We start from the raw sequence: 72089 nt of genomic DNA, 5'->3' as shown, positions 1-72089 counted from the left end.
GGGTTTAGGGTGAAACCCTTAAGGAGTCTACAAGTATAAATAGACCCTATGGGTGAGGGAATTCGACACACAACCTTAAGCAAGGAACCTCTGGCCGAATTCCTCCCCTCTCCTCTCTCCTAAATCATCTTGCTTGCTATTGGTGTTTGTAAGCCATTAAAGGAGTGACAATTGTGACTCTAGAAGCTCCAAGACAAACAAGATCAACAAGGAATTCAAAGGTATAATTCTAGATCTGTTTCAATATTGTTGTTTAACCTAATTAGCCATTAGAAGTCTTGGATTCAAAAGCATGTTTATTAGAAAGCCTAGATCCAAGCATTAGGGTTTTGCATGCGCACATAGGAAAGTTCTTATGGCTAAAACCCATCAAATGTATCATGCGAAATGACAGGGGTTAGAAGACTCCTTAGAGATTTAGGAGTAACTACAGACAACTTGATGCAACTTTATTATGATAGCCAATCAACCATTCATATAGCTAAGAATCAAGTATTTCATGAGAAGACCATACATATTGAAGTTGATTGTCACCTTATAAGAGATTGGGTTGTGAGAACACCTACGAATCCTTCATTAATCCAACCAATTCACATCAGGACTCAACATCAGCTTGCAGACATTCTCACAAAACGATTACGAAAAACACAAATAGATTTTATTTTTAACAAGTTGGGCATGATTAACATATTTGCTCCAACTTGAGTGTTATATATATATATATATATATATATATATATATATATATATATATATATATATATATATATATATATATATATATATATATAGGGTTAGGTTCATGTGAGACGGCCTAATTTTGTAAGACTGTGAGATGTATTTTTTTATTTTTATTTTTTAATTTTTTTTAGTTAATTCAAGTTCCGAAAATAATATTTAAAAAAAGAATTTTTTGATTTTTCCATTTATTTTGCATTTTAAAATTATTTTTAGAATATGTACAGTGTAATATTCTATTTAGAATATTTCACGTATTTTAAAAAAAAAATAGATTTTTTTTTATTTTTTTTAGTTAATTCAAGTTCCGAAAATAATATTTAAAAAAAGAATTTTTTGATTTTTCCATTTATTTTGCATTTTAAAATTATTTTTTACAATATGTCAGTGTAATATTCTATTTAGAATATTTCACGTATTTTTCAAAAAAAAAAAACAGAATTTTTTTTTATATTTTTTATATATTTTTTAGTTAATTCAAGTTCTGAAAATAATATTTAAAAAAAAGAATTTTTGGATTTTTCCATTTATTTTGCATTTTAAAATTATTTTTAGATTTGATCTCACGGTCTCACAAAATTAAAATGGTTTCAAATGAACCTGAACATATATATATATATATATATATATATATATATATATATATATATATATATATATATATATATATATATATATATATATATATATATATGGTTTTCTGTTAACGATGCTTTTGTTAGTTAGTTTCCTATTATATAGATAATAGTAGTTTGTGTATAAAGAAGACTAAACTGCATAAATGGTCCCTGTGGTATGTCGAAAATTGCCACTTTGATCCAAAAAAGTTTGGACTTGCACCAGAAGTCCAAAGTTTTCATTTTGTTGCTTGTTTGGTCCAACCTGTTCTGATTTTTTCAAAATGACATATTTACCCCTGTTGATATAATTTCTCTTTTTTTTTTCTTATTTGTTTTTTCTGAATTTCAGGTTTAAAAAAACAAGAAAATAAAATTAAAAATAAATATCTCTCTCTCTCTCTCTCTCTCTCCCCCCCCTCTCTCTCTCTCTCTCTCTCTCTCTTTCTCTCTCTCTCTCTCTCTCTCTCTCTCCTATTTATAATATTACAATAACTAAAAAAGAAAATCAACCCCACCTGCACTTCCCCTTCTCATACCTCTCTCTCCCTCCTTTCTGAACTTTCACAAAAAGAAACTAACACCGCCTCCATCACCAACTTTCAGCGATTCGAGGTTCCGACCACCACAAATTTATTTTCAGTCGGAGCAACACCACCTATCTATTTCTTTATCTCTCTCAGCAGAATCGTAACTCAATGAAGATAGTGATCCAAAGAATATATGGCGTGGCCGGAAAAAGAATGGAGATACAGAAGGAGGAGGCGATGTATTAAAGAAGACGAAGGGCGTAGAAGATGTGAAAACTTATATCAACGTCGAAGGTGGCTTCAACCTTCAGTAGGCCCGATTTGAAAACCTAGATAAATGTCGTCATCTTCACACCTCGACGAAGGCTTTGTCTGGAAACTCGAGCCACAAGCGTCGCCTCCGTTTCTGTCTTCTTCTCCGGCGAGTATTGTCTATCTCAGATCCTTTTTCTTCGAAGAAACCCTCTGTCGCCGTCGTTCGTCTTCGCCGAAAACCCTAATCCATATGAGATAAGGTGGCGGCGCTAGGGTTTCGGAAGTTAGTGATGGTTTTTGTCGAAAATGGGGGGTAAGGAGATGGTTTTCAATGGAGAAGACGAACCATGAAAGTGAGAAGATGGTCTCCAGTTGTGGGAATCGGTTATGGTTTTTTGTAGGTAATGTTGGCTTTTAGATCTATCGAAGGTTGGTGGTGGCGGAGACGATAGGGGATGAAGGCAGCGGTGGCTAACAGCGACGACGGTGGTGGAGTCGACGATCAAGGGTACTTGACGACCACGAAGAACAAACAAAGAGGGAAGGAGAAATAATGGGGGGAGAGAGAGAGAGAGAGAGAGAGAGAGAGAGAGAGAGATTTATTTTTATTTTCTTGTTTTTTTAAATCTGAAATTCAAAAAAAAAAAACAAATAAGAAAAAAGAGAAATCAAATTAACAGGGGTAAATATGTCATTTTGAAAAAAATTAGAATAGGTTGGACCAAACAAGCAACAAAATGAAAACTTTGGACTTATAGTACAAGTCCAAACTTTTTTGGACCAAAGTGGCAATTTTCGACATACCACAGGGATCATTTGTGCAGTTAGTCTATAAAGAAGCTTGTACCCTTTCTATGTTAATAAGAAGAAATATTACTGAAAATCTCATTTAATCACAAATACTATTATAATAGTACAGATATGTAGTCAAGTCAATAAATTTTTGGATAAAAAAATCATTAAATTCTCGGAACAAATATAAAGATGTATATTTTGAAAAATACAAATATAAAAACATTGCTCACGTTTAAAGCATAAGAATTGAGATTTGCAAACAACAAAATGTATGTGTTACGTATCCAGCCCAAGGAAAGACTAGTAAAAATTTCACGTATAGCCCGCCCGTATAAGGTGAATAACCAAGCTAAAATTTTAGTACCCAATTCCAAAATAACTTGGACCTCAAAGCCCATACTACCTGTTGCATTCAATTTTTTGGCAAGTAATAAGGTTAGAGTCTGTTAACTGAAGAATGTTAATTAAGATTAAGATTTTTTGAAAAACAAATTGGTCATTGCTAGTGGTTGCTAATTATTGAGGGATAATGACTTTAGAAAGTAACAAATTTTCAGTTTTGTTTATATTTAGTCATTGATTTTTTTTTTCATGTTTGATTTACCCATAATTTATTTGAATTTGTTCACATATTACTCTTATAACCGGTTACACATTTTACCCTTACAACTAGGGCTGTAAACGAATCAAACGAACACGAACAAGGTCTTGTTCATGCTCGTTCGTTTAAGTTAGCCGAATAACAAACGAACACGGACGAATAAACGAACGAGATTTTCTTGTTCATGTTCGTTCGTTTAACAAATTACTTTGTTCATGTTCGTTCATTTATGTTCGTGAACATGCTAAACAAACATAAACGAACAAACATAAACGAACAAACATAAATGAACAAAGATAAAAAAACACAATTGAACATATATGAACATAAACGCACGTATAATATAGCAATATAATAAAAAATAATTGAATATAGATGAATATAAATAAACTTAAACGAACGAACATAAACGAACGTAAATGAATATCATAAACGAACGTTCACGAACATAAATGAACGAACGAGATAATTGTTCATGTTCGTTCATTTAACTTAACGAACAATAATTTTTGTTCATGTTCGTTCATTTATTAAATAAACGAACATAAACGAACTTCCCGCCGAACAGTTCACGAACGGTTCGCCGAACTTTCAGTTCGTTTACAGCCCTACTTACAACCGGTCATAAGGGTAAAACGTAAACATTTCAAATAATTCATGGATAAGTCAAGTATGAATAAATTTTCAATGAGTAAATATGAACTAGATAAAAGTTTGTTACTCTTTCAAATCATTATTTCTTTTTGTAATCATCATTTAGTTTATTTAGCTTTGTGTTGTGTTTGTAACGCGTATTACAAAATAAAATGTGTATCCCAAAAGCATGTTGTAGTTGATTGCTTTAATCCTAGTCAATTAGATAAACTTTTAAGTAGAGTTTCTTTATTTAAATATAAATGAACCGCGAACCCATAAAGAAAAAATAATCAGTAAAATTTCACAAAGGCAAAAAAACATACACGAGCAATAAAACGAAAAATAGATCGAAAATTAAAATGAGCATGGTGAGAATGTACATATAGAACCAACATACAAATAGAAAACGTAGATACAATTAATAACTAGAAAGAAAAGTATCGACAAAACAAATTGAAAATAAAAACAGTGAAAAGTAGGCAGAATACACAAACAATGTAAAGACAATTAGCACTTAGACTACTCATATACTACTCCACGACCTTGATCATATGCATCAACACTCTCTAATCAAAGCTTGTATCCTTGTAAAGAGAGAAACCTCATTCAAATTTAACATTGCATTATTTTCGCACTTCTTTATCATATGTTATTTCTTCCTCGCACAATCCACAAAGACCATTTTCACTATGTGGAGTGAAAACAGTTGTCTATGTCTTAAGTATATGTTTGAAACCACTACAATCTTTGTTTCTTCAATTTCTATGTGATTGAAGCCGCTTCTATTGTATTTCTAAATATTGTTTCTATTACCTTATACAATAAAGGTATATCACACAATTAATACATCTTTACTTTTGTGACCTTCATATTCAACTTGTGCTCATTCTTAATAACATTTAGAACCATTTACAGGATAAAGGCTTGAAAGGGTAACAAACTTTCATGTTTGATTTACCTCTGAATTATTTGACATTATTCACAACGGTAAAATATGAATAATTTTAAATAATTCAAAGGTAAATCAAGCACGAAAAAAATACAAAACAATGACTAAATTTGAACAAAATTGAAAGTTCGTTCCCCAATCCTAATTATTGAATATCTTAAGGGATGATAATACAAATGATTATTTCAAGACTTGCAATTTTGGCCCCACATTTCAGTTAAAAAATGTTTTTTTTTTGAGACGGCAAAAGAATTAAGTGGAAACATATTCGCAATATTTCAACGAGCAATGTGGGTTCGAGCTAATTTACAGGGCAAACTCAGCCCCCTTAGGGATTTCCATAGAAAAATTCCTCACATTTAACACCACAAGAGGTAGTTTAAAGGAATCGAACTTCCAACCTCACGTCCCACATTATTATGTTTTGATTAATAGTTTATTTATAATGATAGAGATAAACGAAAAGGTTAATATGATAAAAAACACCATTAATATTGCATTTACATGGATAGTCTAAAAGGTTGTTATCCAAATGTAAGAAGTGAATCAATCAACATTCAATGAGTGTAATCAATCAACAGTTAATACGTGTAATCCAGTCTTTGAATCGATCTCTAAAAGAAAAAAGCTTCTAAATAATTAAGGAACCTACTTTCTCCGAACCAACAAGAGATTAGAGTTATACGACACTAAATGGTTCCAGTTTATCGATTAACCCTTAGGATAAAACCGGAAGAAGATGAGGATCTAAAACAAGAAAAAAATATTTATAAATGAAAAGCCAAATTAAAGATATATAGTCCAAGTGACAAATTTGCTAGTATCAATCATCGTGTTTATGTGAACATGATTTTATAATTAAGTTTTGATATTAGATGATACATCTAGATTTTAATCTTGAAACTAATTTGTTCTGAGCGGATGTGATCGAATAACATACATATTCATCATTTAAATTCATAAATCATATTTTTCTAAAAGATGACCAAACTCACAAGACACGTATAATTATGTTTAAACGTGCACATACATGATATTGAAATTCCCAAAATTAACTCATAGCTAACAGCTACAAATGTATATTGTTGCACACCTCTATGCTTGCATGCATATTTATCTCATATACCAATTCCATACATAGCTTAAAGTCCTAAATAACCATGATGAGTAGTTGTGCATTCGTCATTGTTTACTTGTTTCATACATGCATTTCACGACCAAAAGATTTAGGGTAGATATACATTGTATATATGTCAATCTTTAAGTATGACATATTATTGCCTTTTCTCCATCAATTATTGGCTTGTTGAAGTAGTACACAAATGCTTTCATCATGTACATTTGTATTAGTTTTACATAAGAAAACCACGCAAATCTTTTTATTGTCATCCATATATCGTTGCTAATCAAAACTCATCGCCTTCTTTTGTCATCCATGTTAGCCAGTTGTCATACGAGATTACGTCTCACTTTAGCCCTTCTTTTATTCTTGATTTGGTTTTTTACGTGAAAAATAACCCCCTCCCGACCTCTCCTGTTCTGTTTAAAACACGTATGCCCTAAACCTGAATAATATGACTTCTTGAGCCACAGGTATTAATTATGATGGAATTCAATCAACAAAATAACTAAAAGCCTTTACATTTTACGCTTAAGTGTTAAGTGCATTATTATAAGTGCCATGTTTGTAATCTTTTAAGAATCATGGTGTTTAGTTTATAGTAGCTATTTATTTTTATTGAACCATTATATTTTTACTTATGTTTATAATGACACTGTATTTTGAAAAAAGTCTTTCAATTATAACAACTTCTACTTTATATATAATTTGATAAATAAAAAAAACATGATATTTGATGAAAAAAATAATTATTCTTTATAAATACTTTAAAGATGTAAAAGGTAGATGTTGAATAAAATAATTGGCAAGATCTACAAAGGAGGTTTAGGTTTTATGAATGATGGTGTGGGGACTTGTAATAAAGCTAAGAGGTGATGCATAGTTGCATATACCCAAATCTTCCTTTTGTGATTTTTGAGTTGCATGAATCTTTGGCTACGTACATGTGTGAAAATACATTTTTATTATTAAGAAATTGATTAGGTTTAACAAAAACCGGCATCTTTGAACAAAAAAAAAGGTTATCTATTGTGCATCAAGAGACAAATGACTCTCTTGTCATAATTTGAACATTTGTTTTATATTAGGAAAAAAAAACTAAAAACGTGAATATCTTCCAACTCGAGTTGGGTAAAGCGTTTGATTTGTTTTAAAAGCTCTTCCTAGTCATTTTTGTTCTATAGGTGGATAGAGATTTGTCTTTGTTTGTTTTTTTAGAAAACCATTTATCTAAAAAGTTAATATCTTCGTCTCCTACAAGATATGCCACGTGCTCTTTCAAAACTCCGCTTCATGTATGAATGGTCTTATGTTGAACATTATTATATAGAGAAATTAAATATTCTTTTACAGTTTATTTCAACTTATCTTCTTACTTATGTAAAATGATGATATGTGTCATATTTAAATAATATTGTCATTAATTTAATACACTTGCCATTATAGCCCCCACTCTTGCTTATTCGACCAGGTTTTCTGCCGCAGTCAATGATGCCACAATCATTAATCATTGCATTGAATTCCTACAAAGATACAAGATTTGGAGGTTTGCCACCAAGTTTTTCAGACACATCTGAAATGGCATTAAAATCACCCGCAACCCTCCATGGACCTTGTATGTCTTAGGACAGTAATGGAAGTTTTTCCCAAAGAATTGAATGGAGCACTTTGCATAAAGAAAGGTAAGCCTTACCAGATCAGAATTAAGGAAGCTGGTGTCGACTGTGATACACTGTTCAAAGGCGTCGACAAGCACTACATTCACTTCATGATTCCAACAGATCCATCTTTTATCATCTGCCTCTTGATTTGCCAATGAAAAGTGGAAACCAATTCTGTTGGAGAATTACTGAATCTTATTAGCATGGTAAAGAGGTTCAAGAATAACAATCAACGATATATTATACTACACCTTCTTTAGAAACGGGCTTTTGTAAAAGTTTTCATTTTCTGATCTACCTTTAGCTAAGAAAACGCCATTGTCCTATGGCTGCACTAAACTTTGAACTGGACTAAACGAAGACAAAGTGAAGTCGAAGAACAAAGTTGAGTCTAAACAATTTAAGAATTCTTGTTTTTACTTTCTAAACAATGGTTAGGCGGAAAGGGTACCCTTAGACCATAATCCAGTGAAAAAGAAAACCTAGCTAGCCTATAAGCTTCCCTCTTCGATCATTGCTTGACTCGCCATAACCCTTACACCACACCGCCCCTCGTCTTCAAGCTACGGCTACCTGCATGAAAGCCAACCGCTACAATCCTGCTGCAATAAGAACTCGTTATTTTAGCTTGGAAGGACAATAGACTGCCATATCCCATATCTTTTTATTGGATGAGATTAGGGGTCTGTGAGAGCCCTTTCTCTAACTTCGATGAGCTCGCCTCTTTCTTCTCGGAATCCTACGTACCAATGTTGCAACAACCAGCTCTTCCCCAATCAACTCAGGGTATGCAGGTCTCTTTTGCTCCACCACCTCAGGCAACCTTACCACAGTCTCAGCGGGTTCGCCCGTCTCCACCAAATCAAGGCCAACATGGCTATATTGGCTTCAAATGGATGGGAGGATATATAAGAAGAAAAATAGGAAGATATTTAATTTTTCATATATATAATTTGATATTTTCATTTGGATAAGACAATGTAATGATTATCTCCTTTATCAATTAAAAAAATAATAATATAACCAATAAAAATAAAAACATTGTAATTAAGAAGATCACTAATGTTATCAGTAATAAGTTAATACGTACATTCAAAAATAATAGTAATAGAGAATTTACTTATTACAAATAACATAGTATATTATTGTTATTAAGATTACTACCAAAAATACCTAAACATGATAATAATTGTATTATCAGTAGTATAGATGTAGTATAGATAGTTTAATACAATCTATTATTAAAATAGGTAATCATAGAAATATATTTGACAATAATTCAAATAATAACGATCAATTCATTGTGCTGCTTCGAAATAATCATGTGTGTGTTGATGATTATGAAGTCGATGTCGAAGTACATGGTAGTGTAGCGGATCAGGAATATATGGTTCGTTAACGAGATGAAATTGTTAAATATTTAATGAAAAATATGGAATAAACACTTTATATTTTTTGTATGCTTGATGTGTGGATTAAATTTCAGTATCGTAAATGAAAATTGTCTTGGAAAATATTTTTATATTAAAAAATATCAGTTTATTTAAACTTAGGTTTTTTTAGTTGTTTAAAAAACATTTTTTTTTTTTTTGCAAACTACAACACTTTAATACATCTCTTATTCCATAACCTCTTTAAAAATTAAAAGCTAAATATTTATGAAGCTATATTAATTGTATTAAAAACCAAAAATTTAGATCGTTAAATAGCAAAAGTGATTTTTTAAGGGTTATCTATTTTTTTTCGATTTTTGTAGAGAAACAATTATTAGGTTAGATGATGTGGTATCACTCTTATCGTACTCTTTGTCATTTAGGCATCACCTCACTGCCCGTTTCATTTTTACCACCAAATCAATGCTTTTTGCCACACACCAGGAGTGGATACCATGACATTTAAAAAAAAAAAAAACTCCTAAAAACTTAGAAAATAAAAACAAATAGAAATTTTAAATCCTACAAATATAAAAAAAGCACACCACAAACGATTTAAAAAACTAGTTAATATAACGTTTTTTAAGGTCGGTTGTGATCGGTAAACTAATTTCAAGCTCCTTCCTGACCATGTGACTTGTGTCTAGCGTTAGTAATTTCATGTCTGACTTTGTTTCCTGCGTTTTTTTCGGAAGCAATTTGCAAAACTTTGTCAATTCTTTAATTTGATCCTTTACATCGTCACCCATCACTTTCAAGTCATCCGAATCTACTGATTTCAATACAAGTATTTGATGTAGTGTATTCGGATTCGGATGTTCTTGAGCGTTATGAACCACTATCGATATGCTTATCGAATGTTTTGTTCTTTTTCTATTTTTGGTTATCTTTCACGAAATTTCAAAACTCAATAAACTTGAAAGCGTTCTTGTTTTTTTGTATATTTTTACAACTTTCTTCAAAATCATAAATTCACTTTCTCCACTTTGTCATTCACATTTCATGTTGTTATACAAATCATTAAACAATATGACTTCTTTGTTTGTCTTCCTCTATTTGGAATACTTGGTCTTTTGAACGATGCTCTCCTAAGTAAATTTTTTTGTGGAACCTTTTTGTATCTCGCCTCTAAAAAATATCATGTATTTGGTCTTTTCCAACATTCGCATCTTCAAAAACATCGATCCATAAATGTGCCAATGCTAGCACTTTTATGAGTTCCCATGGTTTGGGTGTCGCCTTCTCTTTTCTTTTATTAGATACTTTGGTTGGTTGGTTTTCTCAAACGATTTCAGATTCAAAATTAAATTTCTCTTGAGTTTCTTGAACGAATAAGGGACTACTTTGTTTGTGTTGTTGGCGGTGGAAAGTAGTATTCATATATTGTCTCCATCCGAACAACCCTCAACACTTTTCTATCAATAATGAACTTCAATGAGGTATAAAGACATAAAGGAATGTGGATGGGTTGAATGTAGTAAAAGTGATAGGGTCGTATCACATTAAATATAAAAAATATATGAAAATAAACGTAAAAAGTCATTTAACATAGGCTAAAAGAAAATTTTAAATGTTGTTAACATTATCACATATTTAATTATAAAGAACCTTTCAAGTATAAGAATCATCCATATATTTTACTCAAGAAAATATTTTAATAATAAATAAACAAAGAATATAATTATACGCCGCAGTTGAAGGCAACATCACACGGTGGGTATCTTTGATTACAAGCATTCCTTCTCTATATTAATGTTTTCTCTTAGAAACCTCTATGATATTATTATTCTTTCCTTCTTTATTTTAATAATTTTGATTCTATTAATTACATTAATCCACACATAACTTATGTGGATTCACCCACAAATCACTTCTTTATTAGTAATACTTTTAATCATTTAGTATCTAATAAAAACGTTTCTGGTATATTGTATTTTTTTTTAAAATTTATTCAGTGAAAGTGTGAAACAATCAAGCAAAATATACCAATCAAGCAAATTTAATTTCTAACTTAATCATTGAGGTTTGAAAATAACTGAGAAAAAAAAAAAAAAACTTGAACTCTTTATAAAAGCCCTTATTTAAATAATATTGACAAATTTGGTTTTTACTTTTGTTAAAAGTTCAAACTCAAGTCTCTACTCATAAATTGATTTATACTCGATAGCGGATTTGAAAATTTATAAGCTTCATCAGAGACAACATTTTTGTTGATGATGGAAGACATTGGTGGTGATAAACTGTCAAATGATGGTGGTGCTGCAAATGCAGGCTAGAGGTGTGTCAATATCTATGAATTTTTGTTTAGGGATGAGTATGAGACAAAATCAATATCAATCACAGGATCACAATCATTGAAATAGATGAAAAATAATACTAAGTAATGAACCGAACTAACATGTACCAACTAAGATGCCCAATGTACATATTCAAATCAATAATTGATGAAGAAGCCAACCGTAGGGAGTCAGAAAAGATTATGATACTTAAAACCCGTTTAGAAATTCTATCAACACATATGAAAGAAAAAAAGAAGAATTTGTAGTTGATACTAAGAAAAAGAAACAAAAGAAGCAGAAAAATGGTTTGATGTGTTTGAAAGGCTTCCGGTAGAAAGATGGGAAAATGACATCTAAGCCAAACGAAGTTTCTAAATCGTTCAAAAAAAATCAATTATGTTTTGTATGTTCAAGAAAGTTCAATGAACTTAACATTTTGTCTAAAAAAACCCTATGAAGTTTCCAAATTGTTTAAAAAACCTCAATCATGTTTTGTATGTTTAAAAGGTTAAGTTCGTTGGTTTTTTTTGAACAAACAGAACATGATTGAGTTTTTTGAACGGTTTGAAAACTTTGTTGGTCGGAGAAGTCATTTTGCCGATATGGTAATAAATCATGTCATCTGTTTATCTTCTTTGACATCCAATAAATTGAGCAAAATTGTAACTTAGTTGTGTTTTTTAGACAGAATGTTAAGTTCGTTGGGTTTTCTTGAACAGACAAAACATGATTGAAGTTTTTTGAACGATTTGAAAACTTCGTTGGGCTCGTAAGTCATTTTCCCGTAGAAAGTCATTTTATTGACCATGCACAAGCAATATTGTGTCCCTTATAATTTCTCAATAATTAAGTTTGTAATTAATATAATGATATTTTGTATTGTTTTGGTTTAAGTAATAAGTTTGCAATGTTATTCTATTGTTTTATATTGTTCTTGTTTAAGTTATGAAAAAAAAAAAAAAAATTGTGTCGTTCATGAAGTTTTTTCAATTCCTTGTTGCACAAAATATAATAAGTAATCGACACAAAGCATAAGATCACAAGTTATCCTAAATCTAAAAATCAACGCAGCTTATGCTGCTGCAGTCAGAATAAGCGAACGATGGTCTAACAACAATTGATCTAAAATCATACAAAGAAAGACATTACAATCTCCTAAGATTCCTTCTTGTTGCGACACTTTTCAGCCTAAACAAATTTTATAATGATATGTCGTCGCAGTAAGCATGCATTCATGATCACGTAGTCCAAGTCATCTACAACTTTCACAACTTTATCTTGAAATTTTTGATATTTCACTTCATGTAATCATGTTTAAGCAGTGCAAAACTGCCTTCCAAAAATAAATGCCGTCAATAATAATAAAAAATCTCTAGAATGTATAATCATAAAAAATACATGACTATGAAATAAGTAATACTCACACGATCACTGAATGTTGCAACATATGAAATGTCAAAGGTTTATTCACTTCTGTGTTCAAATTAACTTTGCAAAAAAAGATTATTATAATATACTTATATGTATAGTTTCCTAATAACAGAAACCTTTTTTTTTTTACATCGTTGGGTGTTGGTATATGAAATGACATGACATTGTTAAAAGGTTGTTCAATATACGAAGGGAAATCACCGATCACTTCTAAATATGTAAATGTACCACGAAAAAGTTGTTTTTAGTTTACATAAAACTACGTAAAAGCAAACTACTTCTCTATTTTATACAAATCATTCACAACATCATGGCGACTATAGTAGTATAGGACCAACGGTGGAAGGAGGTCATCCTATACTTGAAGTTGAGGGACCTAATGATCCTTACATGTCCACTCTCCTATGCTTCTTTTGTTGTTTCCGGAAAGATGTTGACTAAAAAGATATCCCATTTTTCCATACAGACACCCTATTTGATTTTTAAGATTGTTTTATTGGTTGAATTTGCATTGTTTTCGGAAAAATAAATTATAAACAGTTTATTATAGGTTGACTTTTAATAAAAGTGTTGTCTTAATAGCAACACCCACCACTCTATAGTTGAGTACAATAAGTATGTTGTTCTATTTGTGTAAGTCGATCTACAACCAATGAATGCCATATATTTGTAACATTGTATGTATTCTCGTTTCTTAAAAAGCATTCACATAAAATTTAGTAAACATGGTCTTATAGCGTCATTGTCATCAATGTGGAAGAAAACTTTGTTATGGATAATTTCATGTAAATGAGCAACTCTCAACGAGATATCTATTTGTTCCGGAAAAAAATCATTGTAGAACGTTGAATCTACTATTTTATTTCCTGATTAATTTACACCCAGATGCCTATCGAATTTGAATTCAATGTATAATTAAACACAGTTCCGCATGTCCGAACGACACCTCTTAATTGCTCACCTAATAAAAATCACATACACTCATATACGATTAAGTGAGCATCCTTTCGGACCTCATGTAACATAACCCCAAGACAGGTGAGTATGTCCCCTGTAGGCCTATGTACGTCTTCCTAATATCCAAAGGTAGTTGGTTGATTCAAATAACGACATTCGTCTTCCTGTCGATAACTCATTTAACGTTACCCACAAACAGTTTGGAATTTATCTGCCCAATAAATGATTTGTTCTCATGTTACATTAAAAAAAAAAAAAAAAAAAAAAAAAAAAAAAACTCAATAATTTGTATTTTTGTAGATGGATCTCTCATTTTCGTAGATGCTATCTGCAAAAAGTCATATCTGTTTGCGAATATACATGATTTCTCGAACGCATACGACATTTTCACATATGAAATCCGTAATAATGGTAGACATGTCTAATAGATTATCGTATTCACAAATAACATCTACGGAAATGTTAGATCTATTTAAAAAATGACACTCTCCTAGATAAATAACCGCAAAAAAACATAAAGAATGTTAAAAAAGACGACAAAGGTTATTTGTAGATGGTAGATTGTTGCCGTCTTTCATCTTCTTTATATATAATATACTATAATATATGAAATTATGGTGTAAAAATGAGAGAAAATTATATTTTACATTATATCGGACAACGAGAAGTCGAATATAAATTGGCTCATTTCTCGAACCATCTATACAATTTTTGGCAAAAACATATTAAATTATATTGATATGAGATCCTTTTATATTTTCGTAGATGACATGCTTCTTCACGTATGTTATTTACGAAATTATGGTTATTTTGGAGATTTGATAACTTTTTGTATTTTTCTTGAAAAGTATTTAATGTAATAAACAATATTTGTCATTTTATATTATTAAAAACATTTATAGATGATGATTTTGTAAATAAATAAAATTATTATTATTATTATTTTTTTGATGGAATGCAATCATTAAAAATATAAAATAAACAACGTAACGGAATTAATAAGTAATGAAAATAATTAATTATTTTCAATTATCTTGGTTGTATATAATAAAATAAATAAGTAATGAAATGAATTATTATATTCCCTAGAATAAACTAAAAGTTTTCGTCAAAACATATGGTTTGTTATTAATAAATAGAAAACAAATTAAATAAAATCATTAATAATCAAAGTATTATTTTCTAAAAGTGCTATTTTAATTAAATTAAAATAAATAGTTAAATAAATTCAATATGGAAATATTAATTTATCTCGTTCAAGATGCATGATATATTTATGAATAGTTTAAATATAATTATAAAAAATCTAAAAGATATAAATAAATAATATAAATTTTATAAATATAATTATAGTAAAAAAGAGTTTCATTTGTTTAAAACAAAATTTATTTAATTGAATTTTCAAAAACCATAAAAATCTATGAACAAAAATGTTTTAATTGCAATATATATCATTTTATTTTCTGAATCCTACCTAATAAATCAAAGTTTTTTTTACCACATATTAAAAAAAATGTAATCTAAAAATATAATAAAGAAAATAAGAAAACTTAAATATCTTCATAAATTCTTATGTAATTTGTCAATTAATGTATTAAATTCAAATAAACATTTCTAATTGAAAGATTTTCGGTAAATCCTTTTTTAATTCATGATAATTTGCAGAAACCTAGTAAAAATTGGTTTATTCACGACTAATATTAATATTTTTTTTTATATTAAGTTTTATAAATTAGTAACCATGTAATTACATGCTTAACAAAATATATTATTTAAAAAAAAATTCTCATATTTCACACCTAATAAATTAATAAAAAAAACATATATCGAATTGAATAGGGTTTAGGACACGGACAAAGAATCTCCATAAATAGTGTTTCATTTTTATTCCGGTATGGTTGTATGGTAATCAAACATGGTTTTTTTTTCTTCATTCCGCTAATATTTCATTTATTTGTCTTTTCGATTACTACATAGCAAAAATAATTCATTTAGTTTTCTATTCGACTACTACATACCAAAACCGAAAAATTACAACAAAATCAGCAAACGAAGTTTCGATGCTTTTATATATATTTACTTTGTTTTCTAAAAAATTTAGAATCCATAATAATAATAATAATAATAATTTATGTTCGTGTTTACGTCTAACTAAATGCATGTGTCATTTAACAAATGGTTTTCGGCCTAGGGTTATGAAGCCATTTTCTCAATTGGTGAGATTTTGGGTTCAATTCTTATTGAAAACATTAAATAATAATTTAGGAATAAAATAGATTTACCGTTTAAAAAAACACATATCATAATTAAATTGTTTTGGATTATGATCGTTCCAAATATATTTTGGGCACAGAAAGAAAAATATATATATATATCTTTAAAATACACAAACGTTATGTTATCAAATTTATTTATTCATTTATTTATTTTGTATTTTATAAAAACTCAATAATTAAAAAGGAACTATTGTATTATCTTTTCAATATAATAATTTTCACAAAAAATTTAGATCCCTTTAAAACTGGATTCTGACCGGTCGCTCCTATCGCTTACTGGAACGGAGTTGTTTAGGATTCTAATTTATTTACACGCCCTTAGACAACTGGGAGTGGGCGATGCGGAACCCACGTTATCTTACATGGTAGGAGCGCTTAACGGCGCCATAACAAGGGAACACCGCCCCAGCCCCACGTTATTGCGCATTACGTCATCCGGCGTTACCGTGGTAACGAGTCATAACGCTAAAATTTTGACCTTTGTGCATTTTTGTCCCGTTGAAAAACGGTAATATTACCGTTGGTTGATACGGTTGAAAAACAGTGTGTGTGTGTGTGTGTGTATATATATATATATATATATATATATATATATATATATATATATCATTTTATTCACTTCAACTCCTCTATTCTATATCTATTTTTATTTCATTCAAAACAAAATAACCACTATGGATCAAAACCCAAATACCTCTCCTCCAAAGACAAACACATCCACTCCATTCGGTTTTGCGGGGTATGAGGGATACATAAACCTTCTAAACTCCCAAGACTCACCACAAATTCCATATTCGGACAATTTTTTCAATCCCGCCTCACCCCCAATACAATTCTCTACCTCACCATTTATGCAACAAAATGCAAACATTCACCAAAACCTTTTTAACACATTCGGTCCCATACGCCAAACAGTCACACAACCCACACCCATGCAAGAACCCATTGTCGAGACGCAAACCGGGGGTAGTCAGAGAGCATCGGGAAAAAAAGGGAGACCAAAAAAGAAAGGGAAAGAGGTTGTTGTCGGGACAGACGAAACGGAAGCACCTCCAACATGGTGGACACCGGAAGAAGAGCATGCGTTGGCGGAGGCTTGGTGCGGTACTTCAAAACAACCAACTTGTAACGACCCGTTCCCGGTATGTTAATTTATTAGTAATTGTTTTAAAGATTTGCAAGAGGGACTCGGCGAGTTCATAGCCTGACTCGCCAAGTAGGGTCGCGACTTCGAGCACGTGTTAGCTGGAGACTCGGCGAGTCCATATCCCGGACTCGGCGAGTCCATCCGTCTGGGTGAAACCCTAAATCCCCGAGTTGCCCACTATTTAAGTCACCTTATAGCCCCATTCTTGCCTCCTTCACCCTGAGAACACTGTGAGAAAAACCCTAGTTCATCCTTGAGAGTTTATAAGTGATTTTGTGTGATTTGTGAAGGCTTGAAGAAGGAGAAGAAGAAAGGAGCAAGGAGAAGAAGAGTTGTGCAAGATCCAAGGGCAAATCTGAGTTATTTGGAGGTATTTTCGGATTCCCCTCTTGTTTTATGCTTTAAACCTCCATTTGAACTCTTCTAAGAACTAGTTGATGCTTGTTCCAAGCCTTGTGCTTTCATGAACGCCCTAATAAGCCGAGATAACCTTGGATCTATTCATTGAGAAGTCCCATAGTCCAGATCTATTGCCTTTATGAGGATACTTTGCATATTAACCCTAGATCTATCTCTTTTATGCATCTTTTAGCCTTATTTTCCCTTATTCATGTGTTGTACACGTAAAGTTGGAAACTTTACGTGGTAAACCAGCTTATTGGACTCAGATATATCATTTGTATGTGTTGGATTCAAGCAAAATCGGGTGAAAAACAGTTGCATGGCGGCAACTCGGCGAGTCGGGAAGAACGACTCGGCGAGTTGAGTCGCGAGTCCCCGATTCCTTCATTTTTAGCAGTGTTGAGTGGAACCAGTGAGTTAGAGAGTGGAATCTGCGAGTTGAAGGTAGACTCAGTAATGGAGGGACTCGGCGAGTTGTTCATACAACTCGGCGAGTCCAAGGCAATCTTCTTAAGATCAAGAACAACTCGTCGAGTACGTTCATACGGCTCGGCGAGTCGGATGAAGATTGTCTGAGTTCTTGGATCAAGAGGGTACTCGTCAAGTCGATGCCATACTCGACGAGTAGCAGCGAGTAGGATTGAAAAGTGAGAGTAGGACTCGGCGAGTTGGGTGGCCCAACTCGGCGAGTCAGTCCAAATGAGAGTAACTTTGACCAAGGGTAAAAGAGTCATTTTACCCAAGTGCAGTGTTTAGTATTTGATTGAGTGTGTTTATGGACTTGTAGCCGGGGAGATACAGGAGCAGCAGCCGTTAGCTTCCAGAGCCACACACTCAGCAGCCAGTTTACGAGGTGAGTTTCCTTCCAGTAGGGACGGGTCTAAGGCCATAATGCCGGCCCGTTCAGTTAGCAGTAGTTTCCGGACCTTGGTCCGATGCAGTAGCTAGTATGTTTGATGCCTTCGTGGCTCAGACAGGATTTGTATGCTATGTTTTATGTGTTAAGTGTTATGTGTTCCGGGCTACGACCCGATGTAGTATGCAGTATATGTGTTCATGCTAGATGATGTGTTATGCTATGCCATGTTCAGTCAGTCAGTTCTGGACTTCGGTCCGATGCAGGGGACAAGGTCCCAGTCGGTTCCGGACTTCGGTCCGATGCAGATAGTTCCGGACTTCGGTCCGATGCAGTTAGTTCCGGACTTCGGTCCGATGCAGAGGACAAGGTCCCAGTCAATTCCGGACTTCGGTCCGATGCAGTTTCCGGGCTTCGGCCCGATGCAGTGGGCCAGGCCCAATATGTGTTTATATGATACTGTATGGTATGTGGTAGTTTGGGGGGGAGCTCACTAAGCTTCGTGCTTACAGTTTCAGTTTTGGTTTCAGGTACTTCCGCAAGCAAAGGGAAGAGCTCGGGTGATAGCATCGCACACACCACAGCTTAGCTTTTATCCTGGGGATGGTTTTAGTTGTCTTGATTTGATATAGTATGATACAGTTTTTCCGCACAGTATTTTATTATGATTTGGGATACATCGCGTATGTTTTTATGTTATGATACTCAGATTATGGTTTTGATTACATTGAAAAACAAAATTTTTGGGTCGTATTTTTGGGTCGTTTCACAACTATGGGGAACGATATGAAGAGAGTTGCTTTTTGGGATGCCGTAATTGTCAAATTCCACACGATTTTGAACAATGGTGACACATATCGCAATAATGATATGCTTAGTGGCAATAGACTCAAATTAGACGGAAGTACACCAAATTCAACTGCATATACAACAAACTTTCTTCGCAACATCAAAGTGGTGCCAATGATTTCGATGTGTTTAGAGCCGTGATGGAGGAATATCACGTGCAAATGGGGCACGTATTTGAGTATAAAAAAGTGTGGGACATAGTGAGGAAAGATCCAAAATGGATAAAAACGCCAACATCATCAGAACAACAATCAAAGAGGCCTCGTGGTTCGGGTTCGGTTGATATTTCCGACAGACACACGAACATCGACCTCAATGCGGACACCGATGAGATCCTGGACGAGTTTGATGACATCCAGGAAATTTCTATGCAACGACGACCAATAGGGCGCGACAAAGCCAAGCGTGCGCAACGACATGCGCAGGAGAATGAAAGTCGGCTTCAAGAGCACGACGAAATGAAAAAAAAAATCGACGCACACACGGAAATCGCAAATAAAATATATGAATTGCAATGGGAGCATTTGGATTTCCTTCGTAAAGAAGCCGAAGAAGATCGTATATCGAAGGATTTGACAATTCTTACGACAAATGAAGCAAATTTACCACCGAGACGAGCTAAATTGATACGGAGGATGAAGGCAAATATCGAGAACAAATACTTGGGCAAAAAATAGTTTGTTGGTGTTTTTTTTTTAAATTATTAGTATTGTCGTGTGTTTTTTTTCAATGTTTTTTGTGTTTGTATGGTATTTTTAATTTACTATTTAATGAAATTATGTTTTATTAGTTTATATGTTTTTTATAGATATGACATAAATAAATAAAAAAACGAATTAGAAATATATGAAGTAAATAAAAAAATAAAACAAATTAGAATAATATAAATTAATACCATTAAAAAAAATAAAAAAAGAAATAGAAAATACAATGTGTTATCTCATATTATTTGGTGTTGTCCATTTCCATATTTGATGTTATAACACCAAATTGTGACTAAGATGATAAGGTGGATAATTTGATTGTGATAACATATAATAACATGTTGCTTATACCTAATAGTGTTATAAATTATCAAACTAGGTGTGAAACTCATGTATTACATGAGTTTAATTAAAAAAAAAATGAAATTTTAATAATTTGAAATGTTTGAATTTATAAGAAAAAATATTTTGAATTATTAAAATTATTGAAACTTTAATGTATTGAATACATTACATATATAAGCCCTTTCTAATAAATATTTACATATATATTATATTACAAATTAAATGTGAAAATTTAATTTAATAAAATGAAAAATACAATAAAATAACAAGTGAAAAAAATTTAAAAATTTTAGAAAATATCAAGTATCCAAATAAAAAAAAAAGATATGTGACAAAAATAAAGATATTTTTGTTATAGTAGATTTATTATAGTAGATTTATCCTCTACGTCACAATCTACAACCACATTGAGTCTGTGAGCGTTTTATGTGTTGGGTCGGGACACATTAAAATTAGATATCTAAAAGCAATCAATAAGATTACTCGAGATTGATGATATTATTAAGAAACATTAAAAGTTATCTTTCCAAGAAAAATATGATACTACTATTTACTTAACTAAACCAAACAATTAACTAATATTATATATCCTGAGTTGTTTGGTTTATTTTAATAAAAAGAATAGATATTGGGGTAGTAATTACGGCGGGGAATCGGCCATATTTACCTCATCGAGCTGCAGAGACACCCTCCTGCTCCTCCTGTTTCTGCTCCTTTTTATTTTGTTTCTTCTGATTCCGATGGACCACCTTTTTAATTCTTTTATTTGACTCATTTTACCATTTTGACCGCCTCACAAGATTGTTTCAAATTATTCTAGCGGCCTCACCCCATATAGATATAGATGTAGCAAAAGTATAAAATAATGAAATCAATTTTTTTAACAAAATTTAATTCAGTGAAAGTAATAGAATTGGAAATGAATGAATTTATGATTGGATGTCCCTACCTTATCATCACGGATATAAGTGTTCATTTGAATCAACCGGTTTGATCCAAAATGAACTCAAATTGATTTTGGTGTTCAAAATGTCGATATAAGAATAGTTCTAATAAAATTTGAGTAGTCTTTCTTTGAATACACAAATATTAAAAGAAACAAAAACAAAACGTTTTGAAATACATTTTTTAATTAGAACAGACGTATCGGGTGGCACTAAGGCCGTATTATATAGCATCAACAAGGTGTTGAGTGAACATCAAGTTGATAAGTCTCTTGTAATGCTTACAATGGATTTCTTGAATGTCTTTAATCTGGCAGATAGATTAACATTACTTCATGAGGTTAGGTTGATGTGTCATTTTATTTTTTTGTTGGTAGAATTTTTATGGACAAACAATGAGGTTGTATTTGAGAGACAAACATATACGGTCCACTACTGGGCTTCGGTAAGGCGATCATCTAGGACCACTTTTTTATTATCTTTGTATTGCACCCAATTGTGCATAAGATTAGAGACAATTACAAGTTTCTTCTTCATGCATGGTATCTAGATGATGTCATTGTCATTAGAGATTTAGAGAAGGCAGTAGAGTGTTGGACATCATTAGGGTAAACAATCCAAGATTAGATCTTGAATTGAATATCCATAAAACTTAGCCGTTTTGGTACTCATGTGATGGTAATAAGCTTCGTGAGGGTTTGTTCCATATAGACATCGAGATGACATTATTGAGGATGAAGATTCTATGAGGGGGTTGTTAGTAGAAACACATGTTTAATTAGTGAACTAGCCATGAGAAGAGTTGTCAACATTGTTGATTTGATTGGCCTTCTTCTCACACCTACGTGACCTTCAGAGTGAACTGATTTTGCTTTGATCTTGTATATGTACTGGGGATGTACTTGGCAGTAAAGGTTTCATCTTATGCCTTTCTGGTCTCAAGGGCCTAATCTTAAGAGTCATAATACTACATCTTATGAGATAATGACATGTGTGATATAAATTCTGATTATGTTTGTGCTTTTAGATTTTCTCCATGATATGATTACGAGCTTCGAATTAGCAGTTTCACAAATAAGGACATCGCCCCATAAAGACCAACATACATTCGCGAGTGCTTTTTAGTAATATTATTAAAAGCATGGAAGTACACTTTGACATGATTGTTAAATAGAAAGTAGTTTTTGAGTATCACACAATCCTAAAGTATCTTCTCATAATTGATAATTCCAATATATTGGTTGATAAGGTTTGACCAATTTTGTTGTAAGGCTTGCTTGTACTCTTTTGGTAAGCATACAATACATTATAAAGAGCTCTTGTAATTCAAGTACCAGGATAATATGGTTAAAGACATTCTTTTTGTCATGTTTAGGTGTGTCGGGGTTTTTGCTAAGAAAGATGCACATGTGAACTTCGTGACCGATCCATTGGAAGGATTGTCAATGCTTAAACTGAGTGATGTTTTGCTTTTTAGAAATATATGAGGGGAACATACATGTATGGATCTAATAGAGGTTTCCCTTATCACGGGCTTAGGTAATGAAAGCTTCACTTTGGGACATGTTATTTTAAAAGATGTATCACATAAAGTGACAAAGCATAAGAAAACATGAATGAAAACAACATATGTTTATACCATTTACGTCTGATACATTTTATTTTCTTGTGCCAAATGTTATAGGGCTCCTTGTTAGTGATTAGGGTTTAGGACCAAACCCTTTAGGGTTTAGATTAGGTCTCTTATGTATCCCTATTTATATGAGGTTTAACCTCACTTTGATCCAGAGGGGACGATTAAACTGGTAAAACAAAAACATAAAACATAACATAAATGAAGACAACGACAACGACGATGGCAGAGCTCTAACGATGACGACTAATAATAAACGTTCGTTGGAGAAGGAGAAGGAGAAAGAAGAAGCGGCAACTAGCGATGGTTCCTTTGTATAAGAAGAGAGGAACAGCAGCGACGACGATCATCGAGTCGGCAGTGGATGAGTCCAAAGAAAAGTAGCGAGAAAGAAAGAGGATTCGAGTTGCGGCAGACGGAGCCTTTTTCGACTAACTCGGAAAATAGATCTTAAATAGAGGCAAGTTAAGGAGAAGTCAGAAAGCTTAGAGGCATGAGCGATCCAACGAGGAGACATAAGCAAACGAGGCAATACAAGAAGCCGATGTAAGAGCTCTAGTTTGGTGTTGGCGACTACTTTATTATTTAGGAGAAGAAAAAAAAAACGAAGGGAATATGAAGCATAATGAAGTCACCTCCGACGATTATGATAGAATGTCGTTGGAGGTGGAGGGCGGCGGTAGCGGGTTGTGGTCAGCGGTAGGATTTTAACCTAGAACTCTGATACCATGTTATATAATAAAATATTTCATTGATAAATAGTGACGTTAAACCTCATATAAATAGGGATATATATGTACCTAATCTAAACCATAAAGGGTTTGATCCTAAACCCTAATCACTAACATCCCCCCGTAGTTTGATTGGGAGGGGACGATTAAACTGGAAAAACAAAAACATAAAACATAACATAAATGAAGACAACGACATCGACGGTGGCAGAGCTCTAACGATAACAGCTAACAACTGCTCGTTAGAGAGGGAGAAAGAAGAAGTGGCGGCCAGTGGTGGTTCCTTTGTATAAGAAGAGAGGAGCGACGACGGCGACAATCATCGGTTCGGCGGAGGAGTCTAGTGAAAAACAACAAGAAAGAAAGAGGGCCCGAGTTGCGGCAAACGGAGCCTATTCTGACTAACGCGGAAAATAGATTTGAAGAAGACGCAAATTGAGGAGAAGGCAGAAAGCTTAGAGGCATGAGCCATCCGACGAGGAGACATAAGCAAATGAGGTAGTAGAAGAAGCTAAGGTAGGAGCTCTAGTTTGGTGTTGACGGGTGTTTTATTATCTAGAAGGAGAAGAGAAGAAAGAGAAAAAAATATGGAACATAAGGAAGGTACCTCCGACGACTATGAGAAAATGTCGTCGGAGGTGGAGGGCGGCGGTAGCGGGTTGTGGTCAGCATTATGATTTTAACCTAGAGCTCTGATACCATGTTATATAATAAAATGTTTCATTGATAAATAGTGAGGTTAAACTTCATATAAATTGTGATACATAAGAGACCTAATCTAAACCATAAAGGGTTTGGGTCTAAACCCTAATCACTAACACTCCTTAATATATTCCAACGAATTATGTGTAGTAATAGTATAACCCCAACATCTATGAATGTTTTTAAAAGAACTTGTTTTTCCATCTAGAAACAGCTAGTGACACAACTTTTTATCCATTTGCTTTCACCTCGATGTAAAAGTATATACCGCTTAAATCAAGTTAATTAAAAAAACAAATTTAATAATTTAATAAATAATTAAATATAATTAAATAATAAATGATCGTTATTCAATATTTTAAACTATCATATTTTCTTTTTGGAAACCAAAAACATTTCCAAATAAAAAAATAATAATTGACTTTTGGTTCAAAAGAGTCCACATATTCGAATAAACAAATTATATGGTACAATAGAAATTTTCCAATAGGACTATTTGTTTATATATGTATAGTGAACAACCATAATCATGGACATACACTACAAGAAGAATCAGCAATAACGATGACCCTTTAGAGGCGACAAGTACTTTGTAGAGGTGACATCAAATAAACGCGTTTGGTGTTGCTGCTAAAAATCCATGCGCTGCTACAGGCGTCTCTGCTATAGGCTGATGCTGGCGATCCATGATATTTCAACCCCACCCATCAATTTAAATGATGATCCAACATGTATGAGGACGTAGGAAACCCCACATTGTTTTCCCTCTAGTATGCCACCAAAAATACGTTATTGTTGCCGCAAATGACCAACAGTCACCTGTAAAGGGTGTTGCCACTAAAAGTTATCGACAATAAGCCCCCTCATCCTCAGTTTCTTTCATGACTGATCTTTTTTTCCTTCGTTCTCTGTGTCAGATTGAGCTCACCACCATCGAGATCGTTGCATTTTCACTGACAAACGGCGTTCTTCTCTAATGACTTCCACATTGCCGAAAATTCTAGCCCAATATTGGCGACGATTTAGCTCATCAACGGTGGCCACCACGCTTCTGGTGAAAGGTGACGTTCTCCTCCATTTTTCTCTTGTCTTTTTTTCTCCTCTCCTCACATAATACTCTTATCTTGTGTTGGTTGTCGGAATTTCCATCATTCTGCCGGAATTTTGAGATCCCCTATCGGGAATCCTTGATGTTGTCAGAGTATATCACAACCAACACCGTTCTTGTAACGTCCTAAAAATAAAACAAAAAATATCAACTTTTAAATTAATAAAACCATTATCCGAAACAACATCATAAAAACCATAGTGACTAGAGTGTATCAATTAACATCCAAGTACATCAGAGTAATACAAAAGATGGAACAATGTGATATGTGCACTGCAATTATCTCCGGCTCTTCCCCTTCGAACCAGAAGTACTTGAAACAGAAACTAAAAACTGTAAACACAAAACTTAGTGAGTTCCCTAAAATACCACATACCATACACATAAAACATATAACAGGCCCCACCCATCATCAAGCCCCGCTCGATAAACAAATATGCCATTCATTAGGCCCTGCCTAGCATTGGGCCCCGCCCGGTATACATATAACTTATAAACACATGCATAAAAATCACAAAGATAAATAGCATACAATACAATCATCAGGTCCCTCCCGACATCAGACCCCACCCAGTAATCATATAAACACATAACACATGCAAGAGTCACGCAGACAACTAGCATTGTAAACATAACAAACCATGGGTCGAAATTGGTGCCTTCGACCCGCTAAACATAATGAGGGAAACTCACCTAAAACTGCATAATCACTCAGATAAAATCTTCGTTTGTTGGTCCGGAAATTCCCCGCGCTAACATCATTAAACAGTATCCAATTAATAATTGGATCTCGACCCATATTCGAGAATCTAAGATACATGTCCAACATCCAGTGTAAAATACCATTTTACCCTTTTTCTTACTTGACCTAAAACCAAGGCCTAAACCATTTGCTCAAAAGGCCTAATTTTCTAAATAACATTACAAAGCTCAATAAGTCCCAACTTCCAAATTGGTCCCAAAAATCATCATGGATCTCATCTCAAGAAAGTCCATATCTTATATATGGCCCAAAGTCAGAAGTCCAATGACCCAACAAGGCCCAAACCCGTTAAAGTCAACCCAAAAGTCAAACAGTTGAGTACGTTGGTCGTACTCAGGCTTACGATTGGCGTACTCCAATCAGGACTAGTACGCTCAGCGTACGAGCTGAGTACGCCCCGCGTACTCGGCAGATAACTAGCCCAACTTATTAAGCACTTATTCGGTTAATTCAACATGCCATATTCTCATATCTGATTCTAGAAGGTGACTTAACACGTAAAATTGACAACTTTACCACCATGCATGACTTATTAAGACCCAAAACTCAAAAGGAACCATATTAAGAACCTTAACACTTGCATGGACCAAACTAACCCATAAAAGGTTGCATTTTTATAGATAAGGGACCTCAAATAGGCAATGATCTAACATCCATAGCTTCTGGAGTAGACCATAACTTCATATATGACTTAAAAGACCCAAAAATGCATAAATAACACCATACCATAGATCTAGCATAATGGACCATCAAGATGAGAGATTTTTACCTTAAAAGGCTTGCTAAGGTGAAGATAACTCTGGATCTACAAGCTCAAGCTATTCCTAAGCAACCTCCACGTGTTCATCTTCTTCTTTACCACAAAACACCAACAAACTCACTTTCAAGCTCAAATCACACGAAATACACTTAAGGTTTCGATATTAGGGCATATGGTGATGGAGGTTGGTCAAGAAAATTTCCAAAGGTGTTTATAAGTTGTTAAATAGGGCACAAACCCTAAAAATTAGGGTTTGTACATGCCTTGTGTACGCCGTTCGTACTCTAACGTACGCCCAACGTATGTGTGTGCATGCTCTATCTAGAAGCGGGCTAGTATGCTAAGCATACTCAATGTACACCCCGCGTACTAGCTTGGGACTATAATGGAATGAATTTTGCATTAAGGGGCTAAAGGAAACATACCAAATTCTAGAGTTTCACAATTCGCCCCGACTTGAGTCAGACTTCGTCCTTGAATTCTGCTACCCCAAATAACTCTGGGTAATGCTCCCTCATATCATCCTCCATCTCCCAATTCCATCCTGAGCCCTTGTGATGCCGCCACTGAACTTTGACTAACTCAATAACCTTGTTTCTTAAGGTTATCGTCTTCCGGTCAAGAATCGCCATTGATCTCTCGATATAATTTAGGTGATCATCCACCTGAATATCCTCCAATGGAACCACCGTGAAATCATCCACAATTTCCGCAATTGAGAGATGTGGAACGTGCTATGGATCTGACTAAGCTCCTCAAGAAGATCCAAGCGATAAGCAAACCAACCCACCCGGGCTAAAACCCTAAAAGTACCGATGTACCTGGGGCCCAACTTGCCCCTATTCCTGAATCGGATGACACCTTTCCAAGGTGACACCTTTAGGAGAACCATATCCCTAAGCTGGAACTCTAGATCTGATTGGTGCTTATCGACATAGCTCTTCTGTCGACTCTGAGTTGTCTGGAGTCTACTACGCTAACGGAAGATACGTATCCCAAATCCCACCAAAATCCAAAACACACGCACGAAGCATATCCTTGTAGGTCTGGATAGTCCACTCACTCTCTCCGTCAGTCTGCAGGTGGAAGTCCATGCTGAAATGCATGTGAGTACCCAACTCGTCGTGGAACCTCTTCCAAAATCTGGAAGTAAACAGGATGTCCTTGTTTGAATCCACAGAAATCTCATGCCCTACAAGCTTCCCGGTATTATCGCAACTTTCCTTGAATCGAGTATGGATCCTCCACGTCACTCCTTATCCCCACATACAATCCCCAACACGACAAGGCTCCCAATACTAAATCTCTTCCTAGGTTTTCCTAGGGCAACCACCATACTACTCCCCTCCATAAACTGCAGAAGGAACTCCTTCTAACATCCTCTAACTAGCATCACGAATACAATTACATATCATCAACACCAGATAATTCTTCGAATGAAAGGTCTCACACTACAACGGTTGGACACAAACAAAAGCTATGCAATAGAGTTAAAACCTAACCTTCTAAAATTATTTAGTCTTAAAAATATGTAACTTAGTATATTCGCTTACAAGTTAGTTGAAGCTAGTGGGAAGTCCTAAAAGCACAAAGCAAGCAACATTCGAGAATCGAGTAATCAGAACAAGCATAACCTAAACATGTCATCCTATCACTGACTGATCAGTACTAGCCTACAATTCTACAAGCTCATACAATAGGCATATAAAGGCATCTCTCCTAGCATTATATCTTGCAAATCATGAGCAGATCCTTAGCCCTAGCTAGCATGCTATTTCAAAGATTCACAAATTAAAGCATATCATAAACCATGTATGAGTATTTTGGGAAAACTTACTTGAGCTTTGTTGATTGCATGCACCAAACCCTTTTTCTTTTATTAGAAAAAAATTTATAAAATATTTCTTTTGAGAATTCTACCAAAACCTCAGTTTGAGTTCAGACACACCCGAGAGTATGTTTGAATCCTTCAAAATAAGGCTCTGATACCAACATGTAACGTCCTAAGAATAAAACCAAAAATTTTGATTTTTAAATTAATAAAACCATTATCCAAAACAACATCCTAAAAACTATAGTGAATCAGAATGTATCAATAAACATAAGTACATTAGAGTAATACAAAAGGCGGAACAATATGGTATGTGCACTGCAACCCGGGCTCTTCCGCTTCGAACCACATGTACCTGAACATAAACTGAAAACCGTAAGCACAAAACTTAGTGAGTTCTCCAAAGTACCACATACCATACATATAAAACATATAATGGGTCCCGCCCGGCATAGAGCCCCACTCGGTAAACAGACCTGTCAGTTATTAGGCCCTACCCTGCCTGGCATCTGGCCCCACCTGGTAATTATATAAACATATAACACATGCAAGAGTCATGCAGACAACTAGCATCCTAAACATAACAAACCATGGGTCGGCATTGGTGCCTTCGACCCGTTAAACATAGTGAAGAAACTCACCTCAAGCTGCGAAATCGCTCAAATAAAATCCCAGTCTGCTGGTCTAGAAATTCCCCATGCTAAAATCATCAAATAATATCCAATTAATAATTGGACATCGACCCATAATCTAGAATCTAAAATACTTGTCCAATATCCAGGGTAAAATACCATTTTACCCTTTTTCTTACTTGACCCAAAACCAAGGCCTAACTTATTTGCTTAAAGGCCTAATTTCCTAAATAACATTACAAAGCCCAATAAGGCCCAACTTCCAAATTGGGCCAAAAATCATCATGGACCCAGTCCAAATAAATTTCATAGCTTATCCATGACCCAAAGTCAGAAGTCCAATGGCTCAACAAGGCCCAAATTCTAAAAGCCCAAAATATGGCCCAAACCTGCAAAAGTCAAATAATTGAATATGTTAGGTGTACCCAGGCTTACATGTGGCGTACTCCAACCGGGACTAGTACGCTAAACGTACGAGCTGAGTACACCTCGCATACTCGACATATAACCAAACCAACTCATTAAGCACGTATTCGGTTAAGCCAACATGTCATATTCTCATATATGATTCTAGAAGGTGACTTAACACGTAAAATTGACAACTTTACCACCATGCATGACTTAAGACCCAGAAGTCAAAAGGAACCATATTAAGAACCCTAACACTTGCATCAGTTGCATGGACAAAACTAACCCATAAAGGTTGTATTTATATGGATAAAGGACCTCAAATGGGCAATAATGTAACATCCATAGAATCTGGAGTAGACCATAACTTCATATATGACCAAAAAGACCCAAAATTGCATAAATAACACCATACCGTAGATTTAGCATAAGGGACCATCAAGATGAGAGATTTTTACCTCAAAAGGCTTGCTAAGGTGAAGATAACTCTGGATATACAAGCTTAAGCTATTCCCAAGCAATCTCCAAGTGTTCCTCTTCTTCTTCTTCACCACAAAACACCAACAAACTCACGTTTAAGCTCAAATCTCACGAAATACACTTAGGATTTCGATATTAGGGCATATGGTGATGGAGGCTGTAACGTCATAAAATTCCAACAAAAAATTTTCATTTTTACAACCATCAAAACATGAGTAATAAGTTTAGATTCCAAAGTAACAATGTAGTCACAACCGATTACATAACAAAAGATAACAAAATAGTTTCCCCGAGTGTGTGTACGGTCACGCTGGCGCCTTCCCACGGTCCTCACTAGTACCTGAAACACATAATACAACAACTGTAAGCATAAAGCTTAGTGAGTTCCCCAAAATACAACATACGCACATACGCCTTTCCAGGCCTTGACCTTCCGGTCCTTGTGTCTCAGGGGACTTCCGTCCCGACTGGGTAGACCTTCCGGTCCTACCCACATCAACCTTACAGTCCATATGACCACGCCTTCCGGCCCATATCATGTTGCCTTCCGGCCCAAATCAAACATATCATACATGACACATGTAACAAATAACTTAACACACATAAGGCATATATCTCATATCATATTCGACCTTCCGGTCACACAATCAAAACCCTTCCGGGTGCAGTATAGTGAGAAGACTCACCTCGTATGCCTCGCTAAGTCGCTAATCGTGAATCCTGAAATCACTCGAGCTCGAACCCTCGAGCTGCAATCCTCCTATGATATTATAAATCTATAATTATTACTTGTACCACAAAGGTGGGCCATCCTTATCAAGTCAACACAGGTTGACTTGGTCAATCGTCTTTAATCAATTTGGACCGGACTCGGTGAGTCTACGCATTTTATTCAACTATCAAGGTTTTCCCCCTTTTGACTCGTCGAGTACTCCCCCGACTCGACGAGTTCCCCCTGGGCCTGAATCACAGGGCCACCGCGACTCAACTCGCCGAGTCGAAGGTCAACTCGGCGAGTCCCAACCTGACTCGGTCCACCTGTTCAAAACCTTTCCAACTCTCTGCGACTCACTGAGTCACCCTCAACTCGGTCCGGACTACACACAGGATGGTCTCAGGGACAATCTTCAAGCAACTCGTCGAGTCTGTTCTTCGGACTCGGCGAGTCCATGCCATGCACCAGCTAAAACTAGCTTTTGCGGTCAGATCCGTTCCATACATGCATAGATCTGGCCTTCCCAAGCTTATTTGTCACGTAAAGTCTCGGTCTTGGTTGCCATGCAATGCATACAAGGCTTATTTTGAAGAAACAACCTCTAATATGGCAAGTTTAGCTTCTAACTCAAAAGAATGGACATAAAGCTTGTCATAAGAGGTCTCCTGGACCTGCTAAAGTCCAGATCTAGGTTCCATATCTTCATGGGACCTCTCATACTTCTAATTCAAGCCAAGAAATGCAAGAAGAAACCCTAGATTTGGCACATCAACACAAAACACGAAGTTTGGCTCTGAAAATTACCTCAAGAAGACTCCCTTGGTGAAGTAGCAACAGATCCAAGCTCCCCAACACTTCAAGCTTGATCCTCTCCCTCCTTTCCTTGCAATATCCCACAAAATAATGAACAAAAAGCCTCCAAACACTCTCACAGGGGCTCACAGACGTATGGGGGCTCTTAGGGTTCAAGGTGGCCGAATATGAGGGCCATAAGGTCCTTTAAATAGGGCTTAGGGCCGGGAAATTAGGGTTTCATTAAACATTGGACTCGCCGAGTCCGGACGCGAACCCCCGCCCAAAACCGCGACTCGACTCGGCGAGTTCGACCTCCAACTCGCCGAGTCCCCTCACATAATGACAAAAATATATGAAATGAAGATACCTGGGGATCCGGGCTGTTACAGAGGCTGATCAATAAAATGTCCAAAGGTGTTTATAAGTTGTTTAAATAGGCCACAAACCCTAAAAATTAGGGTTTGTCCCTGCCTTGCATATGTCGTGTGTACTCCTACATACACTCAGCGTACATGGGTACATGCTTGTTCCGGAAGCGGGCTAGTACTCTAAGCGTACTAGCTGAGGACTATAATGGAATGAATTTTACATTAAGGGGCTAAAGGAAACATACCAAATATTCGAGTGTTACAATTCTTGTCGGAGTTAGCCACCACAGGTTCTCTATATTATGTTATATATATATATATATATATATATATATATATATATATATATATATATATATATATATATATATATATAGTGTTGATTTTGTGTATGTAGATGTGTATTTATATGTGCATTAGTAATGTATATGTGTATTATATATGTATTTGTGTTTTTTTGTAAGTGTATTATGTATCTATATGTGTATCATGTATGCATGTGTATTTGTATGTGTATAATGTATGTATAATGCTTTTGTATTTCTAATGTATATATGAAAATATAAAATTATATATGTATATGTGTATTTTGTATGCACTTTGGAATGTATGTATGTGTTGGTAATATATTTTTTACTTTGCTTATATTTTGGTAAGTTGTCGTATAACTTATAAGATTATGTTGTTCCTTCAAATAATGCTAAAAGACCCGACATATAGTGCGACACTTGAAGAATGGTTTCGATCGTTGCCACCACAAAATGATACCGGAGAGAATGAGGGGAGCGAGGATGACATGTAGCTACTTTTAGGACTTATGTAATGGTTTGTTAGAATTATAACATCTCTTGCACTTAATGTTTGGATTAATATTTTGAGATGCCGTAGTATTACATTTTAATGTTTCTATCTATTTTTCTGCAATTAATTTTTCGCAACAATTTTTATATTATTATATCGTTTTTCTGCATTTTTAATGTTAAATACTAAAAAAATAAAAAAGAGAACAATACAATTAGTGGTGAAGAACGACATTAGTGGCGACGTATGACATTAGTGACGACGGAAGACAACAACGGCGACGGATAGAGCATTAACAATGAACCAATAACACTGACAATTTAACGGAGACATTTGGCTTCTAAAGGACAAAACTGTAAAATTGGTCATTGTGGTTTGCAAAAAACTTTAGATAGGGTTCAAAAAGTTTTCAACTTGCATGAAAGGTCCAAAATCAAGAATTTGCATTGGTTTTAATCCTTGAAAATTTGAAATGACTATTTTGCCCTTATTATTTATTTTTCACATGTTTTTTTTGTTTTAATTGTTTTATTATTAAAAAAAAAAGACAAAAGAAAAGAAAAATAGAAGGACGGAGTCCACCTCCACCTGATCTCTCTCTCTCTCTCTCTCTCTCTCTCTCTCTCTCTCTCTCCACCATCTTCCCCATTCTTTCTAATTTTTTCTCCCTTGAATCCTAATCTTGAACATAATACCTAAATTAAAAAAACTTATAATTTGGTTTAAGATAAAATCTAATAGCAAAAATTGACATGGATAAACAAATAAATGCTTGTTTTATTCATTCAGAAATGGCTCAATTAGGTTAAAGCTCATTGTTCGTCTTCTACGAAACCCCCAAAAGATAGCAGCTTTTTCCTCAATCTTGTTGTCTAAAGAACACTGCGTGAATAATCCGGCTGTTGAGCAACACCACCATTCAACCTCAAACATATCTCAATCTCGATAACATTGTTCTGAAAATGAAAGTTTCATACATTTTTCAAAATCAGGTAATAACGAATAAGAAATTAAGCTAAGAATCGACCCAGATGAAGAAATTTGAAACTTCAGAAGAAATTATTTGATATAATGGTAGCAAATTTCAGTTTTTGTTCCGAATTAAAGATGAAACTAACCTCCAAAATGGGACTATGAGATTGATCGGACAAATTGGAAGGAAGTGAACCAGGTGTATGAACACGCTAATTTGATTTCTCTTTAACCCTCGCCGTCTTTAAATTCTATGACGATGACATCTCATTCATCTTCCAGGAAGGCTTCATCCTCCACGATGGCGCCGATTTACTGATTTACTAGATCTGGACTTGCCTCCCACCTAATTCTTCCACATCATAATCCTTCTCTTAAATTGGTAACTACGCACTTTCGGATCTTGCTCGCTTAATGTTTAACAGGATTACAATGTGTGAGTGGGTTTTCTTGTATAAAAGAGAAGGGTATCAACCATTGATGAGGTAGAAAGGATTTAAGGGTAGAGGAAGACAACCTGATGAAAGAGAGAGAGAGAGAGAGAGAGAGAGAGAGAGATCAGGTGGGGGAAACCTGCCTTCTATTTTTCCTTTCTTTTGCTTTTTTTAATTATAAAACAATTAAAACAAATAAAGAAAATGTGAAAAATAAATAATAAGGGCAAAATAGTTCTTTAAAATTTTTAAGGACTAAAACCAAAGAAAATTCTTGATTTTGGACCTTCCATGCAAGTTGAAAACTTTTTGGACCCTATCAAAAGTTTTTTGCAAATCACAATGACCAATTTTGCAGTTTTGTCGCTTCTAAAGTATTAGGGTCAATAATCTAGATCTTCAGCGACCCCGTCTCTAGATATTCTTGTAAGTTGTAATGATAAAATTTGAGGAAAAGAATTGCATCTTTCAAAATTTTGGATTTTAATATTATGATAAAAAAAATAATAATAATAAAAAAAAAGTTCTAAAGTTAAAGGAAGTTGATTATACGATAATATCAGATATATTTTGAATTTTGAGTCTGACTCACCTTAATTTTTTTTTTATAGATGTACCCATGTTCATTAATCATTGTTGTCCTTATCTACTTGTATGCATAGTGGATCATGGGTAAAGTACAAATAGTCATAAGTATTGTTTATAACCACCACTAGAAACATGGTATCTAAAGATTACTTGGTTTGTTTTATGCAAGAAATCGATTTTTCATGTGTATTTGTGTTTCAAAAACTCTAAACCAAATGTTGAATTAAAAGTTTTCGTGGTTGATGGATTACAACCTTAAATTATGGAAATGAGCCAAAAGAAATTTGAAATTGTTTGTGTTGGTGAGTTTCGTTCTAAAGTTACAAGTTCATTGTCTTTTATGGTGCAACTTTTAATGCATGACTTTGATCCAAGAAAGAAAGACATTGTAGCAGAAGTTGGTCTTGTCGGGTCGGGTCTAGTAACAATCAACAGTGGTCCTGAATAAGATCAAGAAAAACATAAGAGTGTAAAAGGAAAAAGAAAAAAAGAACCGAAGTGGACACCTACAGCAACTGCAAAGTGGTTGTCCCTTTTATTTAAATTACCTACTCTCCCTCCCGATATATTAAAATTTGATTTATATATACTCTAATTAACTATTAAATACAAAATAATAATAATAATAATAATAATAATAATAATAATAATAATAATAATAATAATAATAATAATAATAATAATAAAATATCATAAATACAATAAATTAGAAAAATAATATACACCAATATAATTTTACAAACATTATACAACAATTACAACAAGTTAATTGTATATATAGTATAGCGTTATATATTTTTATATTTGTGTAGTAAAGTTGTTTTCTATAACAAATATACAAACGTGTTCTATTCTAAAGCCAAAATATATAACATTTTAATTGAAAACATGTTATTTAGTCGGTGTTTATTTGTTTGTGACATAAATTAGTTTAATTTTTTTAATTTATTACAATATAATTACTGATAAGAACATTAAAATAGCTTATAAGATAACTTATAGATTATTTTTTTAAAGAATATATTTTATTAATTAGTTCATATGGTTTTTCTATAAATTTTCAAAATATATCCTTATATATATGTTTATTTCCTTAGAGATCATATGTATTTTTATGTCAATTAAATTTATCTAGCTAGTCTTAGTAAATCATATTTTTATTAGTTAGATTATCAAATAAAAACAAAATTTTCAGGTAATTTTTCTTGTGGTGTGTAATAATATAACATTTGCTAAATAAAAATTTGCAACAATATTTTATATTTTATCAATTTATGTAACAAATTTTAAAATTTATATGAATCTATGCAACAACTTTTCAATTTATACAAATAATTAACATGAATCATAGATAGTTAAATATGTTATGCATAAAATGTCGTATGTTTTGTTCCTAGAATGATAGTGTATTTCGTCTCGACCCCATCTCAAACTGAAGAAAAAAAAAAACTTTGTCAAATAAATATATATTTAATTTAAGGATATCCATGTAAAATCAAATTATTCAATGAACACATGATTAGTGGGGAAATTTGGTAATCATGTTGTTGCCCTTATAAATACCATTTGAAACTAAGGCTCCAAACACATCTCCCAAAAAAAAGCAACAAATGGCAACCCCATCTCAACTCAAAACACTCCCTCCATATTCATCCCCTCATCCTTTCGCCATTAGAGCTCCATCACCTTCTCCATCATCATCTTCCTCTTTAGCAACCTCCATGAAATTCAAAACCCTAATCCACAACTTCATCTTCTCCCACATCTTCCGACTAGCAAGGGCCCTCACCAAGGCCAAGACCATAATCATCGAGCTTCTCAAACAGATCCACTTCAACAATGTCAACTTCCTGGAGCCACTGATCTTGAAGAAGAACAAAAACAAGAATAAGCTCTACTTTGGATCGTTTAGGTTGCACTACAACTGGTGTTCATCACATGTTGTCCCGATGACTTCACCCAACCCGTTTAATGGTCATGTCTACTATGATTCAACCTGGGGTTCCTTTGCTGATGAAATGGCTCCTCATGAGTCGCAGCTCTCAGGGTACCTCCAATGGTTGGAAGAGAAGAACAAGAGTGATGATCATGGGAATAAGGGCTCTGGGATTACTGTTGATGAGATGAATGAGATCGATCGTCTTGCAGACAAGTTTATAGCGAATTGCCATGAGAAATTCAGATTGGAAAAACAAGAATCTTACAGGAGATTTCAAGAAATGATGGCTAGAAGTGTGTGAATGAGAAGGTAATTCTTGATCGTTTTATAGACTTATTTCCCTTATTTCTTAAGGGGTTGGGGTGGTATAGTTAACACAATGGATGCATGGTGGAGAGAGGGGGGTTCTGAGCTTCAGCCTTCAACGATGGAAATTTGAGAAGATTGCAGAAGAGGGGGTTGTTTGTAATTCTGCAATTCTTGTGTTTATAAGTGGAAGATCTTTAGGAGTTATGTTTCAGTTAGACCCTTAATCTAAATATATCCACATTTGCTCCAGAAATTATAGTAGTATTTTAATATGAATAAAATGATTATCTGATCCTTTATCGACAAACTGCTACTGTGATGGAAATTTGGTTGAAACGTTTATTTTGATAACGCAGAATGTTTTCAATCTTATGCTTCTTTCAATTTAAAAATTGATTCATCCAAGAAATTTACAACTATTATTTTCATAAATAACCGATGAATTTACTAAAAAAGTAAAAATACATTTTGAATGTCTTTCAATTCATTTGAAATGTTCTCTTTTAGCTTAACTTTTTTTCTGTTTTACTTATTCAACTCGGTAAATATCCTTATAATGTTTTAATCATATATATATATATATATATATATATATATATATATATATATATATATATATATATATATATAAACTTCTTAAACACTTTTAATAAATATAATCTACTTCTAATCTATTCTTTAATTTCACCAATATCCACGACGAGACTTGAACTCTCCATGGTTTCACAATAAAATAATGTCCATTTCTAACAATAATAAAACCAACATAAAAGTTCTAAAAAAATACCGATGGTTTTACAATAAAATAAGGTCCATCAGCAATCCATAAAAAAAATACCATACGGATTATCCATGAATTTTAGTAATTTGAAGTTTGTCGGAATATCATTGGTCAATTCAAATAGTTTTTTTCTTATTACTTACACATTATCGATAAATTTCTACAATTATGTAATAGGGCTTTTGATATAAAAGTCTTTAATTTTGGTAACTTTTGTCGGTTTTGTCTTTGTGGTGATTTTTGATGCGTTAATGCCAAATTTTGGAAAGTTCTATCGAAAATACCGATGGTTTTACAATAGAATAAGGTCCATCGGCAATCCATAAAAAAATATTGAACGGATTAACCATGGATTTTAGTAATTTGAAGTTTGTCGGAATATCATAGGTCAGATCAAATATTGTAACACTTGTCATCGTGATTGATCAGCTACCAACTTTAAGGCAAAGAGAATAAGGTTTTGGGGAAAAACCTTCAATCATGGTGCATGAATAAAGCTGTCGTGGAGCAGCCATGTGTTTTATTGGCAACACAATTTATGTCTCTAATGGTGTGGTGGCCACCATAGCTCAAAACCCTAGATCGTGGGCGTTGTGCTCTATTTAAGGAGTGTAAGAATTAGGGTTTGCTCATTTTACCAGCCTCCATCCTCTTAACTCAAAACCCTAACTTCAATGATCTTGTGTTTGTATTGTTGGAGATTTTCGTGGTCTAAGAAGCTCTTAAGTGTTCAAGGATGGTCTTTGCTCTCATCCTCAGCTCAAGAAGCCATCGACTAATCTTTTCTTCTGCGTTGTATGTCTTCAAGTCTTCAAGATCCCAGCTTTATTCAAGTTTGACCTTATGTTTCTTGGAGTTGAGCAACTCCAAAACTTTGGATAACTAATGTACATGTTTTTGGACTTAAGGAAAAGAGAAAAATGTGGTTGCTTGTGTTCTATTCAACCATGCAAGGAATTATGAGCTTTTATGGACTTAATATTGTCAGGGTTTTAGATTTAGTTAGATCTAGCCCTTGGAATGGATAAAGCTGTAAATTTTATCCATTAAATCACTAAGAAAAATTAGATATGAGGTTTTAGATTTGGATGATATAAAGGCTTTTCAAACTAAAAATACAAGTTATGTCACTAAAACATATCTAAGTTTAAAAATCAGCTTTCTACAGAAAAGTTGTGGTCTGTTCACCGACTGTTTTGCCCTGCTTAAACTTCATATATTTCAAAACTATTCAATATGCAAATATTTTAGGTTTGTACCTTTTTAAGGACTACTTGCACGCATTCATACACTTTTTCTACAATTTATGGCGATTTTTACAAAACTGTCTATCATTTCAGAACATTTTCAAACCAGTCTATAAAAATGAACGTTTTTACTCTGGTTAGGAACCGCTTAAGTCCAGGGAAAAATATTATGGACAAAGTAGACTCATTTTCTAAGTTCTGAGAGTTTACGGATCTAAATTTCGACTTCCGATGATTTTTCTATAATTTTTCTAAAAACATGGACAGAAAAGTAAAAAACTAGAAATTTCCTTTATCATATTAAATGTTTTATACTTGTGTTTAGATGTAAGTTTACATGTTATAACCTTTTAAAACATCTAGACTTGATAACTTACATGTGTTTATATATTTGATTATATAAAAGGACTTGACAAAATATTCATGATAAACTATAATTGGTATAGTTTATGGGTCACAAATACTACACTATCATTTCATAAGAACCATATAATTATTCAAAAGTATAATTATTACGTTTTACAAGAAAAAAGGGGTCATAGTTCACATAAATCTGTTGATGCTTTTGTGAGACATTTACTTCACCGTACCTATCTAGTGTACACTTTAAGTCCTGCATTATAACCAGAGTCTCTTGGAGGGAGAGCGATATAGTTGTGTATAAATCTATACGGGATTGACAATTTCACACCTCAGTTGTTCGCTACAGTTAGATCGGCAAGTCTAGGGTGACAAATGTCTACCAGCTCCGACACCTAAAGAACGTCGTTCAGACATATCAGTCATATTGGCATGGTTATAATAACTCGCATAGGGATTAACAAAACTACTCGGTTTATGGGGTAACTTACGCTTCATTATTTTTATTAAAAGATAAAATTACATACTATTTCTCAATACAACATTACTTACATTCTTAGTCTTAGGATTTAAGACTACAGTTTATATTTACGAAAATATTGGATTTTCAAGTAACACATATTGTCACTTTACAAGGATAAGATACAAAGGAATTACATACATTTTAGTCTTGGGTATAAGACTTATAACTTGTTTTTAAAGAAAATATCGGATTCTCTAGAAGTGTACAAAACCATTTTTACACGAATCATTTACAAACTCTTTTTCATACAAAATGCTTATGAACTCACAAACTTAATTGTTGATACTTTTCAAAATCACTTGTATTCTCGGGAATCCAGTAACATGTAATCACAAGAAATTTGGAGGATGGAACATCGTCATATCATTTCCTTCATTTTTGTCACATGCATCTGATGTTATGTAAACAATATTTGAACACGATGTAATCTTATTAAACATTCAATGTAATGGTTGTAATGCTATGTTTCATTTATATTCAAGTGTTCTGATACTGTACATGAAGTCATCTGCCCCCGGACGTTTCCATTGTTCTGGTTCGGGGTGTGACAACAATCCTTTGATGTTGGAATCAAATCATCAAAATCAGATCCAGACCTTTGGTTTAACTTCAAGATATACATGAAAAGATAGAAACGAACTGTAGGTGACAGGTTCAACAACATGTTTGTATCTCTGATTTATCAAACACGTACAAACCCGCAACAACGCATGCGTTTTTTTACTAGTTATTAAAGATTCTTATTTGATGCTAAAATACTTATTGTCCTCGTTTACACCAACTATTGTATTTGTTGTGATCAAATTATCAAATATCTTATGTCTCCATTTATTTTAAACCATTTCAATCGTCTTTTTTTAAATGAGTGTTTAAATTTGTTGCAAACCTTGGCCTCACATTAATCCTAGATCGGAAATGAAAGCTTATGTTTGTAGCATTTTATTTTTATAAAAAGAAGTTTGTGTGAGAACGACATGTTACATGTTTTGGACAATACTTCATTCAAATTTTACTACATGATGATAATCGATGATACATGAGAAATTGTTTCATATTATTAAAACACGTTTTTCAACTTTTCGTTATTATGAAAGCTTGAATTTAAAAGTGGTTAAGGACGTGAAAAAAAAAAAAAAAAAAAACCATTTGTTAACCCCCCCCCCCCCCATTAAATGCATATTACCATAACACCCTCCTGTTTAAACTTATTATATTGGTAATAAATTTAATTTTTGAAGTACATGTTTTGATTTTTATAAGATAAAATCCATTTTCGTATTTTCGCAAAATATTTATGTTTTCGCATGTGTGTGTGTGTGTGTGTGTGTGTATATATATATATATATATACTTTGTAAGATATAATGTTAAATTAGCTATATATATATATATATATATATATATATATATATATATATATATATATATATATATATATATATATATATATATATATATATATATATAAAGACAAGAATATAGCTAATTTAACATTATAATTATATCTTACAAAGTAACAATGTTGAATAAGAGTAATGTATCTATTATGTATTAAATATTAGAGTATTTAACATGATACTAGATAAGTGGTGTATCAATCAAAATGATTATGGTGATGTTTAAAAATTATGATAAAATATGTAGGAAATATAAATCAGCAATGGCAAAGTTTGCAATAAATCTGAACACCCAATTAATAAAACATGGTTCAAATGATTTTAAAAAATTTACGGACACTTCCTACTTTATTCATATTTATACAATTAACTTTTTTTCGTGCTTAATTTATCGATATATCACTTGAAATTGTTCACATTTAATTTTAATGACATGTTGATGGTCATAAATGTAAAATATAAACAATTTCAAATAATTTATGAGTAAATAAACACAAAAATGTGAACAAAATTGAAAGCTAATTACCCTTTCAAGTCATTATCCTTGTAATATATAGGATCCTGTTACACGTAATAAACTAAAATTAAAGAAGCACAATTGGTGGCACCTTTTCACACCATTTTGGAGCAAAAGGGTGTAAGAAAAAGAAATGGTGTAAAAGCAATACAAGGTGATCCTGTTACATGTTAGTGCAGACATGGACACTGTTGGCTTATAGTTATACAATGACACAATTTTCTTTAACAGATGAATAATAGAATACAACACAACAAGTTATAAGGAATTACAACTTACATTGACACATGTTATCTGGTATATCATATCATATATTCATATCACAAAGAGGAAATGAATGTGACTATAAGATTGGCCATTTCAGTATCATAAGCAGGACCTTCCATTTGGAAATGACTAACTCCTTCAATAAGATGTGTTTCTGCACGACCTGCTGCAGTTTTGATCTTGTTGGCCAACTGTTTCACACTCGTAAACCCATCCTTCGTCCCCATCACAAAAAGTTTAGGTTTTGGAGATTGTAATATCGCCTTATGGTGTCTTCCAAATAGAATCGAAGCAGTTAACCCAAAAGGGTAACCCAGGCTCACGTAACCCACAACTTCATCTACCTCATTAACAGCAGACCCTGCAATTGGTGCGCCTGGGTTCGAAGGAATTTATCAGTTGACTCCAGATTTAGTGTGACTGACAAAGTTATATCGATTTGGAAAACGGAAAACGGATAGTGGAAAACCCTAGCTCCGATATTAAAGATCAAGTGTTGTAGAATTTGTTAATCGTGATAAAGGTTATTATTTAGTGGAGATTATGATACAAACGAAGTGGAATAGAATACATTTGTGTACCTGCGGAGGAACCAACAAGTAGAATCCGATTTGACGATAAGTTTTGAGAAGTCCATTTGCAGATCGCAACGACGTCGGAGACTTCGGAGAATCCGGTGAGGGAAGGTCTGCCGGTGGACTTACCGACGCCTCTCATGTCGAAGGTGACGGCGGGAATGCCGTGATCAGCTAGATTACGAGCAATGCCCTTCATAAGGCCTTGACAACCACCTAACACTGAATAAGGGTGGACTAAAACGACTGCAATTTTTTGGTCATCTCTGGTTGAATCGTTGTCTTCGTCGTGTGCTGGTTTGTAGATTCGAGCATCCAGGTTGATACCGTTGCCGGATTCCACCGTCGCCGATTCTCTCGTCGTCATTTTGGGCACACACTACACTGTGAGTGTTTGTGTGTTAGATCTTGGAGGCGGAATTTAATTTACGGGGTCTAATGCACAATTAGTCCCTGCTTTTATATAACTTCGCAGTTTTCGTCCCTGAACTCATTATTTGGATTTTGGAAAACTCAAATTGGGATAATTGTGTGGAATATTTCGACTTAAATTATATAAATCATATGCTTTTAACCTTTTTTTTTTTTTGAGAAATTTATGTTAAAATATTTTATATTATAAAAAATAAAAATATAAAGATATATCTTATTGGTAAGACATAGATGTGTAAACGAGCCGAATTTGAGCTTAGGTAGGCTCATACTCAACTTGTTTAAAATTAATGGGGCTTGAGTTCTAGTGCGGCTCATTCCGGGCTTAATTTTCAAAGTTTGAGCTCGCCTTGTGGAGGATTTAAAATGCTCGAGTTTAATTTGGGTTCGATCTGTTTTTCTCAGGCGAGTCTAAATGAGCATAAGCTCGGGACGATTAATAGTCAAATATCAAGCTTGTTAAAAAGCTCATTTATTATTTTTTGATATTTAATATATGATATTTACCAAAGGAATTATTTAATTATATAATTATAAAATTAAAAATAAATATTATATTATTTAAATGTGTATAAGCTCGTTTAGGTTTGTGAGCCTAATAAAGCTTAGAAGGTGTAGTTAGGGCTCAAGCTCGTTAAATAAATAAGTCAAAAGTTAAACTTAAGTTTTTTTTAGAAACAACAAATTGTATTAAACCCGAACTAGCAAGTAACTAGCGAGGACTCAAAAGTACAAAACAAGAATAATAAAAAAGTAAAACAATTACATGGTTTGAGATACAGAGGAATTAAACATAAAAGGAGAAGAAACACATTCATTCCAACTGCAAATTCCACCATTTCCCCTGCATATCAACCAAAAGAACACCAAAGACTTGACTGTCCCTGAACTCAATGTTGGATTTATGAATACCTTATTGAACACTCGATCGTTCCGATTTTTCCATAAATTCCAAATTAGGTCATGACAAATGGAGATGAATCTCTTCCGTTTCTTAGGACATCTGCCCCAATTTGCTGCGAAACTAAGTAAATCAGTTACAGATGTAAAGTTCTCCTATTGTATGCCACACCATTTGAAAACATGTTTCCTGGCCTCGCAGGCGAAACGGCACAATATGAGAATATGATCTGAACATTCAATGACGTTAATACAAGCCCCACAATTATCATGTTCAATATTGACGTCCCTGTTTCTCAAAGCCACCGCGGATGTGATCTTCTTCTGTATTGCTCTCCAAATAAAACAATTTACTTTGATCGAGGACACTTTACTCCATCTAAAGCATGGAAGTACACGATTTGGGTCTAAGAGTTGATCGAGTTTCTTTCTTAGTGTACCTACCGTGAAGGGCTGGTAATATTGACAACATATTTCCATTGATCTTCACCTTGTGCCAATCGCACCTCCGATAGATCTCTTACTAGGTTATTTACATTGTTGACATCTCCTTCGTCTTCCACTTGCAATTTCCAATGCCCCTCAAATTGTCCGTTTACAATTCTATGAGCCACAGTGCATTTCTTCCTGGATTCAAGATCAAGGAGAGATGGATATTTTTCTCCAAGTGTAGTTGGTCCTAGCCAAATATCGTGCCAAAATAAAGTATTTTCACCTGATTTTACATGTAGTTTGAACACATCATCAATTCCAAGTCCAAATTTCATGAGTTCTTTCCTACATTCTGCAATGTTGTTCCATACACCCTTAATTTTCTTGCTTGACAGGTAATCATGAGGTTTATTTCTTAGGTTATGAATTCCTTTTATGGCTTTCACCCAAAGCTAGTCTTTTTCAAATTTTAGATGCCACCACCATTTGACTAGTAGGCTTGTGTTCAGCGTACGGATAGATCCCACTCCAAGTCCACCATCCGTTTTGGGAGCAACGACTTTGTCCTATGCAACCCAATAGATCTTCTTGTTACTTTTATCCCCGCCCCATAGGAATCTTCGTCGAATTTGTTCAAGTTTCTCCGTGATAGCCACCGGTGCTTTAAAAAGAGAAAGCAAATATGTAGGGAGGTTCCCTAGTACCGAGGTGATTAGTGTCAACCTTCCACCTAATGAGAGCGTTTTTGATTTCCATGAGGATAGTTTAGAGTTGAATTTGTCGATGATTGATTTCCAACTTTTTATGAGGTTCATGTTTTGGTCGATGATTGGAGTCAAACTCTTTAGAAGTTGATTTCAAGTAGCTCAAATCGTTTACACTTTAGTAACGCGTATATATTATTCAGAGATGTAAAGAAAGACTAAAGAATGACGTTAAAGAGATTATAATGTTCAAAAACATTCGTCCAAGAATGTTAATGTATTTCTTGTTGTTCTAACGTTTAATTTGCGATGATTTGATTGTTGATAATATGAAAATCGTTGCTCTTCGCTTCTAGTTTAGCAAAAGAACACTGGTAGGTATTTTCCTAATTGATTTTTACTAATAAGGAAAAAAAAAAAAAAAGGAGAAGTAATTTAAATATCAACAAACAAATGATACAAAATGTGAATGTAAAACACTAAAACACTTATGAAAATAAACCACCACCCTTAAAACTAATTGCCTATTTCACTATAATTTCTTCGATTTCTTCTTTCCTTGTTTCGAAACCAATGACTCAGACTCCCCATCGTCCCTATTCCGCTTCCCTAAACCACCGCCCGGCGGAGGTTGTGCCCCCGCTTTCTTTGGCGGCCGTCCTACATTCTTCTTCGTCGGACTATCCGCTTCTTTCCGTTGCCCTGAGCTCCTCTTCCCTTCACCGCCTCTCTTTTGCCCCCCTCCTCCACCATCATTCCCGGAACCACCACCAGCCGCCACTTCCGCCGCCTCATTCTTGGAAACCGACAAACTTTCCTTCATTCTATTCAAAAACTTGGCAGCACTCTTCTTCTTCTCCTCCAACTCAACTGGCTTATTATTTTTGCTATTTTTCTTTGAAATCGAAGCCAATTCTAATTCTCTTTCTTTTTCGTTTGATAACTCTTTTTCACTCATCGTTTCTTTAGCTGCAATCGAGCTGCGTTTTTTACAAACAATCAATTTGGGGGGTTGTGATTCGGATTTTTGTTTTTTCTTGGATGCCATTTCGTTCATGATAAATTTCCGAAGATCGATTGCAGAAATGGATTCTTGGGATTCGTTGGGGAAGAAGATGAAAATGTTGTTAACGAGAAGTAGAAGATCTCGAAAGAAGTTCTTGTTGCCATCTGAATACCACCCTTCTTTTAGCCTTGTTTGCAATATCTCAAAATCTATGTGTTCCCTTATCAAGTTCTTGTACTTAAGCTTTTCCTGCAAATTGTATAAAATGCTTAATGGATTAAGAGGCTATAACATAAGTTCTGAACTTAACCAAATCCATTTACCAGACCCAATAAAAAAAAAAAAAACGTTTCAGACGAATTAACAAAACTAACAAATTTATTTCTTTTTTCTATAAAAGATAATTAAATAATTAATTAATTAGTTACCTGTCTGTCAAGCCGCCGATCAAGGAAAGCCGAGCCGAGCTTCTGTACTTTCTGCAGGATATCGATCAACGGCAAGGATTTAACAGGAATGCTGTTTCTCGATTGATCTTCATCACCTTTGCTGCTCCCGCGTCGCACTCTATCATTCCTCTCCTTCATCGACTTACTCGCCGAGCTTTGAACATCTGAACTATCCTTCACTGTTGACTCGGGTTCTTGGCTCGGTTCGGTCTTCACCGGTTCATTTGTATCCGGTCTAATCTTATTAGTGCCCTCCGGTCTGATCGGCGAGTGCGGCGACGATTCTGATTTTCCGTCGACGGTACGCAACGGACTGGCGGTTTCTAGGTTTCCGTTTGAACCGTTCATCGATTGATTGTCCCTGTACGATTCATCGACGCCGGGAACTTGTTCCTCGCCGGAAATTACCAGATCTGCCGATTTATTATCTTCCCCTTCTTCTTTTTTAATTTCAATCTCGTCGATTTTTTGCCCTAATTCTGGCTTTTTATTCCTTTCTGCACAACCGTTTTTTTCACCATCTTCGGTCAATTTCTTCACCTTCAATTGCAACGACCTGGCACCAAAAGCACATCGGAATCATCAGATCTCTGACTCACATGATAGTTTCATCAAACAAAACGAACAGACGGGAGATTAGGTTTAGATCTATATGGGTTTTTTTAGATTTAATTATTACGAGATGTAGATGTCGAAATTTTGGAGCTCCCGCTGTAGTTCTGCGACTCGTAGTTTTCTTAGTTCTTCGATCCAAGGAACACCCGCGGCGGCGGTAGTCCCACTGCCGTCATCGATATCGACATCGTCACCGTTAGATTGGCCGAAACGGCGTTCGAGTTCTTGGTATTTTTGTTTACAGTGTTTAGGAGTGAAGACGATCTGGGCGGTGCTCCGCTTCCGCAACTCGGACGATATAGAATCCCAGCTGTTGGTGCCGAATCGGTTGACGGCGTAGGCTAGAAGAAGCTCCTCCCACGTCCCCCACGCCGCAGCCTCCGGCGGTGATCCTTTATTATCGTCCGGTTCTCTCTCATGGTTTGGTCTGGCCATGTAAGGGTTCTGCTTTCTACAGCCACCGGCTCGGCTTTGAATAATATGCGGACCAATCCGTCAACCTAGCAAGATTGGAATTATTTGTTTGAAAAGGAGATTATTAAAAAAAAAAACAAAAACAAAAACAAAAAGTAATCTAATCGTAGTATTTTAATAAAAATGTATTTTAATAAAAAAAAATATATATTTTTTTTAAATATAACCATTTTTTTTAAAATATGGCCGGTGTTATAACATTTTTAAAAATATATATATACTTAAAATAACATTTTTTTAAATAAAAAAAATGATTTAGAAAAGGACATTACATACTCAAGGATCCAATCGGAATTAAAATCAACTTTGAATTGATTTATGATTGTCGAATGTAGTGATAGCGAATAGCAATTGTCAGCTTTTTTCATGTTAAAAAATGATTTATTGAATTAGAAATGGATATGATGATTTTTGATGAATATAAATTGAATGACATTATGATTCTTAATATAAGTCTATAATTGTAGAAAACAACTTATCAATTCATATGTAAAAGCATTTTTTCATTGGTCTTTGCCTTTTGGACTTTTGATTGGAATTAAAATTAAACATAAAGAAGTTGAAATTTTAAATGTATAATTCTAAAATTTATATGGGGCGGGTTATAAATGGAGCGGATCAGTGATGATCCATACCCGACCCATTTAATAAAAAGGTTAGCGAGTGTGGATCGTTAACGGGTAAACGAATCAAAAACTACGCTCCAAACTCATATAATTTTTACGGGTTTGGATCGGATCAGGGTCAAAACCCACTCCATTGTCAGGTCTAATGGCGGTAGGAAGTGTTTGGAGTTCAAAATGTTTACCATACATTCTGGATTGACGTAAACAATTTCAAATTATCATAGTCAAAATCGTATATGTTGCACTAATATTCCGAACAGTGTATCCGTATTATAGAGTTGTTTTAGACATATATTCCAGACACATGTTTCGGACACCAAAACAATATACTTTTCTCCCCTACACAACATGTGTATTCCATATCTTACAACCAAATATCCGTAATTGTGTTTTATAACCGTATTAAAAATGAGTTTCTTATATTAAAAATGAGTTTCTTATATATCGAAAACGAAGAAAGTTTGGACAACTTGCCTACTTATTTGAATAACTTTCCGAGAACAACCATCTGTAGTTACACCAACATCACTATAACTGTAAGTGTTGTGGATTGTTCTGAACTTTGTTTTGTGGCTGTTTAATCGTGTGGTAAGATATTTTTGTTCTAAATTTTAATTGTTTATTCAAATTTTCTAATGTTTTTATTATTTTACAAAAAAATGTAGATTCATACATTCATAACATGCATGATACCTCTCATCTTTATAAGTAGTGTGTCACTAAGAAGGGATTACTGACATACAATCTTCATAGCGGTTGTTATAACGGAAACAATCAGACTCTCTCATTAGCATTTTGTTTGGATGTGACAAATAACATCAAATCGTGTACCTAGTTTCTAATGAAGTTGAAGAAAACTCTATAAGACACTACGGAAGTATCATTCATAATCAATAGGGATAATATGACAATTTTTTCCCTAGGTTAGGTATTCCCTTATTAACGTCATGACTATTATTCATAATCATCACGACGTGTTTCCTCTTGGAACACAACGTGTTGACGGCTGGAATGAAACCCTAATTTTCGGGTTTTTTTCCTATTTAAAGGAATGTGGAGGTTAGGGTTTGGTCACCCTTAGCCCCCTATCAACCCCTCAATCTTTGAAAGAAATGCTAATCATTTTCTCTCCCATTTGTGAAGCTAAACCCAAATCATTGGTGCCTTCGACCCATGGAAAATAGTGAGAAGACTCACCTCGACAGCTAAACCCATGAATAACTCTGTGACTGTTGATCCGCTTAAATTTGTGCGCTATCAAACAATTAACACCTAATTAACAGTTGGGTTCCAAACCAAATCCAATAATCCATATATGAGGTAAAAAAACCATTTTACCGCTCACCTAGTTTGGTCCAAGATTAAAGCCCAAACTCTCAATCATAAAGGCCCACAAACCAACAATCATCCAAAGCCCACTTATGGCTAAATTTTCCAAATTGGGCTCAAACCCTTACTTGGGCCTTAACCGAAAGTCCACTACTTATCCCTAATCCAAAACACACATTCTCATATTGACCAACAAATCCCCAAGCATCTAAGCCTAAATGGTAACCAAAACCGAAAGTCAAATACACAAAACCCACTCAGACCAAGTACGTGGGGCGTATAGGCACGTACGCGCAACATACTCGCTTGGAGGCTTGTACGATGCGCGTACCTGCTTGTACGCCCAACGTACTCACCTTATTCAGCCTTAGTATGATTTTTACTTATTCCATTAAGACAAAGCTTTCCAAACCACAAATTTGGCCTCCTTGAGCTGGAATACCACATAAAGTTGCCAACTTTACGTTCATACATGACTAGAAGAAGCTCTTAAGCTTAAAAGGGACTTATTAGTTGAATTAATGCATGCATGACTCCATAATACCCATAAATCTTGCACCTTTATGCTCAAGGATACAAAAACAAACTCAGATTTGAAAGGATGAACCCTTAAACAACATAACTCATCCATAATCTCAAAAGGAAGACCAAAATCAGAGTAAGCTAGCCATGAAGAGATATAATCACACATAAGCCAAGATGAAAACTTGTTACCATAAAAAGCTTCCCCACAAGGTGATGATTCTAGATTCAAAGCTTTCCTACCAAGCCAAACAACTTCCAACTTCTTTTCTTTCCTTCCCAAGGGAAAAAAATAAGCATCAAAGTCACCCAATAGCTCAAGAACACCTCCAAGAGGCTACAAGGTCGATTTAGGGTTTTTAGAGGGTGGGGGATGACTTAGTAATGAAGGAAAGAGGCTAACATTAAGATTATATTGGGTACATCCCTAAAAACTAGGGTTTCCATCTGCCCCTCGTACGTTTGACGTACTTCCTTGTACGCCCAACGGACGAGGTCTCGCACCCCGACCCATCTTCGCACTATGCTATTTGTACTCCTCGCGTACCCAGTTTCGCATAAGTACACCCCGTGTACCACCTTGGTACGCCTCGCATACTAGAGTTTTCCCAAAACCCTAATTCTTCCGAAGACTATAACTTTCTCGATACAACTCCGATTTCGACCATCTCTATATCCATGAAAAGGTATCAAGAAGCTCCACACTATTGTCAAGTCATACTTGCCATAAGATATACTGAACGAACATCCACTTTCTATAAAATCCCGAGCTGACAGATTACCACAATGCCCTTTGACTCTAAAACTCAAACTGAACCCGGGCATCCAAATTACATTATCCAATTCCAACTGAGTCCAGAACTCAATTCCTTAAAGATCTAAAGCCTGATAATACCCAATCCCTAATCACCATCCCCAAAATGGGAACAACTTGAAACAAGGCGTTACAACTCTCCCCCATTTAAATTAGATTTCGTCCTCGAAATCCTTCCATGACATTTCCGGTACGCCCTACAACTTGAGCAACACGGACACAACCCCTGCCTTCCCAAGGTAACCAAAACCAACCCTCGCAGGGCTCTACAACCCAAAGGTGGATGAATCCCTTGCAATGTAATCACCTCTACTCAATCTGAAATCTGAAGTCTCGAGATAGTCTGATTCGCTGACAAAGTGCCTATATTGAATCATTGTTGAATTTATTCCACTTATCTCCCAGCTGTCTACTCAACTTCTGATAACTTGATGTTCTTACTAGCAAACTGAATCACAGACCTAATATCCCCGCAGCACACTTATACTTGACAAATGCTTATGAAACATCCCTAAAACACGGCATAAAAATTTCGTTTTGAAAATTATTATAAAAGCGTAAGTCATCCATAACCATAAAGAAAACCATACATTATGTATATGAAAATGTCAAATCAAGTACCATGACAAAACATATGATAAAATATCAGAGTATCAAAACAATCCAAGGCTGAATGATGTGGTGTGTGCCATGCAATCACCCCGAGCCCTTCCCTTTGCTATCGGAAGTACCTGGAACCAAAATTGAAACTATAAGCACGAAGATTAGTGAGTCTCCCCAAACTACCACATACCATACTAATATCATACAACTAGGAGATATGGCCCCGCCCACTCTCATGGAGATTCGGGTCCCGCCCACACTCTACAGTCTAGGAGATTCGGGTCCCGCCCACACTCCGCTGTCTAGGAGATTCGGACCCCACCCATACTCCGCTACTATCATGCATACAAGTATCACACAAACAACAAGTATATCTACCATACAATCACATATCTATGTCGGGCCCCACCCATACTAGACTATTATGAGATTCGGGCCCCACCCACACCCAACTACTAACATATCATGTAGAAGGCCAACATTGGTGCCTTCTACCCGTCCCTACTGAAAGGAAACTCACCTCGCATAACTGACTGCTAAAAATCTGGGTGAGAAATCCTTGTCTGCTGCTCTGGCGACTCTCCGGCTATAAATTCCATAATGCCACTTAGTCAAAAACCGATAACTATTCTTAGGGTAAAATGACCATTTTACCCCTAGTCAAAGTCAACATCCTGGTCAAGGTCAACTTTCAAAGTTGACCAGACTCGCCGAGTCAGCCTTGTGACTCACCGAGTCCTAGAACTCAGAACCCTGGAATCGCGACTCGGCTTGCCGAATCATCCCATGACTCATCAAGTTCCCAAGCTACTTGTCATCGCGATTTGTCGAGTTGACTCGTCGATTCGTCCTTAGACTCGCCGAGTCCTGGCATAATCAGGAAAGGGACAAGATCCTCCTACTCGTCGGGTTCCTTAATCAATTCCCCGAGTCCTATGAATGTCATTGAGGTTTCTCCATCGGACTCGCCGAGTTCCTTTATGAACTCGTCGAGTCCCTTGCAGATCTAACCTAGTTAACTGGTTTCACACTTCTACAACTCCAAAATAAAAATATAGGTCATTTCCATGGTCCATTTCTATAAAGTTGGAGACTTGATGGCTTTGTGCACCTCAAATGGACCCAAACTCAAGTTATAGCAACCAACTTCCATGACTAGGACCATGGCTTGGATGAAAACGAGTACAAGACTCTTTTTATGACTATAAAGGCTAAATATCACAGGAGAGAGGTATTGCTTTGCATGCAACCCATGAGAAGCAAATTATCCTACTCAAAAGGGTCAAAAAGACCCATAAATCAACATTAAAGGGGATCTAAGCTATGGGTTATCAAGCTAAGAGCTTTTTACCTCAGAAAGCTACCAAAGATGAATGTACTCCTGGATCTTGTTCTTCTTCCACAAGCTTGCTAGCTCCAAGCTCTTCCAATTATCTTCAATAACACAAAAACACACTCAAAATCTCAAGGGTGAAGCTCTCAATCGGATTAGGGTTTCTGGAGGACAGGGAGGCTGGTAAGGGAGGCGCAAAGGGGGTTTAAGTGGCTTAAATAGGGTGCAAAACCCCAAAAATAGGGTTTCCTCCTGGCAGATCTACTCGTTGAGTCCATACTTGGACTCGCCGAGTAGACCCTTTAAACCCCGCGTTTTTTTTTGGCATCTACTCGACGAGTTAGGGCTACCAACTCATCGAGTAGCTCAAAAACAACTACTTGATTAATTAAATAAATGTGTACCAGGAATGGGGCGTTACAATTCTCCCCCACTTGTCTTAGACTTCGTCCTTGAAGTCTGTTGTGTCTGAAAAAAAAAAAAAACTCTGGGTAGTGCTCCCTCATCTCCTCATTGGGCTCCCATGTCCACTCCGATCCCATGCAGTGCTGCCACTACACTTTTACTAGCTCGACCCTTTTGTTCCTCAGCTCCTTCGTCTTGCCATCTAAAATCACCACTGGTCTCTCTATGTAATTCAGGTTGTCGTTAACCTAAATATCCTCCATGGGTACTCTTACTAAACCATCCACCAAGCACTTCTGTAGCTAGGAAACCTGGAATGTGCTGTGGATCTGGCTGAGCTCTGTTGGAAGGTCTAACCGGTAAGCAACCTAACCCACCTGGGCCAAAACCCTAAATGGACCAATGAACCTGGGGACCAGCTTGCCCCGCTTCCGAAACTGGATAACACCCTTCCAGGGTGACACTTATAGGAGGACCATATTGCCCACCTAAAACTCCAAATCCGAATGTCGCTTATCGGCGTAGCTCTTCTGTTGGCTCTGAGCAATCTAGAAGCTGCTCCGGACCTGCTGGATCTACTCTATGGTCTTGATTACTACCTCTGTACTCTCCATGAACCTCTGACCAACCTCGCCCCAACAGGTTGGGGTCCTACACTTCCTCCCGTAAAGCATCTCGAAGGGAGGCCGGTCTATACTGGAGTGGTAGTTGTTGTTATACGAAAATTCCGCTGACGAAAGATACGTATCCCAACTGCCACCAAAATCTAACATGCATGCTCGAAGCATGTCCTCAAGAGTCTGAATCGTCCTCTCGCTCTATCCGTCCGTCTGGGGGTGGAAAGCGATGCTGAAGTGGAGACGAGTACCCATTTCATCGTGAAACCGCTTCCAAAACCAGGAAGTAAAACGATCATCTCGGTCTGACACCACCGAGAGAGGCACTCCATGACATGCCACTACTTCTCGCACATAAATCTCGGCCAAATTCTCGGCCGAGATGCTCTCCTGGATCGATATGAAGTGAGTGCTCTTGGTCAACCGATCCACGATGACCCACATCGAATCGACCCCACATGCGGTCCTGGGAAGCTTAGTAATGAAATCCATGGTGATATCATCCCATTTCCACAGTGGAATGTCTAACAGTTGCGTCTTGTTGTGAGGCCTCTAGTGCTCTTCCTTGACCTTGTTGTAGGTCAGGTATCTCTTCACGTACCAGGCTATGTTCCGCTTCATGCAGGGCACCAGTAGTTAGGGATGGCAAAAAAAACCCGAACCCGACGGGGAAACCCAATCCCCGAAGTTTTTGGGCCGGGTCGGGTCGTTTTTATTGGGTTTCAGGTCAGGTATCGGGTCCTTATTGGGTATTCTTTTCGGGTTCAGGTCAGGGAGTGGGGAGTGCCTACCCCGACCTGCCCCACCCCGAATATATATATATATATATACACACACACACACACACAAATATATAAAATTACACTTCTGCCCCTGGAAGACTAACCCTAAAATCACACATTCAGTCATTCACGCAGTCATGCTTCTCTTGATCTCTTCTAGTTCCAACCAACTTCATTATTCCAAATCAACAAAATCAAATATTCACTTTTTTAGCTATGGTCCGATGATCGATCGATCGTTTTCAGATCCATCCTTCATTTTCATCGAGTGCGCCATCGCGATCAACATGAAGCTATTCAGCTATTGCGACCATCATCATTCGTACAACAAGCAACGTCCCGACTCCTGAAGTTCCATTTCATCGAAGACTCGAAGCTCGTCCTCGCCGGTTTCATAGTTTCACTCATATAGTCGGTTTCACAGTTTTACTTGTCTCATTGGAGAATCGACAATCGTTGGAGAATCCAGGTAAAAATAATGCTTAATTGAACTTGATAATTTCGAATTGTGATGGATTTGAATATCATTTATGATTATCTCGAATCCAGTTGTTGTTTATGATGAATTGATTTTGGATTTCGAATATGATTGTTGTATTGATTTTGGATAATGTTGAATACAGCTGATTTGTACCGATAATCTGGTTTCTAATATTTAAATGCATATATTACATGATTTCTTTTCAAATGAACATAATATTTGTTGAGGCTGATATTCTAATATAACATTGGTTTGAGTTGAATATATGGTTTCTGATTTCTTATCTGTTTCTGATCTGCTTAGACTGATCTGTTGAATGAATTTGATCTAATCTGATTTCTAATTTATATAGACAGATTTGTTGAGTGAATTTGATTTGAGTTGATTTCTGATTTATAATCTATTTAGACAGTAAGACAGATTTTTTGAGTATAATATGACATTGGTTTTTATTTTTCAGGAAATATGAATTCAAATAGTCAAAATCATGCTCCAATTACAAGTAGTCAAGACGTGGGAGGTTCGGGTTCTAATAAAAAAATATTGATTATGTGGATCAACAAGATGGGACAAATATTAATGATACAGTTTTTGATGAAGATGGAGATGAAGTGTTTGGTTCGAAAAGGGCAACACGTTCACCGACATGGTATCATTTTATTAAATTTAAATTGAATGGTGAAGTTAAAGCAAGATGTAAATATTTCTCTTAAGTGTTGGGTGCAGATAACAAGAATGGCACAAAACATTTACTTGCACATTATAAGCGTTGTGTAAACAAACCCTTTACATATATTCACTAATCTATCTTGGTGCAAGAAAAAAAGAAACTAGATGGTACTACAACGCATGTTTCAAATTATGCATTTAATGCTGATACTTCAAGGAAGGATTTGGCTGAAATGATTATTGTGCATGAGTATCCGCTTTCAATTGTAGAGCATCATGGATTTAGGAAGTTTATGGGAGGTCTTAAACCTTTGTTTAAGGTTCCTTGTCGAAACACCATCAAGGGCGACATCAAAAGTATTTATGATTACGAAAGGGATAAAACTATGAGTTTGTTAGCAAAGAACAAAAGCAGAATTGCAGTTACTACTGATATGTGGACATCTAATCATAAAAAAAGGGTTTATGGAAATCACAACGCATTTTGTAGATCAAAACTGGAACATGCATAGCAGAAATATGAGATATATTATAATTATTTAACTACAATTTATACATACTTATTATTTATGTGTTAATATTAACATATATATATATATATATATATATATATATATATATATATATATATATATATATTCTTAAACAGGTTTATTTACGTGCCTTGTCCGCATACATCTGATGTTCTTGTCGACATACTTTATGTTACTTTGTGTGATTGGAATCTTGATAGGATAGTGTCAACTCTTACTGTGGATAATTGTACCACAAATGATGCAATTATCAAGATATTATTAGAGAAACTTCCTCTAAAATCACTAATGATGAATGGTGATTTGTTTCATATGCGTTGTTGTGCACACATTCTCAATCTTATTGTCCAAGATGGCTTATCTCTAATTAAATTTGAGATTGAGAGAATCAGAGAGAGTGTTGCATTTTGGTCTGCATCACCAAAGAGGGAGCAAAATTTTATGACAGCAACAGAACAGTTGGGAATACCATACTCGAAGAAGTTGATACTTTACTGCAAGACGCGGTGGAACTCTACATTCTTGATGTTGAGTGTTGCTATAAGCTACAAAGAGGTTTTCGATCGGGTAAAGACAAGAGAGCCGAAGTATACATGTTTTCCTACAGAACAGGATTGGGAGTTGGCTAGTAAGATTTGTGAAAGATTACAACTTTTTTATGAGGTGACTGTTATGTTCTCTGGTTCAAAGTATCCTACAACTAATGTTTTTTTTCCTTTGATATGTGAGATTGGGTATTCTTTGTGTGAGTGGACAAAATCTCCTATTAAGGAGATTAGGGATATGACTGACCAAATGGTTTTTAAGTTCAATAAGTATTGGTCTGTAATTCATAGGATAATGGGAATGGCAGCGGTTATAGATCCACGATACAAGTTAAAATTTGTGGAGCTACTTTTGCATGTGCTTTATGGAGAAGAAAAGGCAAAGATTGAATTTCAAATTTTGGAGGCGTTTGTCCAAACTTTGTTTCAAGAGTACCAGTCAAGTAATGCATCTAAAAAAGGAAGAGTGAAGGTATTATATTATTCTTATTGTTTGTATAATAAATAGAACATTATCTTAAATTATTAACATTTTATACTAAACATTAGGTGTTTATGGTGGTTCAGTTCCCGGTTCATCTTCATTTGGTTCTAGTATCTCTTTCGATCATCGTGTTGGATTCATAAAGCTCTTATCGGATATTGCTTCTATTACTAGAGATGATGATGAATCAGGAGGTATGAGTGAGTTGGATAACTACTTGAAGGAGAAATTGTTACCTAAAGACATGGAACTTGATTTGTTGGCGTGGTGGAAAACAAATGGGATTAAGTACCCGACACTACAAAGGATAGCTAAAGATATATTAGATATTCCTATTTCCGCTGTTTCCTTGGAATCAGCTTTCAACACTAGTGGAAGATTAGTAAGTCCTCATCGTAGTCGACTTCATCCAAAGACGTTGGAGGCTTTAATGTGTGCTCAAAGTTGGTTGTTGTATGAAATTTGATGTAGTATAATATTTTATATTAATTATATGAAATTGTGAATCTTTTTTGCATATTAATAATATTAATTTTATACAACAACTTGTTCTGAAGAGACCGAGGCATATTGTCATTCAGTTGAATTTGATTATGATGTAGAATAGGTAAAACGACACTTCTAAAAATATTAATTTTAAATAATTTCCATGATTTGGTTCGATTTTGAGTTTGTTTAATATTTTGTAGGAAAACACTAAAGAAAGCGGGACAACAAGTTTGGATGATCTTGTTTGATTTGAGTTTCTTTTAATGCTAAGTGGTAATGTATTATTGTGATGAATTAGTTTTTCATGTTGTGTACTTGGGTGTTTTGGTTGGTTGGTTGGTTGTTACAACATTAGACTACTAGTAATTTCTATTTGGTTAAATGATTTAAGAACTTATTTGGTATTTTAAGCCTATGAAACTTCTTAATTTCGAGTTTTAGGGTTGGGTTTTCGGGTAATTATCGGGTTTCGGGTTTAGGGTCGGGTTTGGGGAAATTTTCAGCCCCGATGGGGCGCCCCGATAAGAAACCCAATGGGTATCGGGTCGGGTTCGGGTACACATTTAGAAATCGGGTTCGGGTTTGGGAAGCCATGCCCCACCCCGAACCCGCTCCGTTACCATTCTTACCAGTAGTTTGGGCGAAGATCTTAGTACATCTTCGTCGCTCCTGGATGGATGGAGAACTTGGACTTGTGGGCCTCATCCATCAATACTTGTCGCACTCTGCCCCAGTACGGCACCCAGACTCTCCTATGCAGGGTCAACAGTCCCCTGCTGTCGTAATCGAAGGAGTCCACCTGGCCTGTAATCCTCTCGCACTTCTGACACTCCTCCTTCAGGCCCTTGACCTGCGCCTCTCGGATCTGCTTTAACAGTGGAGTAATCACCGTCATCCTCAGACATATATCTCGGATCGGGGTAGCTACCGCCTTGCGGCTCAGGGCATCGATCACTATGTGGCCTTGACTGGGTGGTAAAGAATCTCACAGTCGTAATCCTTAACCACATCTAACCACCGACGCTGCCTCATGTTCAGATTCGGCTGATCCATGAGATACCTCAAACTCTTGTGATCTGTGTAAATAGTACATCAGATCCCGTAGAGTTAATAATGCAAAATCTTGAGGGGGAACACAACTGTCCCCAGATCCAAATCATGCGTCGGATAGTTAGCCTTACGAGGCTTCAGCTGCCTCGAAGCATAAGCTATCAGATGACATCCCTGCATCAACACTGCTCTCATACCTGTTATCGAAGCGTCACAGTAGACTACGAAGTCGTCTACTCCCTCTGGAAGGATGAGAATCGACACCTCACATAATCGCTGCCTGAGTGTCTCAAAGGCTATCTGTTGCTTAGGAACTCAGTGAAGCACCACCGACTTCTTGGTCAGTCGGGTCAACGAAACTGCTATCTTGGAGAAGTCCTGGACGAATCTCCTGTAATACCCTGCCAGACCTAGGAAGCTCCAAATCTCAGTTGGAGACCTCAGACTCTCCCACTGCATCACGGCCTCTATCTTGGCCAGATATACCAAAATACCCTTCTGGTTGACAAGGTGCCCAAGGAACTGCACCTCACGCAACCAAAAATCACAGTTGGAGAACTTCGCATAAAGTCTCTCCCTCCTCAATGTCTCTAATACCTCTCTCAGGTGCTCCTCATGCTGCTCCTGAGTCTTGGAGTAAACCAAGATGTCATCAATGAATACTATTATAGACTGATCCAGCATCGGCCTGCACACGTAGTTTATGAGGTCCATGAACGCGACTGGAGCATTGGTTAGCCCAAACGACATAACCACAAACTCATAATGACCATAGCAGGTCCTAAAAGCAGTCTTCTGCACATCATCATCTCTGACCCACATCTAGTGATATCCTCAGGAGTGGGTAACGGTTCTTCATCGTTACCTTGTTCAGCTCCCAGTAATCTATGCACATACTGTGTGATCCATCCTTCTTCTTCACAAACAGGATCGGGGCTCCCCATGGTGAACTATTCGTCCTAATAAAACCCTTGTCTAGCAGCTCCTGCAGCTGCATAGATAAATCCTGTATCTCGGGAGGAACCAACCGATATGGTGCCTTGGCTATTGGAGCCGCACCAGGGACCATGTCAATCCAGAACTCAACCTGTCTCTCCGGAGGTATCCCAGGTGAATCCTCTATGAATACATTCGGGTACTCTCTCACTATTGGTACATCATTCACTGTCTCCCTACCCTTATCTCGGGTATCCATGACATACGCGACATATCCTGCGCAACCCTGCTAAAAGTAGCACCTTGCTTTCTCCGCTGAACAAAGAATTGGTCCGTGTTGTAGCCTCTCGCCCTGAATCACTAACTCTCCCCCTCTAGGAGTGCGAACCCTCACTAGCTGAAGCTCACAATCAATCACTTCCCCGTTGGGGCTCAACCAATCTGTACCCACTATAACCTTATTCCCTCATAGGGGAATAGGAGCCAAATCTACTGAGAACTGCTCATCAAATAACCGTAGTGTACATCCCATGTGAACCCTCGCAACTCTGACATTCCGATCATCTGCTATCTCTACATCAAGTGGTCAATCCAGCTCCCTCGGAGCTCTACTAAATCGCTTGTTAAGTGTGAGCGACACAAACGATCAGGTAGCTCCCAAGTCAAACAATACCATAGTTGATATACCATTCACTAAGAACGATCCTATAAATAAACACAAAACATGAGTAATAATCAGAAATAAATAAGAGATAATTGAGAAGATACATACCTATAACCACATCAGGGGCTACTCGTGCCTCCTCTGCTATCAACTGGAAGGCTCTGCTCTTCGCCACTGGCGCCTCAGCCCGGCCCTAACGGTCGTCTGTAATCCTCAAAGTGGCAGGAACAGGTGCCACCACTTTCCCTACTGATGCTAGACTCGGACAATGGGACTGATTGTGTCCCCTATTATTGCATTGAAAACAAATCAGATTAGATATTGTGGTGGTGGTGATGGTAGCTTTACAATCCCTGCTAACATGTCCAGTTCGTCCGCACTTGAAGCAGCTTGAACTACCCGCCCTACACGGCCCCTCATGTCCCATACTGTACTTGCCACAATGGCCTCGACCCTGCCGGCCCTTCCCTCGGGAATCTGTCTTGGGCTTTTTACCCGAGCCTTTTGCGCCAGATACCGACTTTGGCTTCCTCTTCCTCTCCATCTCCAAATCAATCTTCCTCTCACGATCCCTCGCAATCATGTCCTCCAGCGTCTTGCAGCTAGAGAGGGTCACAAACAAGCGAATATCACTTCGCAACATCTCATGATATCGGACCTTTTTTATCTCCTTGTCTGCCACATACTGCGGAACGAGAATGGCCCTCTCCCTAAACTTGGTGGTAATCTCTGCCACTGTCTCGGTCGTCTGCTGGAGATCCTGGAACTCCCTCTCAAGCTGCTACACCTCAATAATAGGTGTGAACTCGGCCCTGAACTTGGTTGTGAAATCACTCCAGGTCATTGCATCCAACACTATATCATCACCAATAGCTCTCCCAACCTCCTCCCACCAGTCACGTGCCCTGTTCAGCGGAGTAAGCTTGAGAAGCATACGTGAAATCACTCCAGGTAATTCAGGTATTACCCGAAATATATAATTTTTTTTTTAATTTCACCTGAAAATAAATTTAATGAAATAAATACGTCGTGCTTTATTAGTTTTGTTTATATAAACAAACGAGACATAAACGAAGTTACTCAAGCTTTGAACATTGAGATTGTTTAGTCAATAATACATGAGATATCAAGTAATTTTTTAACAACTTAATATAATCTAATAAGATGTAAAAAAAAACAAATACCTAAAGATCTTAATTTAAAAGTTTAAAATGTTTAAGATAAATGTAGTCATAAGTTTTGTCATGTTCTGAAGTTTTGTCAAGATAATGAGTTTGTTAGTTGCAATAAAAACTATAATTTAGAAAACAGTTAAGTTTTAAAGAACGTGATGATATATAAAAATTACTTTTAATATTGTTAGTGTCGTATTATCATAATAAATATATTTATGTTTTACAATAATGATAGTTAGTTTAAGCGTGATCTAATACTTGCTATATAGTACAAGCTCTACAAAAAAAAAGGATTTTTTAAAAATAATTTGGGTAATTCGGGTATACCCGAAACCCAAAAAATTTACCCTTTACCCGACCCAAAAAAAAATCGGGTAACCCGATTACCCGGAAAAATTTACCCGATACCCGATTTACCCGACCTAATTTACCCGATACCCGAAAAAATCGAATGGGTAATTCGGGTATCGGGTATTTTCGACAGGGCTACTCCGAGGACTAAAAACCATTCCTTGGTCCTCCGAAGGTACTTAAGGATATTCTTGACCGCAATCCAATGAGCTTTGCCAGGGTTCCCTTGATATCTACTAACCATGCTCAAAGCAAAGGCTACATCAGGGTGAGTAAAAGTCATAGCATACATGATTGAGCCAGCTGCGGAAGCGTATGGTACTCGACTCTTTTATGCTATTTCGGCTTCGGTACTCGGACTTGAGTCTTACTCAACTTGGCATTATATTGTATCGGTAATTCTCCCTTCTTCGAGTTTTCCATACTAAAACGTTTTAGTACTTTATCTAAGTAAGTGTTCTGACTTAGTCCTATTAGTCTCTTACTTCGTTCTCTCACTATCCTTATTCCTAGAATATAGGAAGCCTCTCTGAGGTCCTTCATAGCGAAGTACTTCCCAAGCCAGGACTTAATCTCCTGCAGTGTCGGGATATCGTTTCCTATGAGTAGTATGTCATCGACATACAAAACGAGAAAGCTAACTATACTCCCACTGGCTTTGACATATACACATGATTCATCTTCACTTTGTACAAATCTAAACTCTTTGACTTTCTCATCGAAGCAAAGATTCCATCTGCGAGATGCTTGCTTAAGTCCATAAATGGACTTATGAAGCTTACACACTCTATTTGGATGCTTCGGATTAACAAAACCCTCTGGCTGAGCCATGTAAACATCCTCAGCCAACTTCCCATTAAGGAAATCGGTTTTGACATCCATTTGCCAAATCTCATAATCATGAAATGCGGCAATCGCTAGCATCAGTCTAATAGATTTTATCTTCGCAACTGGTGAGAAGGTCTCATCATAGTCAACTCCGGGAGTTAGATTAAAGCCCTTCGCAACCAATCACACCTTATATGTGTGTACGTTTCCATCCACGTCGGTCTTCTTCTTGAAGATCCATTTGCACCCAACGGTCTTACATCTGGGCACATTATCAACCAAATTCCAAACTTGGTTGTCATACATGGATTGGATATCGTTGTCCATTGCCTCTTTCCATTTCGCAGACTCCGGGCCTGCCATGGCTTCCTTATAGCTATTAGATTCATCTAGATTTATTAGTGTACCATCACTAATATATTTGTTCCCTTCGGTAGTAATATGAAAACCATAAAACTGGGGTTGAACTCTAACTCTTTCGGAATCTAAGAGGTAAGGGCTCGTCAATCGGTTCAACCGGAGTTTCCTCCTCGGGTTGAGTGCCAGCGGTAGAGGGTCCTTCATCTATCGACTCTTCAATCTCTTCAAGCTCGATTTGCCTCCCACTATCTTCTTGGCTTATGAGTTCTCTCTCTCTCGGAAAAATCCTCTCCTTGAAACAAAGACAACATTGTCTTTCGGTCTATAGAAGAGATATCCAAAGGATTTCTGTGGGTAGCCAATGAAAATACATCGCTCACTACGAGGTTCGAGCTTGTTGTGAGTATCTCGTCTTACGAAAGCCTCGCAACCCCAAACCTTGATATGTGCTAACGAGGGAGCTTTCCCTGTCCACATCTCGTGAGGTGTTTTGGCAACCTTCTTAGTAGGGACTCGGTTAAGGATATGGGCGACAGTCTCTAAGGCATACCCCCAGAATGAGATAGATAGTGAAGCACGACTCATCATAGAGCGGAGCATGTCTAACAAGGTTCGATTAAGCCTTTCTGCCACACCATTCAATTGTGGTGTCCTAGGTGGCGTTAATTGTGAAACTATTCCACACTCTTTTAGATAGTCGTGGAATTCAAGACTTAGGTACTCTCCTCCTCGATCGGATCAAAGCATCTTGATTTTCCTGCCCAACTGATTCTCCACTTCATTCTTGAACTCTTTGAACTTTTCAAATGTTTCTGACTTTTGTTTGATTAAGTAGATATACCCATATCAACTATAGTCATCGGTAAAAATCACATAGAAGCGGTTCCCATCCTTTGTGGTTGATCTAAACGGTCCACATACATCGGTATGTATGAGGTCCAATAGACCCTCACCCCTTTCACATGTACTAGTGAAGGGTGACTTGGTCATCTTTACAAGTAAACAAGATTCGCACGTGTCATCTTCCCTAAGGTCGAATGACTCCAACACTCCATCCTTTTGGAGTTGGGCTATGCGCTTCTTGTTGATATGTCCAAGACGACAATGCCACAAGGATGCTCTATCCATACTATTGGAAGAATCCATGCATAAAACATCATTTCCTAGATTATCTACAATCATAACAGTTTCATAAATTCCATTACATGGTATTGCTTCAAAATATAAGACACCATTTTGATAAGCACAAATAGAACCATTCTCATTATTAAAAGAAAATCTAAATCCTTGTCTAAACAAACCATGAAATGAAATGATGTTTCTTGCGATTTCTGGAGAATAGCAACAATTGTTCAAATCTAAACTTAAACCATTCCTAAGCACTAGAGAATACACTCCAATCTTGGTCACAAGCGACAATCTTCTGTTCCCCATGATTAGATTTATTCTTCCATGATCCACATTCCTATTTCTTCTTAGTCCCTGCAATTCAGAACAAATGTGGTAACCACAATCGGTATCGAGGACCCAAGAAATAGCGTAAGATGAATCATTAGATTTAATTGTATAAATACCTGCGAAAGACGGCTTGATCTTTCCTTCCTTGATAGCTTGCAGGTACTCTGGGCAACTTCTCTTCCAATGCCCTATTTTGTGGCAATGGTGGCACTCTGCCTCCTTTGGGTTAGGGTTAGGCTTAGCGGGATCAACTTTGGTCCCACTAGAGGAGGAACCATCTCAGGACTTTCCCTTGCGGTGGCTCTTAGACGGAGCCTTCCTCTTCTTGCCTTTTCCTTGCCCAATGGCCAAAACAGGAGCAGCGGGTGGATTGGGAGTGGGTGCAACAGACTTGTCCTTGAGGTTGCTCTCAGCAACCCTAAGGAGACCTTGGAGCTTACTTAGGGTGATCTCTTCTTTGTTCATGTGGTAGGTCATCCTAAATTGGTTGTACCATGGAGCCAAGGAGTGAAGCACCATGTCGATTGCCAAGTCTTCACGAAAGTCAACATTCAACTTGCGAAGACAATCGACATACCTTTGCATCTTTTGCAGGTGCACGGTTAGAGATTCACCATGACCCATTTTAGCAGAGATCATGTTAGTGAAGATTTCATAACGTTCCTGCCTCGCGTTTTCGTGGTAGCTCTCCAACATGTCTTGGTGCATTTCGTACGAATACATTTCCTCATAGGACTTTTGGAATTCGGAGTTCATAGTGGCTATCATGATGCAATGTACCTTCGTTGCATCATGCTCATGAGTTTCAAAAGCGGTGATTTCAGCCAGAATAGCGATTTCTGGATTGATCTTCTCGAGCTTCTCATCGAGGACATACTCCTTGTCCTCGTAGCGAGCAATCGTGCGAATGTATCTTATCCATTCGCTAAAGTTCATTCCATCGAAAGTCACCTTTTGGAAAAGGCTCATCAATGTGAATGAGCTAGCAACAGCGTTGTTCGCGTTCGACATCTACAAATAGAAAGGACAAAGATAGATTAGAATTTGAATCCCTAATAATCACCCAATAAGAAAATTAGGGCTAGGATCCAACAACAATATTTACATATTTGAAAAGGGATGCCGTAATCTAACATGCAAACAATTTGAAGGTAAGTGAATGACGATTCATTAATTCTCCACCATGAAACATAACTTTAAGTCTAAATGTATTGAGAATTCCTAAGTTTAGATGAGATTCATTGAAAATTTTCAATGGCATGTTTAAATCTCGATATGTCCCTCTCATTTGTGACTGGGATACCGAGGATTACAAAGTGGGTGTGAATTACCATGCAAATTCACATGGTGCCTTCATTGTAACAATCACCTATTCGATGTGCCGGTAAACCACACACGCTCCATCGAAGTATGATAAACAATGAATCACCCTTTGCCACCTTTGCTTAGAACCAATTAGTGTGCCGGTAAACCACACACGCTCCACTAGCTTCTTAGCAAGGGTGCAAAGTGTAATTTCATGGGATTGCATCAATTCACTTTTCCTAAAGTAACTAGGATTGAGAATTTTGAAAAACATGTAGTTACTTTGTATTTCATATCATACTTTTAATGAGGAGATGAGGTTGCCCTATCCTACTCGTTTGGCTAACGACCCTCCACCGATCAAGCAAGCGATGGGTGTGAGTGTACACCTATTAAGCGCCATTTTATAGGCAGCAACCTTATACCCACCTTATAGACCGACTTCGTGAATGAGGCCTACTAACGGTAAGACTAGCATTTTAATTATACATATATATGTATATATATATACACTACTAGAAAAACAGCCTTTTACGACGCTCATTGCGCGTCGTAAAAGGCTCAGACGACGCGCAAATGCGCGTCAAGGAAGGCCCTGTCATAAAGAGAGACGACGCGCTTTTGCGCGTCATCTATAGACGACGCTCATTTACGACGCGCGTTTACGACACGCAATGTGTATCAAGGAAGGCCCTGTCATAAAGTAAGACGACCCGCATTCGCGTGTCATAACCTTACGATGCGCGTGTTAATGACACACAATGCGTATCAAGAAAGCCCCTGTCAAGAAAGGCCATGTCATAAATGAAGATGACACACATTTTTGCGTATCATAATTTTAAATGTTTAAAAAAAATATATTATTTATAGATTTTAAATTAAATTTTCATTTAATGTATCATAACAGAAATAAAATACCATATACAAAAAATACAATCCACTACATAATATAAAATAAAATTTCATACACAAAAGATAAAATAAATTGCACAAATTATAAAATGTCATACAAATAATCATTCAAATGTTAAACAAAAATAATACATTGCTAACATGGGTTATATATTCCTATAAAACTATCAAATAATCATCCAACTCTATTTCTTACTGGAATATGTGTGTAATTGTCTCCTTCATCAGCCTCCATGTCCCAAGTCGGATCTACCTTCCTTATCTATATGTATAACAAAGACACATAAATATATTGTGAATTTGTGGTCTGATCTGAAATAAGAATCTTGATTGTTGGTTGTACCTTGTGCTTAATTTCAGCATCTTCAATCCTTCTACACAGATTTCACTGAAACAAGAGAATGAAATCTTTTTTGAAAACACAGCTACACCATTCTGTTGGGAACAACTAAGATGATGCAATAATAAAAAAACATGATATTAAGTCCATTTGATAGGAACTAATATAAACCAAATTCTAACATGATTATATGTAATATATACATGGAAAAGAACGAAAAAACTTAATACCTGATATCTGAAACTAAAATATAGGTTTTAAATGCAACAGTGAAAGAAAATGGTTTTCGATATGTGTTTGTATTTCTGACACGAGATGTTAACAGCAAGCTTGCTACATTGCTATTAAGGGACATTTTCGGCAATGTAATGCTATACAAACTAAAAAGATATACACAAATATGATAAACATCAAATTCCAACTAAGTAGAGTTGCATCTTGCCTTTCATAATTCTTTAAGACTAATGAAAACCCTGCGCCGATAATTCTTGTGACCTGATCAAATAAAAGTCAAAAAACTAATATACAAATCTAATTATTAGAAGAATCAATGTTCGTTGCAGATAATACCTCAGGCTAATAGACAATCCTTGATCCTATGAACTAGAGAGTATATCATCACAATTTCATCTAACATATCATGTCATGTAATGTATTTTTTGTCAGTATATTTTCACATAGAAAAAAAAGTGAAATAAATAAAAATTGTAAGTACCAATAATGATGTATGATTTCCAGGGAGCTAGAGCTTGTAGACTATCTCGTATTGAAATATGAAGAACCTCAAGCACAATATAGTTTCAAGTACACTCCCTCTGATTTTCTGGATATGTGTCTGTTCATCCTGCCAAGATTCCCAACTATTGTCTCCTTTCACTCCAACTCCACCTTTATACATAAGCCAATTAATCCAATCATCAAAATCTTCCACAGCTCTGTTGACATCACATCCGAATCATCATATCTTATAATATAGATTCATGAATTTGGAAAAAGAAAATAAAATAATTGGAAGCATACTTCTGCCATTCGAAGCTAGATGGGTTGAAGATATATGGTATAAACAACCATTTTCCTACTTATTATCCAATCCCAACTCCCAAATATAAGCACTAGACCCCAATAAAAGCAACAGGGTCTCACTTGACCACCTCCACTGTCCCACATAATAGATCCCTTTCATTAAATTAATTATTAATACAAAACAAGAAACGCAAACCAGTTAATCAGTCACATACATAATCTCAATCAATAATACATAACAAATTTGTTTTTCATTTTTCCCTAAAAGCTCAATCAGGTGGAGGGAGGGGGGCTATAGTTTGATCAATATTTTTGTCTAAATTATTTTTTCCTATATACAAAAAACTATAGCTCTCAAATATTACACGACACTGTGTGTGGTTGGGTGGCTGACGTCAGTACACAACCTCCCTCCAATGACCAATGACTACTGACCCTTGCCTTTCTTTTTATCGTATCATGTTCATGTCCATGTCCAATTCAAAAAATTAAATAAAAAGGAATTGAGAGAGAGAGAGAGAGAGGATAGGTACCTGTAATATTAATTCATCAGGGACATGGGGAAGGACTTCACGAACGGTTTCAACCATGGCGATTATGTTTGACAAGTCAACATCCGGGACAAGTGGAGTTGGCATGGTTCTCATAAGGGACCCACCCCCACCCCGAGTAGTGTGTCCTCCTTGGTGTCTTACAATACTTGTGAAAGGATTTGGATTGTTTGAAGAAGAAGTGGATGTAGATGTGCTGGCCTGAGAAGGATTTACATGCCACAGGTTCCAAGCAGCATCTTCAAGGGCAGTTTGGGCATACGTTTCACCAATAGCTGTCAGGTGTCTCATCATCATCTAGACTCTTCCTAAACCCACCGATCTCGATGGACCCCCTCCCAATCAAATCCCAACCAACCTGAATCCGCCTCTAACCTCCTATCCCCCCTCTCCCCCCCCAAAAAAAAAATCAAAAGGTTTAGTTAACACTCTTCCACTCCCACAGTGAACCTGCACACATCCATTCCCATAATTTGGTTAACAAGTCAATGTGACTCAACAGAACAGAATGATAAAAATCAGAGTCTTGCATGCTGCAGACATATCTAAAAGTTTCGATATTTTGGAATTTGGAATTTATGAAAGCATATAAGCCCATTAACATCTTAGAAATATAATGTCATCTCAGCGATTAAACAAAAGTATTTTGACTTCTGTCATATTATTAATTTTTATATTTCTATTTGGCAAAAAACTTTTATCAAAGAACCTTTTCAATGGTGAACCTTTTATAAAGCTTTTCTCAAAAGTTAATCCAATTATCTTTTTATCTATCTTAAATGTTCTATTAAATCCACTCGTACAATTTATAATTTTACCAACATATGTAGTATTTTCGGAGAAAAAAACCCTTACATGAAATTATTATTAAAATTTAAAAAAAAAACATTATTCAACATTATAATGAAAAAACGATAAAAGATTATGTAACTGCATAATTTTTATTTTGTTTATTAAATAAATTAATTAACTAAATACAAAGCCTAAAATAAATCTAATATCTAAATATAGTTGGTGTATAAATAAAGAGCTAGAAAATGTAAATATCAAATGTGACAGAGCTTAAAAGACAAATAAAAGGTTAGGAAAAATAAGTGTTTAGTCTTCTTCTCCAATGGTAAGCTTTTTCAAATAGTAAAAAGCTTTAAAAAAAACTATCATTGGAGATGATCTCATAAAAAAACATAAAGAAAATTGAAGAGAAAAAACAAAAACTGGATAGAGAGAAGAGCTTAATTAGAAGGATCTTAAACCAAAGTTAAAAAAATTAATAATCTGATCTTTAATAAAAGTAAAACAGCTATGCCTATCTATGTTAATTTATAAAGTTGACATTTAGTATGATTCATATGGTTTATTAGTATGATTCATATGGTTTATTTAGTCTAGTAAAGAAAGACTTTGTGTATACAACACTTTATCCAGACAGAAAGACTTAATATGAAAAAAATGTTTTATTGGTTTCAATTTTTACTTGTGCTGCAGCAGATCTTCCCCACCCAGACGACATATTAACAAGAATCCCTTGTTTTTTCTCAATCATAAGAGGAATGAAGTGATGTAACATATTTTCTACTCCTTTTAGATTAGTATCTATCACAGTTTTAAATTCCTCTTCTAGAACCTCCCACAGCTGTTTAAAAATGCAACAGGGATCGGTGTACTACAACTAGGGGTGTCAATTTATGACACGACACGACAAAAATACACGAAACGAAACGAAATCGGGACGAAATCAAAATTCGAATTCGTGTTCGTGTCGTTTTCGTGTCAAGATTAAAAGACACAATGTCGTGTTGTGTCGTGTTCGTGTTCATAAATCGACACGGAATTGACACGATTAAGCATGTGGTTGTCGTGTTTTTCGTGTTTGTCGTTTTTGTCGTGTTATATATATGTAAGTATGAACGAAATACACTAATAGTTATGTAATATTATCTTTGTCGTATCGTGTCGTGTTGCCGTGTTTTAATTGGTTCGTTTTCGTGTTAATGAAAAAAAACACGACATCGTGTCGTGTCGTGTTCGTGTTATACAAAAACTTGTCGTGTCGTGTCGTGTCAGACAAAAACACGACACGACTGCCCAATTTGACAGCCCTAACTACAACAGCCTCCAAGAGGATCACCAATAGCTGTTTAAAAATACAAAAATGAAAAATTATAGTCCAAAAAACATAACTTTATGAACACCGAGAGTTAGTAGAAGTAGAACTGACCTGCATCAAATCCTGCTGAAACTAGAATTATATCAGGTTTAAATTCTCTTGCAACATGGATTGATATATGGTCCCATGCTGCAATATAATCTGCATAACCACATTTTCCATCTCCCATGGAACATTTATATTGTACCCTTCACCTTCTCCCTCACCCTTCATATCATACGATCTATCATCACCACAAGGATAAAACATCCCAATCAACAATTAGTATCTTGTTAATACCTAATTCCTGCACGAATATAAACATCATGCAAACTAATTTGATAATTATTATGATAATGTCTTAAATAAACCTCATTTTTAAACCTCAGATATAGTATACTTAGCTAAAACTAAGCCTTCAGTTGTGCTTGCAGCCAAAAAAAAGAGATGATTTCGACTTCACAAAGTTGTAGCATCTGAAGAAAAAGGATTTAAAGCTATTAATGAAAAAAAATCCTTTAATAAAGTTAACATAAGATCGTGGTTTACAATAAGAACTTACAATAGATAAAATCTTTGAGTTTAG

The 72089-nt window shown here is 35.7% G+C and overlaps 4 protein-coding genes across 4 annotated transcripts; 2 read left to right on the top strand and 2 right to left on the bottom strand.

The window, feature by feature from the left end:
- The first annotated feature begins 36833 nt into the window (after nt 1-36833).
- Nucleotides 36834-37801, top strand: LOC145017089 (uncharacterized). The gene has a single exon (XM_078975176.1). It carries the CDS (start codon nt 36857-36859, stop codon nt 37484-37486), a length of 630 nt encoding a protein of 209 aa, XP_078831302.1. The 5' UTR covers nt 36834-36856; the 3' UTR covers nt 37487-37801.
- Nucleotides 37802-42439: 4638 nt separating this feature from the next.
- On the bottom strand, nt 42440-43569 carry LOC145013962 (alpha/beta-Hydrolases superfamily protein). The gene is made up of 2 exons (XM_078972315.1): nt 43167-43569; nt 42440-42961 (listed from the first exon to the last, which is right to left on the bottom strand). Exons 1-2 carry the CDS (start codon nt 43525-43527, stop codon nt 42639-42641), a joined length of 684 nt encoding a protein of 227 aa, XP_078828441.1. The 5' UTR covers nt 43528-43569; the 3' UTR covers nt 42440-42638.
- A 2474-nt stretch (nt 43570-46043) lies between these two features.
- LOC145015533 (uncharacterized) lies at nt 46044-48208 on the bottom strand. Its single transcript, XM_078974014.1, has 3 exons — nt 47763-48208; nt 47063-47639; nt 46044-46883 (listed from the first exon to the last, which is right to left on the bottom strand). Exons 1-3 carry the CDS (start codon nt 48131-48133, stop codon nt 46161-46163), a joined length of 1671 nt encoding a protein of 556 aa, XP_078830140.1. The 5' UTR covers nt 48134-48208; the 3' UTR covers nt 46044-46160.
- Nucleotides 48209-54310: 6102 nt separating this feature from the next.
- On the top strand, nt 54311-58652 carry LOC145016071 (zinc finger BED domain-containing protein RICESLEEPER 2-like). Its single transcript, XM_078974498.1, has 6 exons — nt 54311-54446; nt 56145-56210; nt 56273-56333; nt 57087-57874; nt 57981-58297; nt 58605-58652. Exons 1-6 carry the CDS (start codon nt 54311-54313, stop codon nt 58650-58652), a joined length of 1416 nt encoding a protein of 471 aa, XP_078830624.1.
- The last annotated feature ends 13437 nt before the right edge of the window (nt 58653-72089 follow it).

This window comes from Lactuca saligna, chromosome 9, assembly GCF_052625555.1.
Source record: "Lactuca saligna cultivar CGN05327 chromosome 9, ASM5262555v1, whole genome shotgun sequence".
NCBI lineage: Eukaryota > Viridiplantae > Streptophyta > Magnoliopsida > Asterales > Asteraceae > Lactuca > Lactuca saligna.
Note: the sequence above shows the minus strand (reverse complement) of the source record. Positions and strands in the feature narration are given on the sequence as shown.

Excerpts from the sequence above, each read along its gene's own strand:
- LOC145017089 (XM_078975176.1), top strand. The coding sequence starts at position 36,857 with ATGGCAACCCCATCTCAACTCAAAACACTCCCTCCATATTCATCCCCT.
- LOC145013962 (XM_078972315.1), bottom strand. The coding sequence starts at position 43,527 with ATGACGACGAGAGAATCGGCGACGGTGGAATCCGGCAACGGTATCAAC. Across the intron at positions 42,962-43,166 it reads ACTTGTTGGTTCCTCCGCAG|GCGCACCAATTGCAGGGTCT; the intron begins GTACACAAATGT and ends CTTCGAACCCAG.
- LOC145015533 (XM_078974014.1), bottom strand. The coding sequence starts at position 48,133 with ATGGCCAGACCAAACCATGAGAGAGAACCGGACGATAATAAAGGATCA. Across the intron at positions 47,640-47,762 it reads AATTTCGACATCTACATCTC|GTCGTTGCAATTGAAGGTGA; the intron begins GTAATAATTAAA and ends TTTTGGTGCCAG. Across the intron at positions 46,884-47,062 it reads ATCGGCGGCTTGACAGACAG|GAAAAGCTTAAGTACAAGAA; the intron begins GTAACTAATTAA and ends TACAATTTGCAG.
- LOC145016071 (XM_078974498.1), top strand. The coding sequence starts at position 54,311 with ATGTCGCTTATCGGCGTAGCTCTTCTGTTGGCTCTGAGCAATCTAGAA. Across the intron at positions 54,447-56,144 it reads GACCAACCTCGCCCCAACAG|GAAATATGAATTCAAATAGT; the intron begins GTTGGGGTCCTA and ends TTTATTTTTCAG. Across the intron at positions 58,298-58,604 it reads TCAACACTAGTGGAAGATTA|GAAAACACTAAAGAAAGCGG; the intron begins GTAAGTCCTCAT and ends AATATTTTGTAG.